The sequence below is a fragment of the Salvelinus namaycush genome, unplaced genomic scaffold (assembly GCF_016432855.1).
Source record: "Salvelinus namaycush isolate Seneca unplaced genomic scaffold, SaNama_1.0 Scaffold324, whole genome shotgun sequence".
NCBI lineage: Eukaryota > Metazoa > Chordata > Actinopteri > Salmoniformes > Salmonidae > Salvelinus > Salvelinus namaycush.
This window is the reverse complement of record NW_024060164.1, coordinates 4,973-77,061: the sequence shown is the minus strand read 5'-3', so window position 1 is coordinate 77,061 and position 72,089 is coordinate 4,973. Positions and strand designations below refer to the sequence as shown.

Here is a 72,089-nt window from a genome sequence, read left to right as displayed (position 1 = left end):
TGACTCTGTAGGTGTGATCGAGGCGTCAGGTCTGCATATTAAGCCTGTAGAAACACAATGACTCTGTAGATGTGATCGAGGCATTAGGTCTGCATATTAAGCCTGTAGAAACACAATGACTCTGTAGATGTGATCGAGGCATCAGGTCTGCATATTAAGCCTGTAGAAACACAATGACTCTGTAGATGTGATCGAGGCGTCAGGTCTGCATATTAAGCCTGTTGAAACACAATGACTCTGTAGGTGTGATCGAGGCGTCAGGTCTGCATATTAAGCCTGTAGAAACACAATGACTCTGTAGATGTGATCGAGGAGTCAGGTCTGCATATTAAGCCTGTAGAAACACAATGACTCTGTAGATGTGATCGAGGCGTCAGGTCTGCATATTAAGCCTGTAGAAACACAATGACTCTGTAGGTGTGATCGAGGCGTCAGGTCTGCATATTAAGCCTGTAGAAACACAATGACTCTGTAGATGTGATCGAGGCGTCACGTCTGCATATTAAGCCTGTAGAAACACAATGACTCTGTAGATGTGATCGAGGAGTCAGGTCTGCATATTAAGCCTGTTGAAACACAATGACTCTGTAGGTGTGATCGAGGAGTCAGGTCTGCATATTAAGCCTGTAGAAACACAATGACTCTGTAGATGTGATCGAGGCGTCAGGTCTGCATATTAAGCCTGTTGAAACACAATGACTCTGTAGATGTGATCGAGGCGTCAGGTCTGCATATTAAGCCTGTAGAAACACAATGACTCTGTAGATGTGATCGAGGCGTCAGGTCTGCATATTAAGCCTGTAGAAACACAATGACTCTGTAGGTGTGATCGAGGCGTCAGGTCTGCATATTAAGCCTGTAGAAACACAATGACTCTGTAGATGTGATCGAGGAGTCAGGTCTGCATATTAAGCCTGTAGAAACACAATGACTCTGTAGATGTGATCGAGGCGTCAGGTCTGCATATTAAGCCTGTAGAAACACAATGACTCTGTAGGTGTGATCGAGGCGTCAGGTCTGCATATTAAGCCTGTAGAAACACAATGACTCTGTAGATGTGATCGAGGCGTCACGTCTGCATATTAAGCCTGTAGAAACACAATGACTCTGTAGATGTGATCGAGGAGTCAGGTCTGCATATTAAGCCTGTTGAAACACAATGACTCTGTAGGTGTGATCGAGGAGTCAGGTCTGCATATTAAGCCTGTAGAAACACAATGACTCTGTAGATGTGATCGAGGCGTCAGGTCTGCATATTAAGCCTGTTGAAACACAATGACTCTGTAGATGTGATCGAGGAGTCAGGTCTGCATATTAAGCCTGTAGAAACACAATGACTTTGTAGGTGTGATCGAGGCGTCAGGTCTGCATATTAAGCCTGTAGAAACACAATGACTCTGTAGGTGTGATCGAGTCGTCAGGTCTGCATATTAAGCCTGTAGAAACACAATGACTCTGTAGGTGTGATCGAGGCGTCAGGTCTGCATATTAAGCCTGTAGAAACACAATGACTCTGTAGGTGTGATCGAGGAGTCAGGTCTGCATATTAAGCCTGTAGAAACACAATGACTCTGTAGGTGTGATCGAGGCGTCAGGTCTGCATATTAAGCCTGTAGAAACACAATGACTCTGTAGATGTGATCGAGGCGTCAGGTCTGCATATTAAGCATGTAGAAACACAATGACTCTGTAGATGTGATCGAGGCATTAGGTCTGCATATTAAGCCTGTAGAAACACAATGACTCTGTAGATGTGATCGAGGAGTCAGGTCTGCATATTAAGCATGTAGAAACACAATGACTCTGTAGGTGTGATCGAGGCGTCAGGTCTGCATATTAAGCATGTAGAAACACAATGACTCTGTAGGTGTGATCGAGGAGTCAGGTCTGCATATTAAGCCTGTAGAAACACAATGACTCTGTAGATGTGATCGAGGAGTCAGGTCTGCATATTAAGCCTGTAGAAACACAATGACTCTGTAGATGTGATCGAGGCGTCAGGTCTGCATATTAAGCCTGTAGAAACACAATGACTCTGTAGATGTGATCGAGGCATTAGGTCTGCATATTAAGCCTGTAGAAACACAATGACTCTGTAGGTGTGATCGAGGCGTCAGGTCTGCATATTAAGCCTGTAGAAACACAATGACTCTGTAGGTGTGATCGAGGCGTCAGGTCTGCATATTAAAGAAACACAATGACTCTGTAGATGTGATCGAGGAGTCAGGTCTGCATATTAAGCCTGTAGAAACACAATGACTCTGTAGATGTGATCGAGGCGTCAGGTCTGCATATTAAGCCTGTAGAAACACAATGACTCTGTAGATGTGATCGAGGCATTAGGTCTGCATATTAAGCCTGTAGAAACACAATGACTCTGTAGATGTGATCGAGGCGTCAGGTCTGCATATTAAGCCTGTTGAAACACAATGACTCTGTAGGTGTGATCGAGGAGTCAGGTCTGCATATTAAGCCTGTAGAAACACAATGACTCTGTAGGTGTGATCGAGGCGTCAGGTCTGCATATTAAGCCTGTAGAAACACAATGACTCTGTAGGTGTGATCGAGGAGTCAGGTCTGCATATTAAGCCTGTAGAAACACAATGACTCTGTAGGTGTGATCGAGGCGTCAGGTCTGCATATTAAGCCTGTAGAAACACAATGACTCTGTAGGTGTGATCGAGGAGTCAGGTCTGCATATTAAGCCTGTAGAAACACAATGACTCTGTAGGTGTGATCGAGGCGTCAGGTCTGCATATTAAGCCTGTAGAAACACAATGACTCTGTAGGTGTGATCGAGGCGTCAGGTCTGCATATTAAGCCTGTAGAAACACAATGACTCTGTAGATGTGATCGAGGAGTCAGGTCTGCATATTAAGCCTGTAGAAACACAATGACTCTGTAGGTGTGATCGAGGCGTCAGGTCTGCATATTAAGCCTGTAGAAACACAATGACTCTGTAGGTGTGATCGAGGAGTCAGGTCTGCATATTAAGCCTGTAGAAACACAATGACTCTGTAGGTGTGATCGAGGCGTCAGGTCTGCATATTAAGCCTGTAGAAACACAATGACTCTGTAGATGTGATCGAGGCATTAGGTCTGCATATTAAGCCTGTAGAAACACAATGACTCTGTAGATGTGATCGAGGAGTCAGGTCTGCATATTAAGCCTGTAGAAACACAATGACTCTGTAGGTGTGATCGAGGAGTCAGGTCTGCATATTAAGCCTGTAGAAACACAATGACTCTGTAGGTGTGATCGAGGAGTCAGGTCTGCATATTAAGCCTGTTGAAACACAATGACTCTGTAGATGTGATCGAGGCGTCAGGTCTGCATATTAAGCCTGTAGAAACACAATGACTCTGTAGGTGTGATCGAGGCGTCAGGTCTGCATATTAAGCCTGTAGAAACACAATGACTCTGTAGGTGTGATCGAGGAGTCAGGTCTGCATATTAAGCATGTAGAAACACAATGACTCTGTAGATGTGATCGAGGCGTCTGGTCTGCATATTAAGCCTGTTGAAACACAATGACTCTGTAGGTGTGATCGAGGCGTCAGGTCTGCATATTAAGCCTGTAGAAACACAATGACTCTGTAGATGTGATCGAGGAGTCAGGTCTGCATATTAAGCCTGTAGAAACACAATGACTCTGTAGGTGTGATCGAGGAGTCAGGTCTGCATATTAAGCCTGTAGAAACACAATGACTCTGTAGGTGTGATCGAGGAGTCAGGTCTGCATATTAAGCCTGTAGAAACACAATGACTCTGTAGGTGTGATCGAGGAGTCAGGTCTGCATATTAAGCCTGTAGAAACACAATGACTCTGTAGATGTGATCGAGGCGTCAGGTCTGCATATTAAGCCTGTAGAAACACAATGACTCTGTAGATGTGATCGAGGCGTCAGGTCTGCATATTAAGCCTGTAGAAACACAATGACTCTGTAGGTGTGATCGAGGCGTCAGGTCTGCATATTAAGCCTGTAGAAACACAATGACTCTGTAGATGTGATCGAGGCGTCAGGTCTGCATATTAAGCCTGTAGAAACACAATGACTCTGTAGATGTGATCGAGGAGTCAGGTCTGCATATTAAGCCTGTTGAAACACAATGACTCTGTAGATGTGATCGAGGCGTCAGGTCTGCATATTAAGCCTGTAGAAACACAATGACTCTGTAGGTGTGATCGAGGCGTCAGGTCTGCATATTAAGCATGTAGAAACACAATGACTCTGTAGATGTGATCGAGGCGTCAGGTCTGCATATTAAGCCTGTAGAAACACAATGACTCTGTAGGTGTGATCGAGGAGTCAGGTCTGCATATTAAGCCTGTAGAAACACAATGACTCTGTAGATGTGATCGAGGAGTCAGGTCTGCATATTAAGCCTGTTGAAACACAATGACTCTGTAGGTGTGATCGAGGAGTCAGGTCTGCATATTAAGCATGTAGAAACACAATGACTCTGTAGATGTGATCGAGGCGTCAGGTCTGCATATTAAGCCTGTAGAAACACAATGACTCTGTAGATGTGATCGAGGCGTCAGGTCTGCATATTAAGCATGTAGAAACACAATGACTCTGTAGATGTGATCGAGGCGTCAGGTCTGCATATTAAGCCTGTAGAAACACAATGACTCTGTAGATGTGATCGAGGTGTCAGGTCTGCATATTAAGCCTGTTGAAACACATTGGGCTTATCATGACGAGAGTGAGCCTTCTCCTCTTCCTCTCTGCCTTAGTCCTGCTTGCAACCAAAGTCTTTCAAGATACTGTATGTTTGCCCTCTGGCTGGTATTGTCATGGGTACAACTTAGTCCTTTTTGAACAGACTAAAGGTGATTTATCTATTTGACATTCCGTTCAATAGACATGAACTAGTTCTTCGTTTACCACGGCAAATCTACTGTGGCAATTTACCCGCCACTTTGCAGAAATGGAAACCAAATGTTGGTGTACTGTTATTTTATTTGTTTACTATTATTGTTATCCAAAAGTGTCTAGTATGGTCATCTCTTATCAAGGAAAATAAGAAAGGACCCTGTCCATATTTGAAACGTCTCTGACTACATCATTTCAATCTGGAGATTGCATTATTTCTGCCAGAAGGTCTTGTGCTGAAATCGAACTCACGCCAAAACGGTAAGCCTGAAGGCAGAATCGCTAGACCCCCCCAAGACACGATTAAACAACATGTTGACAGTTCATTCACAACCTTAAGATACACGACACGCTTGTATGTCATAGCCTAGTAGACACCAGTATCTATATTGTGTTATTAAGCTATATAAAACCACGGTTGTTGATGTGTATGGCTGCATTTCAGATAAATGTTTTGTACATTTGAATGTTGTAGTAATAGGACCTTAGCCTATAGCGTTTGAGCGAGCGAGAGACAACATTCTCTTAAGATTGTGAGCCCTGGTCTCAATGATTCGACTGCCCTGCAAATGAAGAGAAAGAGAACTGTAAATGTTTAGCCAATCACAAGTCTCATTTGAATTTCCTAATGAATCTGGAAAATTCTCAGCCAAAGAAAAGAGTGATCAAATTAAGATCCGACATCTGTACAGTAACGCCAGTGTTTTAATTTCAACGATGCAGCACCCCGGTGTAATATATAAACATTTCCTCAATCTTAAATCTATTGACAGGTGGATGATGGATTGGTTTTATTCTCTGCCGCCTCAGGCTGGCCTGGTACGACTCAATATCTCCAGGTTACACTCGGCACCGCCTCACTAAGTCCGTCCGCCTCGATATCGGGGGATACTTATGTTTTAATGAGGCAGTTAATTTTGCCTTAGTTTTTCTCTAGTCACCTTGTGCGCCTCTTTTGTTTGTTTTGGGTAGCACTCGTAACCTCGTGTAATTGGAAGACGCAACGGGGAGCGAATGTGTTGAAGTTACGAAAGAGAGTCTTTAGTAAGATCGTCTCCTGGAACGTCTGAGTGAGTGCTGATGTCAGTGCATCTCAATCCACTTCTCAGAGTAGCTCTCTTGGGAAAATGTGTTATAGCCCAGCACTAACACGCCTCTTTCAATAAATCAGGGTGATTTAAAATGTTGAATACGATGTGGTAGTACTGGGCTAGAAACAAAATGCCGCCCTCAGGAACATGATGTGGTAGTACTGGGCTAGAAACAAAATGGTTCCCTCAGGAGTAGGATGTGGTAGTACTGGGCTAGAAACAAAATGGCGCCCTCAGGAACATGATGTGGTAGTACTGGGCTAGAAACAAAATGGTGCCCTCAGGAATACGATGTGGTAGTACTGGGCTAGAAACAAAATGGTGCCCTCTTGAATATGATGTGGTAGTACTGGGCTAGAAACAAAATGGCGCCCTCAGGAACATGATGTGGTAGTACTGGGCTAGAAACAAAATGGCGCCCTCAGGAACATGATGTGGTAGTACTGGGCTAGAAACAAAATGGTGCCCTCAGGAACATGATGTGGTAGTACTGGGCTAGAAACAAAATGGCGCCCTCAGGAACATGATGTGGTAGTACTGGGCTAGAAACAAAATGGCGCCCTCAGGAACATGATGTGGTAGTACTGGGCTAGAAACAAAATGGCGCCCTCAGGAACATGATGTGGTAGTACTGGGCTAGAAACAAAATGGCGCCCTCAGGAACATGATGTGGTAGTACTGGGCTAGAAACAAATGGCGCCCTCAGGAACATGATGTGGTAGTACTGGGCTAGAAACAAAATGGCGCCCTCAGGAACATGATGTGGTAGTACTGGGCTAGAAACAAAATGGCGCCCTCAGGAACATGATGTGGTAGTACTGGGCTAGAAACAAAATGGCGCCCTCAGGAACATGATGTGGTAGTACTGGGCTAGAACCAAAATGGCGCCCTCAGGAAAGGACTGAGAAACACTGGCCTATGCTACAAGATCACAGAGGCAGTAGGAGTATAGTTGTACTGTAGCTTGCATGAAAGGAATGCAGTGGATGAGTTATGGATTATTTTCCATCCGACAAGCAGTACGTGTCCAGATTCCCCCAGTGAGAGATGCTTTGTTTCCCTCAATCTGCACACTGTGGACGGTGTGTGGCTGTCAAGACCCACCTTAAGGGGTTGTATGAAACTGTTTGTTCCAGGGCTGGGATAACAACTAAACAGACAGATATTGTATGATGTAGCAGAGAAACTGACATTTATTTATTCTCTCTCTCTCTCTCTCTCTCTCTCTCTCTCTCGCTCTCTCTCTCTCTCTCTCTCTCTCTCTCTCTCTCTCTCTCTCTCTCTCTCTCTCTCTCTCTCTCTCTCTCTCTCTCTCTCTCTCTCTCTCTCTCTCTCTCTCTCTCTCTCTCTCTCTCTCTCTCTCTCTCTCTCTCTCTCTCTCTCTGTGTCTCTCTCTCTCTCATACACACACACCAGAGAGAGTGAGAGAGAGAGAAACCACATATTCACCCTGCACACCCTAATTGACAAACCAACAAACCAAAACAAAGGCAAAGTCTTCTCATGCTTTGTTGATTACAAAAAAGCCTTCGACTCAATTTGGCATGAGGGTCTGCTATACAAATTAATGGAAAGTGGTGTTAGGGGAAAAAATTATGACATTATAAAATCCATGTACACAAACAATAAGTCTGCGGTTAAAATTGGCAAAAAACACACACGTTTCTTTCCACAGGGCCGTGGGGTGAGACAGGGATGCAGCTTAAGCCCCACCCTCTTCAAAATATATATCAACGAATTGGCGAGGGCACTAGAACAATCTGCAGCACCCAGCCTCCCTCTACTAGAATCTGAAGTCAAATGTCTACTCTTTGCTGATGATCTGGTGCTTCTGTCACCAACCAAGGAGGGCTTACAGCAGCACCTAGATCTTCTGAGACCTGGGCCCTGACAGTAAATCTCAGTAAGACCAAAATAATGGTGTTCCAAAAAAGGTCCACTCTCCAGGACCACAAATACAAATTCCATCTAGACACCGTTGCCCTCGAGCACACAAAAAACTATACATACCTTGGCCTAAACATCAGCGCCACAGGTAACTTCCACAAAGCTGTGAACGATCTGAGAGACAAGGCAAGAATGGCCTTCTATGCCATCAAAAGGAACATAAAATTCGACATTCCAATTAGGATCCGGCTAAAAATACTTGAATCAGTTATAGAACCCATTGCCCTTTATGGTTGTGAGGTCTGTGTTCCACTCTCCAACCAAGAATCCACAAAATGGTACAAACACCAAATTGAGAATTGTGCAAAAATATCCTCCGTGTACAACGTAAAACACCAAATAATGCATGCAGAGCATAATTAGGCCGATACCCGCTAATCATCAAAATCCAGAAAAGAGACGTTAAATTCTCAACCACCTAAAAGGAAGCAATTCCCAAACCTTCCATAACAAGCCATCCCCTACAGAGAGATGAACCTGTAGAAGAGTCCCCTAAGCAAGCTGGTCCTGGGGCTCTGTTCACAAACACAAACACACCCCACAGAGCCACAGGACAGCAACACAATTAGACCCAACGAACTCATGAGAAAACAAAAAGATACTTACTTGACACATTGGAAAGAATTAACAAAAAAACTGAGCAAACTAGGCTGCTACTTGGCCCTAAACAGAGAGTACACAGTGGCAGAATACCTGACCACTGTGACTGACCCAAACTTAAGGAAAGCTTTGACAATGTACAGACTCAGTGAGCATAGCCTTGCTATTGAGAAAGGCCGCCGTAGGCAGACCTGGCTCTCAAGAGAAGACAGGCTATGTGCACACTGCCCACAAAATTAGGTGGAAACTGAGCTGCACTTCCTAACCTCCTGCCAAATGTATGACCATATTAGGGACACATATTTCCCTCAGATTACACAGATTCACAAAGAATTCAAAAACAAATCCAATTTTGATAAACTCCCATATCTACTGGGTGAAATACCACAGTGTGCCATCACAGCAGCAAGATTTGTGACCTGTTGCCACAAGAAAAAGGGCAACCAGTGAAGAACAAACACCATTGTAAATACAACCCGTATTTAGGTTTATTTATTTTCCCTTTTGTACTTTAACCATTTGTACATCGTTACAACACTGCATATAGACATAATATGACATTTGTAATGTCTATATTCTTTTGGAACTTCTGTGAGTGTAATGTTTACTGTCCATTTTTATTGTTTATTTCTCTTTTGTTTATTATCTACTTCACTTGCTTTGGCAATGTAAACATATGTTTCCCATGCCAATAAAGCCCCTTGAATTGAATTGAATTGAGAGAGAGTGAGACTGTGTGAGTGAGTTGAGTGAGTGAGGTGAGTGAGGTGAGTGAGGTGAGTGAGGTGAGTGAGGTGAGTGAGGTGAGTGAGGTGAGTGAGTGAGTGAGTGAGTGAGTGAGTGAGTGAGTGAGTGAGTGAGTGAGTGAGTGAGTGAGTGAGTGAGTGAGCCTAGGACAGCCTTGGTGCTGAATTGTGCCAATAGTCATGTCTTCCTCACCAACATGTAGCTTAGCCTGTGATTCCAACAAATTGTCTTAACCAATCAAGTCATGTAAAGATCTGGTCACAGAAGACAGTCTTTGTGACTAACTATTTATTTAGTTGTGTCTCTGTTTTTAGCAACCGAGGTTGCCCATCACATTTAGGGAACACAGTAAACAGTTCGGGGCCAATTTCATCATAAAATGTTTCCTTGGTGTTAAGTACAGTCTGTGAACAAACTTAAAATGTATAATTTGATGTTTCAGAATACGGGATGCCAAGGGCATATATTTCCATATTCTGTTCCAGTTAAAGGATTGTTCAGATTCACATTTATCTGTGGACCATACGTTTTTATTAATGGTTAGCACAGAATGCGATTTCCAAGAGTTGTTTATTTATCAAAGAGATCAATCCTCTCAGAAGGCCAGATCATTAATTTATACATTGTATCATTGGCTGGTTTGGTAGTTGGGTTTCCCAAGGGACTCCATAGGCCAGAATAGCTGACCTAGCTACATTGTAAATATAAAAAAGAGGAGTTGCCTGGTGTGTTTGTGTCTTTCAAATCTTCGGGATGTTCTCAAACCATTACTGTCCATGATATTGGCAACGGTACTGATTCCACATTTGGACCATTGGGGTGGATGCAAAAGGCCACGAGGGCTGATTTGGTTAGATGTGTCACGTTCCTGACCTGTTTTCTGTTGTTTTGTATGTGTTTAGTTGGTCAGGACGTGAGCTGGGTGGGAATTCTATGTTGTGTGTCTAGTTTGTCTGTTTCTATGTCCAGCCTAATATGGTTCTCAATCAGAGGCAGATGGTAATCGTTGTCCCTGATTGAGAATCATATATAGGAGGCTTGTTTTGTGTTGGGGTTTTGTGGGTGTTTGTTTCCTGTCTCTGTGATTGTCTGCACCAGATAGGTCTGTGTCGGTTTTTGCACATTTGTTATTTTGTATTGTTGTTTGTAGTGTTTTACTTGTTCTTTATTAAACATGTTTAACACTAGCCGCGCTGCACTTTGGTCCTCTCCTTCACCCCTGGAAGAAAACCGTTACAGAAACACCCACCAAACCCGGACCAAGCAGCGTGGCAACGGGCAGCAGCAACAGCAGCAGCGGTACAAGGAGGAATGGACATGGGAGGAGATTCTGGACGGAGAAGGACCCTGGGCAGAGCCAGAGGAGTGTTGCCGTCCCAAAGCGGAGCTGGAGGCATCAAAAGCGGAGAGGCGGCATTATGAGGCGCTTGCAAGGCAGAGTGGCTGGAAACCCGAGAGGCTCACCCAAAAATTTCTTGGGGGGGGGCTAAAGGGGAGTGTGGCGAAGCCGGGTTGGATACCTGAGCCAACTCCCCGGGCTTACCGTGGAGTGAGAGGCGTCGTACTGGTCAGACACCGTGGTATGCGGTAAAGCGCACGGTGTCCCCAGTACGCGTGCTTAGCCCAGTGCGGGCTATTCCACCTTGCCGCACTGGGAGGGCTAGGTTGGGCATCGAGCCGGATGTCATGAAGCCGGCCCAACGTATCTGGCCTCCAGTACGTCTCCTCGGGCCGGCGTACATGGCACCAGCCTTACAGGTGGTGTCCCCGGTTCGCCTGCATAGCCCAGTGCGGGTTATTCCACCTCGCCGCACTGGCAGGGCTACGGGGACCATTCAACCTGGTAGGGTTGGAGAGGCTCGGTGCTCAAGAGCGCGTGTCCTCCTTCACGGTCCGGTATATCCGGCGCCACCTTCCCGCCCCAGACCAGTACCACCAGTGCCTACACCACGCACCAGGCTTCCAGTGCATCTCCAGAGCCCTGTTCCTCCTCCCCGCACTCGCCCTGAGGTGCGTGCCCTCAGCCCGGTACCTCCAGTTCCGGCACCACGCACCAGGCCTACTGTGCGCCCAGCGCCGTCTGAGCCATCCGTCTGCCCAGCGCCGTCTGAGCTGCCTGCCTGCCCAGCGCCGTCTGAGCCATCCGTCTGCCCAGCGCCGTCTGAGCCATCTGTCTGCCCAGCGCCGTCTGAGCCATCTGTCTGCCCAGCGCCATCTGAGTCATCCGTCTGCCACGAGCCATTAGAGCCGCCCGTCTGTCCCGAGCCATTAGAGCCGTCCGTCAGTCAGGAGCCGCTAGAGCCGTCCGTCAGTCAGGAGCTGCCAGAGACGCCAGCCAGTCAGGAGCTGCCAGAGACGCCAGCCAGTCAGGAGCTGCCAGAGACGCCAGCCAGTCAGGAGCTGCCAGAGACGCCAGCCAGTCAGGAGCTGCCAGAGACGCCAGCCAGTCAGGAGCTGCCGGAGACGCCAGCCAGTCAGGAGCTGCCGGAGACGCCAGCCAGTCAGGAGCTGCCAGAGACGCCAGCCAGTCAGGAGCTGCCAGAGACGCCAGCCAGTCAGGAGCTGCCAGAGACGCCAGCCAGTCAGGAGCTGCCAGAGACGCCAGCCAGTCAGGAGCTGCCAGAGACGCCAGCCAGTCAGGAGCTGCCAGAGCTGCCCTACAGTCATGAGCTGCCCTACAGTCATGAGCTGCCCTACAGTCATGAGCTGCCCTCCAGTCATGAGCTGCCCTCCAGTCATGAGCTGCCCTCCAGTCATGAGCTGCCCTATAGTCATGAACTGCCCTATAGTCATGAGCTGCCCTATAGTCATGAGCTGCCCTCCAGTCATGAGCTGCCCTCCAGTCATGAGCTGCCCTCCAGCCCGGAGCTGCCACTCAGTCCGGAGCTGCCACTCAGTCCGGAGCTGCCACTCAGTCCGGAGCTACCTCTCTGTCCTGAGCTACCTCTCTGTCCTGAGCTACCTCTCTGTCCTGAGCTACCTCTCTGTCCTGAGCTACCTCTCTGTCCTGAGCTACCTCCTAAATCATGTGGGGGCCTTGGGGAGGACTCTTAGGCCAAGGTCGTGGGCGAGGGTCGCCACTCAAAGGACGCTAAGGAGGGGGACAAAGACAGTGGTGGAGTGGTGTCCTCGTCCTGCGCCGGAGCCGCCACCGCGGACAGATGCCCACCCAGACCCTCCCCTTGAGTTTTAGGGGTGCGCCCGGAGTTCGCACCTTGAGGGGGGGGTTCTGTCACGTTCCTGACCTGTTTTCTGTTGTTTTGTATGTGTTTAGTTGGTCAGGACGTGAGCTGGGTGGGAATTCTATGTTGTGTGTCTAGTTTGTCTGTTTCTATGTCCAGCCTAATATGGTTCTCAATCAGAGGCAGATGGTAATCGTTGTCCCTGATTGAGAATCATATATAGGAGGCTTGTTTTGTGTTGGGGTTTTGTGGGTGTTTGTTTCCTGTCTCTGTGATTGTCTGCACCAGATAGGTCTGTGTCGGTTTTTGCACATTTGTTATTTTGTATTGTTGTTTGTAGTGTTTTACTTGTTCTTTATTAAACATGTTTAACACTAGCCGCGCTGCACTTTGGTCCTCTCCTTCACCCCTGGAAGAAAACCGTTACAAGATGTCGATCTGTCTTTTGAAAAGGAAACATGGGAAGGAAGCTGTTGAAACACAAGCTGAAACTAGTACTGTGTGCACAAGCTGGATATTGCTGTGGCGCTAGCCATGGTGCTGGAATGATTCCTACTACAGTGTGCCTATGCAATACTAAGTAGAGCATAGCCATAATGTTCTCTACACGGTTAGTGACCGTTAGTAGGTGAATGGGGTTTGCTTATTTATCTTGTGTGACGTAGCCTATGCGGGTAATCAATCATATTTTACATTTGACATTTTAGTCATTTAGCAGACGGTTTTATCCAGAGCGATTTACAGGAGCAATTAGGGTTAAGTGCCTTGCTCAAGGGCACATCGGTAGATTTTTTCACCTAATCGGCTTGGGGATTCGAACCAGAGATTCGATCCAGCAACCTTTCGGTTATTATTAATTAGATGACACCTGTAGGCATATCTGCCAAAAGGTGGTTTGGAGACCATAGCTCATAGTTATACCTTACTATCATGCCCAAATGATGAAATTGTGTCAAAGCACAGCGAGAGATTTCACTTTTAGAGGTGGTGTGTACTGTAAACTTGCTTCAGTGGGTCACTCCATTCCCCCAAGGGGCCTGCGGGGAGGCTACACGCCGTTTCAGCGCGAGGGTCACTGAAGCATCCACTCTGCCTCCCATCCTTCAGGATAAATTACAGGAGTTCTGTTTTGTTCCGTTTACTACACACGTCTCCTATCTCCTGCGTGTTATTAACCTGCCTTTGGAGACGGACAGTCTGTGGATAGCTACAAGCGATAGTTAAACACTATGAACCATTTTCAGTTTGTGTTGGGGGTTTTATTTACTGTTTTAATAAATTCACAAACCATGCTATAACTCGCCTTTGTACACGTTTTTGGGGTCAAGTGACAGTGTAGGAATATAACAATGTCACATAAGGATACGTAGTCAGGTGTTTCGAACTTTACTTGATTGAAATCGGCGCGATTTCCACAACAAGGTGTGTCGCATTGTTTGTCACTGTTTACATTTTGTAACGTTCGTATTGCCCTTGTTACAGTTCTTGAGCTGCAATTAGGATAGTTTCCCCTCTCTAGTTGACATTCTTTGCGTGGGATAGTGATTGCATTATCAATTTCCCAGTCACTTGACTTGAGACATAATTATGTCAAAGGGTTCAAGTTGCCAAGAACCAGACTCTCAGTGGTACTTCAATGATAAGCCACTGAAATGTCGTATTTGTGCGACTTGGTCCAAGGGGAAAAGACGCTACATTAAATTGGATGACCACCTATTTTCAGTCAATTGGATAAAATGTCCCAAAGGCTCAGCCGGGAAACCAGCGCGTCGAAATCGACCAAAGAGCCAAGGTGAGTTAACGTTAATTCATTGCGTTTATATATCCCTTTTATTCATGTTTTTTGTTGGTTGTCATCCAATTCAATTTAAAAGTGCAGCTTCAACAACGTTTGTTTGGGAAACAGGAGAACCCTCAAAACATCAGAAGTTGACTATCGTAATATGTTGCTTTACTCCAAGTTGAGTCATAATGCAGTTTATACTGCGCAACAGGGCAAAGCTGTGGGCTATTTGCAGATGTACATTATTAGTCTACTACATCACTCTCCAAAATACATTACAGGTAAAACACAATTTCCCTTTTCAAGAGAAAGCCAATATGTTAATTCCAATTTGTCTTGTAAATACTTAATTAATGAGCTGCCCTTTTGTTTGTTGTGATCAGTTGTAGCCTTTTGGATCACACTTACAGTTGTAGGTGTAAAATACATTGTATTCAGGTTATCATTGAACTACATACACTCTCTTTAATCACTCTTCTCAACAAGATATTTTCCTTGTTATATTGTGTCACAGCAACTGGGAAATAATGGTCGTGGCTGCAGTCTTTAGTTTGGCAGGGAGCTGGCACCATATTGAATATGTCTATAGTTGGCATGCTGCCCCAGGGCAGTTTACTAGCCTGCCCAACCCTGGCTGGCTGTTAAGCTGTAAATTGAAGTGCCCCTTATAGTGAGTTGATGCAATGGCCTCGTGGCTTTCTCTTACTGTAGACCTATCATTGATGAGATTATCATACAGTCTTTCTGAAGGCTTATGACTCTGTGGCTCCACATTGAAGCCCATCAGGTCTCTAAAGGATGATCTGCCCAGAGTAAGAGGTGAGAGAAACTTCATTGGCCAGTGAGTCTAGTACATTGGCTAAGCAAGATAGATAGAGGAGGGGGGGGGGGGGTGTAATGTAAGGCCCTGTGATAAGCTACGCACAAAAACGCACAACATTTGCTGAAATGCATTATGTACATTTATGCACGAATTGAATGTGCGACTGTGTTGCTTATACAGGGAGTGTACTGGTACATCAAGCTGCCTCATGCTACAGAAACAGGAGATAGGCTCCTATGAGCCAATCCGACTCGCACAAACCAAGGCTCGTGCAAAGCTACTTACTATACATGCAAGTTAAAATACACTTTTTTTATTAGTCAATCTATATTATGAAGACAATCAGTTTTGTTTGTTATTTAATAGTTGAGTATGTGTTGTGTATTCAATTTTATGTCAGCTTTTGTGCTCTGAGAAAATTGCAAGAGATAACATTGCAATAGAGCAGCAATATAGTCTTTTTCTATCTAGATGGAATACATGGGAACATGTCCTCGATCACCCTGATAGGAGGAGCTGTTAAAGTGTGTGCACAGAGACCGCACACTTGTAACCAACCTAACTAATTACACTGACTGCTGGTTGAAGATTTAACGGAGCCATTTTGAATACACGATAACACTTCAATAATCAACTGTTTTGTCTTCTGTGTTTCTCACTAAGCATTGTAAGGATTTCTTTATATAACAAGGGAAGAGGAGTCCAACTGTTTTACAGTGGTAGGTGTGACATGTTGCCGTGTCAGATGTAAGGCTTTGTAAACTCTCTTCCCGCAAGATTTAGCATCTTTCAAGTCATTTTATAAGCACGTCTGCCGAAGATACATACTAGTATCCTATCATGTCTTTGTATGCTAATACTAGTAGGCCATTAAATTAGCCAAAACATTTTTTTGTTTTTGTTGTCAAAACGGGATGCAAGGTGATTATACAGGTAAGGTGAATACAGGTAGGCCCCTCCATTGAAGGTAACTGGAGATTCAGCTGTAATAATGGTCCTGTATACCACTGCCTCACTCTGAGAGAGACAGCGAGAAATAAAAAGAGTGTTTCACGTCTCCCCTCGGCTGGGGGAAGTGTGTTAGTGTGCGAGTGTCGTCACTTTGATTCCCTCTGATAGCCCCACAGGAGACACTTTCAGGGATGAATAAGTCATTTTAATTGGTGCGGAGGAAAAACAATATTTTTTACATCTCTATTAGGGTGCTTTGTTCATTCTCTGCGTCTCCCTCGCTCTCTCTCTCCCCCATTTTCTCTCTTTCTCGCCACACGTTAAGTAAATCCCTCAGACCTGGATTAGAGAGATGTTGGCACAGTTTGTAGTTGGCAATCTCTCTTTCTCTCACTACTGCTGCACCCGCGTCTCCTTTCTCCCTCGTCTGAGAGGCAGCCTTTTGAACCCCAGCTGAAGAAACAAATGAGATATAATGGCACAACCCCAGCCTCGCTACTGAAAGATGCAGGTGCACCTTGTTGTCATCCGAGATGGAGGGATATTGAAGAGAAGCTGAGAGGAGAATATGGTTATTGAGCTGGATTATTGCCTACCTGTTTATCATTTGGACAGTAGGAGAGCTGGCTACTAAAAAGGCCGTTAGCAGATATTGGGATTTACTAACTCTCTGCAGTCTATCAAGGAAACAGTGGCTGTATACTAATGAACAATACCAAGGAAACAGTGGCTGTATACTAATGAACAATACCAAGGAAACAGTGGCTGTAAACTAATGAACAATACCAAGGAAACAGTGGCTGTATACTAATGAACAATACCAAGGAAACAATAGCTGTATACTAATGAACAATACCAAGGAAACAGTGGCTGTATACTAATGAACAATACCAAGGAAACAGTGGCTGTATACTAATGAACTCTACAAGGACAATAGAAGCATCCTTGCAAATCATAACAAAACATTTTCCCCCATTGACCTCGGTCAACCCTTTATATGTCCTTGTTGTATTTACGTTGGCTTTGCCAGTCAGAGGGAACACAGACCTAACTCTACCCGAGTGAATGTAGTCGGAGGCATCCAATCTCGCATTGAGAGAAGCAAACGGTGAACCGGCGGCCGGTACCCACCATCCTTCAGCCATGAGCGCCTCAGTGATGACGAGCGGCCTCTTTCCCATGTCCTTTCCCGTGTCCTCTGCGCTAATGCAGTCCGCGGTGGCGGCCCAGGAGCCATGCCCAACTACGGACCAGGCCCCCGTCCAGAGTGGCGAGAAGGAGACTGTTGTGTGTAAGAGCCAGCAGCATGGCGCCTCGTCCCGCCTGGTGGAAGAGCTCTTCTGGATTGACAGCAGCATATTGTCCTTCTCCAAGTGGAGGCTGGGAGACATGGGTAAGGAAGGAAGGAAGGAAGGAAGGAAGGAAGGAAGGAAGGAAGGAAGGAAGGAAGGAAGGAAGGAAGGAAGGACGGCATTTGGAAATAGGTACACGATTGATGATACGGTAGCTAGTGTTCTGGAGGACATTTGTTGTTGAAACCGAATGGGGACCTTAGTTCTGCGTGTGTGTCAGGATTGTGGCACCAGATGTTGATGGCACATGACTTATTTGCTATGCAGCCCTGGTGAGACATGGTACTAGGTTCAAACACTGTTCTACCAGGTGACTGTAGTGAGTGGGTCAGTGGGACTGTGATGGAACAACTTCTCCTATGAGCCTTGTTATTGGTTTCTGCTTTTTACTTCAGTGACAGACGTGTGTGTGTGTGTGGTGTGTGTGTGTGTGTGTGTGTGTGTGTGTGTGTGTGTGTGACATATGGACTCCAGGCAATCCCCTCGAGCTTAGCCTAGAGCTCTAGTCTGCTCTGACAGAATGCACCAAGGACAACATGACTCCACCCCTTTGGCTTTCCTGGCCTCTTCTTTCCCCCAGACTGCACTCCCACTGGGGCACCAGACAACCATCACTGTGGTTTCTTTAACAGCATTAAGGTTGACATCAGCTGACCTCTGACCTCATTCTCAGCTGCCTCCTGGCGGGAAATGTGTCAATGTGTCCGTCACCTGTTGTCTATTGTAACCACGTAAATAACTGTTAAGCCCTCACACGGTAAGTAGTAGTCTGAGTGTTGTTACCAAGAAAGGTCACGGGGTAATGTGTTTTACTATCATCATGTAGAGTCATCACAAAAAAAATTGTTTGTCATTTTTGTCTTTGTAATTGTTTTATTGTTGTTGACGATCAATGTAATTAATTTGATTCGTTTTCAAGCGAGCAGTTTAAAAAATATCTGTAGAATCCCAGTAGCTTTGGCTTTGCTGTTTGGATGAAGGTGAAACAAACAAAGCACTTGTCTATTTTAAATCAGACCTTTTTGACCTAAAGTGATTTCTCCCCCTCAGAGATTTGATTGTTTTCCTTCTTCTCTGGCATGTTGTTCCACTTGTACGTTGTACATACGTGATTCTGACATTCTCCAGTAATTGCAATCAATGAAATTAAGACAACTATGTGTGTTAAATGGTTACTATAGGGATAATACCATAACCATTGATCTGTTTAATTTCAGTAGTTGTTCCAAGTTTTCTGGGCCGCGGTGCCATTTCGTTGTTGGCTGTCCTCTCTATACAGCAGGCTCATCAAGCACAGAGACTGTACTTCTATCACTGTAAAGTAGGCTCATCAAGCACAGAGACTGTACTTCTATCACTGTAAAGTAGGCTCATCAAGCACAGAGACTGTATTTCTATCACTGTAAAGTAGGCTCATCAAGCACAGAGACTGTACTTCTATCACTGTAAAGTAGGCTCATCAAGCACAGAGACTGTACTTCTATCACTGTAAAGTAGGCTCATCAAGCACAGAGACTGTACTTCTATCACTAAAGTAGGCTCATCAAGCACAGAGACTGTATTTCTATCACTGTAAAGTAGGCTCATCAAGCACAGAGACTGTACTTCTATCACTGTAAAGTAGGCTCATCAAGCACAGAGACTGTACTTCTATCACTGTAAAGTAGGCTCATCAAGCACAGAGACTGTACTTCTATCACTGTAAAGTAGGCTCATCAAGCACAGAGACTGTACTTCTATCACTGTAAAGTAGGCTCATCAAGCACAGAGACTGTACTTCTATCACTGTAAAGTAGGCTCATCAAGCACAGAGACTGTACTTCTATCACTGTAAAGTAGGCTCATCAAGCACAGAGACTGTACTTCTATCACTGTAAAGTAGGCTCATCAAGCACAGAGACTGTACTTCTATCACTGTAAAGTAGGCTCATCAAGCACAGAGACTGTACTTCTATCACTGTAAAGTAGGCTCATCAAGCACAGAGACTGTACTTCTATCACTGTAAAGTAGGCTCATCAAGCACAGAGACTGTACTTCTATCACTGTAAAGTAGGCTCATCAAGCACAGAGACTGTACTTCTATCACTGTAAAGTAGGCTCATCAAGCACAGAGACTGTACTTCTATCACTGTAAAGTAGGCTCATCAAGCACAGAGACTGTACTTCTATCACTGTAAAGTAGGCTCATCAAGCACAGAGACTGTATTTCTATCACTGTAAAGTAGGCTCATCAAGCACAGAGACTGTATTTCTATCCCTGTAAAGTAGGCTCATCAAGCACAGTCATGACATGAGACTGTATTTCTATCACTAGTCTATGCTGCTGTCCTCTTCTCCTTGTACTGTATAACCCTGAGTGTGTTTCCATAGCAACAGCTCTGGACCCAATAAAGGGTTAGTTTGGAGTGGCCAGTCGCTGGGTGACCTCTTACCTAATAAAGGGTTAGTTTGGAGTGGCCAGTCGCTGGGCGACCTCTTACCCAATAAAGGGTTAGTTTGGAGTGGCTAGTCGCTGGGAGACCTCTTACCCAATAAAGGGTTAGTTTGGAGTGGCCAGTCGCTGGGTGACCTCTTACCCAATAAAGGGCTTTAGTTTGGAGTGGCCAGTCGCTGGGCGACCTCTTACCTAATAAAGGGTTAGTTTGGAGTGGCTAGTCGCTGGGCGACCTCTTACCTAATAAAGGGTTAGTTTGGAGTGGCCAGTCGCTGGGCGACCCCTGAGGTTTGACTCTGCCTGTTAGAGGAAGGCTTTGCTACAGTACTACTGCAGTATTTCTCTGCCACGCTGTGCCTGCCTGTTATCTCTTAGCAGGAGCATCTCACCTCAACCTTCATTTATCATATCAGCAGTGTTTTACAATACATTCCTGAGGGACAATTTTTTTGTTGTTGGGAGGGGCACATTTTGATTCTACCCACCTGAATCATTAAGCTGAAACCAAAATGTGCGCCCCCTGTGTGTTCCCAAGAGGGATGGCTGGAGAAACCCTGCATTTTACACAGCTAGAACACATGTTATTTTCCTTAACTTTTTAAAACACGTTCCAGTTCTTACCTACGGTGCTTCTGTGCAGTGGAGTTACATTGTGCAATGTTTCCTACAGGTTCCTTGATGTTATCGTCCTCCTTTACTTGTATCTAACCCAGGTTGACGAGTTTGTCCATAATTGCTCCACTAGCAGCAAATCCACCAACTGCTGCTTCTTAGAGCTGCTGCATAACTCCAAGAGGGAAAGAGCAAGAGAAGTCCCTCTGGAGGAGTCCTGGAGAAGTCCCTCTGGAGGAGTCCTGGAGAAGTCCCTCTGGAGGAGTCCTGAAGAAGTCCCTCTGGAGGAGTCCTGAAGAAGTCCTGAAGAAGTCCCTCTGGAGGAGTCCTGAAGAAGTCCCTCTGGAGGAGTCCTGAAGAAGTCCCTCTGGAGGAGTCCTGAAGAAGTCCCTCTGGAGGAGGCCTGAAGAAGTCCCTCTGGAGGAGTCCCTCTGGAGGAGTCCCGCTGGACTATTGCAATTCGTCTAATTAGTCAACTAATTGATTACAAGACTTTTGATTGTTCAGGCTTCCATGAGCTGTGAATAGCCTTGATGTTTCAAATGTTTTGAGGTGGGTCATAGCCACTTTGGAAAAACACGCAGTATTCGTTTTCCCATTGCAGAATATCAGGGTGGGGTCAATTCCAGCCAATTGTATACAATTGAATTGCATTCCTATGGAGAAATCCCATGTCCAAGTCAACAAAGGAATTGACCTGAAGTGACCCCAGCCATGTAGAATGATGTGGTGTTCTGTGCACTTCACAGTAGACTGTGGATGACCCAATAACCAATTCATTGACACATTCCATCTCCCCATACCGACGGTGTTTCCTTCTATCATAACTCCTTGACGGCATCGTCTCACCCATCTTTGTCTCCCCTTCCCCTCTCCTATTTTTTTGTCTGCTGTTCTGTACAGTGCAGTCAGAATGTGGCTCACTTTAAAGAGTTTTGTTAGAGCAGATTTAAATTAGAGTCTGCCTCTTAAAAATAAACCATGGGCATCATGACAGCAGTGAGCGGAGAGGGCTTTCTGCTCTGCTACTTTACCCATCTCTACCAATTTATCTAACCCCTCTCTCCCCTCTCTCTCCCTCTCTCTAACCCCCTCTCTCTCTCACCCCCTTTCTCTCACCCCCGTTCTCTAACCCCCTCTCACCCTCTCTCTAAAGCCCCCTCTCACCCTCTCTCTAACTTTCTCTCACCCTCTCTCTAACTTTCTCTCACCCTCTCTCTAACCCCCTCTCACCCTCTCTCTCACCCTCTCTCTCACCCCCTCTCTCTCACCCTCTCTAACCCTCTCTCTAACCCCCTCTCCCCCTCTCTCTCACCCTCTCCCCCTTTCTCTCACCCTCTCCCCCTCTCTCTATCCCTCTCCCCCTCTCTCTATCCCTCTCCCCCTCTCTCTCTCCCTCTCCCCCTCTCACCCTCTCTCTAACCCCCTCTCTCTCTAACCCTCTCACCCTCTCTCTAACCCCCTCTCTCTCTAACCCTCTCACCCTCTCTCTAACCCCCTCTCTCTCTACTCTCTCTAACCCTCTCCCCCTCTCTCTAACCCTCTCTCTAACCCCCTCTCGCTTTCTACTCTCTCTAACCCTCTCCCCTCTCTCTAACCCCCTCTCTCTCTAACCCTCTCCCCCTCTCTCTAACCCCCTCTCTCTCTCTACTCTCTCTAAACCCCTCTCTCTCTCTACTCTCTCTAACCCTCTCCCCCTCTCTCTACTCTCTCTACCCCCTCTCTCTCTACTCTCTCTAACCCTCTCTCTAACCCTCTCTCTAACCCTCTCTCTCTCTACTCTCTCTAACCCTCGCCCCCTCTCTCTAAACCTCTCTCTAACCCTCTCCCCCTCTCTCTAACCCTCTCTCCACTCTTCTCAGCTTACTTAATTAGTCCATCTGCAGGGGAATCATGGGGCGCCACTGGGGTTGTCGACTTCTAACCCCTAACACACACACACACACCCCCCACACACACACCCCACACACACCACACACACACAATAGCATAGATTCTGTCTGTCCTGGAGTAGCTGCCTGTATCAGGGGATATGAAGAGCTAAGATGAAGGCAGGGTGTTGAAGGATGGATGCAGTCTGTGATGCAGTGTTGTTCTTCCAGAGGGCTGTGATGGTAGCACTGCAGCAGATGTTGTTCTTCCAGAGGGCTGTGATGGTAGCACTGCAGCAGATAATGTTCTTCCAGAGGGCTGTGATGGTAGCACTGCAGCAGATGTTGTTATTCCAGAGGGCTGTGATGGTAGCACTGCAGCAGATGTTGGTCTTCCAGGGGGCTGTGATGGTAGCACTGCAGCAGATGTTGTTCTTCCAGAGGGCTGTGATGGTAGCACTGCAGCAGATGTTGTTCTTCCAGAGGGCTGTGATGGTAGCACTGCAGCAGATGTTGTTCTTCCAGAGTGCTGTGATGGTAGCACTGCAGCAGATGTTGTTCTTCCAGAGGGCTGTGATGGTAGCACTGCAGCAGATGTTGTTCTTCCAGAGGGCTGTGATGGTAGCACTGCAGCAGATGTTGTTCTTCCAGAGGGCTGTGATGGTAGCACTGCAGCAGATGTTGTTCTTCCAGAGGGCTGTGATGGTAGCACTGCAGCAGATGTTGTTCTTCCAGAGGGCTGTGATGGTAGCACTGCAGCAGATGTTGTTCTTCCAGAGGGCTGTGATGGTAGCACTGCAGCAGATGTTGTTCTTCCAGAGGGCTGTGATGGTAGCACTGCAGCAGATGTTGGTCTTCCAGAGGGCTGTGATGGTAGCACTGCAGCAGATGTTGGTCTTCCAGAGGGCTGTGATGGTAGCACTTTAGCAGATGTTGTTCTTCCAGAGGGCTGTGATGGTAGCACTGGAGCAGATGTTGTTCTTCCAGAGGGCTGTGATGGTAGCACTGCAGCAGATGTTGTTCTTCCAGAGGGCTGTTATGGTAGCACTGCAGCAGATGTTGGTCTTCACCAGGGGGCTGTGATGGTAGCACTTTAGCAGATGTTGTTCTTCCAGAGGGCTGTGATGGTAGCACTGCAGCAGATGTTGTTCTTCCAGAGGGCTGTGATGGTAGCACTGCAGCAGATGTTGTTCTTCCAGAGTGCTGTGATGGTAGCACTGCAGCAGATGTTGTTCTTCCAGAGGGCTGTGATGGTAGCACTGCAGCAGATGTTGTTCTTCCAGAGGGCTGTTATAGTAGCACTGCAGCAGATGTTGGTCTTCACCAGGGGGCTGTGATGGTAGCACTGCAGCAGATGTTGGTCTTCACCAGGGGGCTGTGATGGTAGCACTGCAGCAGATGTTGTTCTTCCAGAGGGCTGTGATGGTAGCACTGCAGCAGATGTTGTTCTTCCAGAGGGCTGTGATGGTAGCACTGCAGCAGATGTTGGTCTTCCAGAGGGCTGTGATGGTAGCACTGCAGCAGATGTTGTTCTTCCAGAGGGCTGTGATGGTAGCACTGCAGCAGATGTTGTTCTTCCAGAGGGCTGTGATGGTAGCACTGCAGCAGATGTTGGTCTTCACCAGGGGGCTGTGATGGTAGCACTGCAGCAGATGTTGGTCTTCCAGGGGGCTGTGATGGTAGCACTGCAGCAGATGTTGGTCTTCACCAGGGGGCTGTGATCGTAGTATTGCAGCAGATGTTGGTCAGGGACTTCCAGAAAGGTTGGAAGGAGACGGCCTTCCTTATTAAATGTGGGACTGTTCTGGACACATTCAGAGCTGAAGAGGCAGACAGTTCAGACTGGGACAGAGGGGAGTACAGGCCTATTTTATTATACATGCTCCGCTGGTCCAATTTGTAAGTCGCTCTGGATAAGAGCGTCTGCTAAATGACTTAAATGTAAAATGTAAATGTGATGTGTGTGTGTACGTGTGTAGATGAGTGAGCACTGGAAGCCTATGGGTGGTGTGCAGCAGAGTGATGGTATTGATCAAGCCCAGAGTGTGAGAGGCTCCTCCCTCTCGCCTGTTATTTTTGTTTCTGGGTTGGAGCCATGGTAACCCACAGGTCAGTCAGAGGTCCTGCCAATAAAGAGCTCTGCTTGGCTCAACCACTTGCACATAAGGGAAAGGGGGATACCTGGTCAGTTGTCCAACTGAATGTATTCAACTGAAATGTGTCTTCCGCATTTAACCCAACCCCTCTGAATCAGAGAGGGGCTGCCTTAATTGACATCCATGTCTTCGGCGCCGGGGAACAGTGGGTTAACTGCCTTGCTCAGGGGCAGAACGACAGATTTTCACCTTGTCAGCTCTGGGATTCGATCCAGCAACCTTTTGGTTACTGGCCCAACGCTCTAACCACTAGGCTACCATGAATACACTACTGTGTCTCCGATGATATAGAAATAGGACTAGAATGGGAATTCCAATGAAAGTCAATGGGTGGTATGTTTCTATTTATCCTAAATAGCCTGAAATTGGAATAATATGAACAGCCACAATAATAAAGGTGTTGGACTGTTTGCATAGCCCGGCGTGTTTACCTGTTGTTGATGTTGATATTTCCAGGTCTAGTTGGAACAACTTGGTAGTATTTAAAATGTTCTTCTATCCATGTACAGCGAAATGAAATGATTTAAACTTTATTGATCCCTGGCGGGGAGGACACAATGGTGTGGCAGCAGACAGACTGGGCAATAAAGACACAAAGACACAGGTCAGAAGAACACCTGGAGTCTTCGCTGACGTAATGCCCGATAGAAGTGTTTCTCAATGTTCTCATCTCTATAGACTTCCCACAGTCTAATCTGTTGATCTCAGTTAGCCCCACCTACAGCAGTAGAGAGAGAGTTGGCCATATGACTTACTGTATTTTCTGGGTTAAATACACAGAATAGTAGTCTCTTGTTCAGCTTATTGCTGGTAGGTGAGGTTAACAGTATAGAGCCAAACACTGTAGCCTGTATCATTAGCATCTACGTGGCAGTAATTGGTAAAGCACTTTGAAGTAAGTAGCGATCCAGGTTGTGTCCTGCGTTATGCCCTGGAGGAAATGGGTTGTTTGGGGTTCGGGACTGAATTAACCTGGGCCCCGGGTGCCCATTCTCACTATTGCCCGATGAGAGCCCAGGGAAGCCAAATCAATGGCCAATTAGAGCAATTCATCAGTGGGATGTCTATTACTTATACCCCACATATATACAGATGGACATTCACACACAAACACAAACACACACACACACACACACACACACACACACACACACACTGGTTATAGATCAAGTTGGAGAGCTGGCCATTTCTGTTTTACCCTCGCCTCCTAAGCAAATGTCAATGAAGATGTTTATGATTAGTAGCCAATGGTAATATATTATTAAAATATGTTGTGATTTGATCAATGGGATTTGATTGGTCAATAGGATGTGATTGACACCTGACAGTTGAGAATCTGTAATTGGAAACCTCTGCCTTAGCCAAGGCCTAAAAATGTGGCACTGCACCAGCTTAATATGGATGCCATTAACTGGGCTCTCTGTGAAGGAGCTGTCAAACTGAAACCAAAATAATGCACTGAATTTGGGAGTGATATTTTGGTACCTCTCTCTTTACATAAATTGCCTGCTTCAGTGTTACCCATTTTCCTCTTGATGTATGTTCGGTGTTTAACAAGCGCTCTGGCCTCGACACCTGTGTTCAACACTGGATCCTACACAAACCGATGGATTCCTTTAGCTAGCAACAACTGGGCCATGTTTTCCCCTTTAACATGCTGTGAACTGCACTATGTTTCTGGTTAACTTCCCCTTTAACGTGCTGTGAACTGCACTATGTTTCTGGTTAACTTCCCCTTTAACATGCTGTGAACTGCACTATGTTTCTGGTTAACTTCCCCTTTAACGTGCTGTGAACTGCACTATGTTTCTGGTTAACTTCCCCTTTAACGTGCTGTGAACTGCACTATGTTTCTGGTTAACTTCCCCTTTAACGTGCTGTGAACTGCACTATGTTTCTGGTTAATTTCCCCTTTAACGTGCTGTGAACTGCACTATGTTTCTGGTTAACTTCCCCTTTAACGTGTTGTGAACTGCACTATGTTTCTGGTTAACTTCCCCTTTAACGTGCTGTGAACTGCACTATGTTTCTGGTTAACTTCCCCTTTAACGTGCTGTGAACTGCACTATGTTTCTGGTTAAGGGGATTTAGGGGAGAAGTCAACTCATTCACTACTACCAAGCAAAAAAACTGTTGGCTGTGACAGCCATATTCCTGTGTGTTTGTGTGCGTGCGTGAGAGACCGTGCGTGAGAGACCGTGCGTGAGAGACCGTGCGTGTTTATGTGAGTAAATGTTTATCTGCTTGAGCTCCAGACTGGAATGATTTAATTGGTGCTTGACAACATACCTACTCCAATGCAAATGCATGGTATCCCTCATTATTTCAGAGAGACTCTCAAATGAACGCGGACACTCACTCGCACCAAAGTACTCTACACACATCATACACATACAGGAACAACAACTCATGTAACAGTTCTCTCATACTCTAACCCCCCCCCCCCCCCCCCCCCCCGCTCTCTGTGTGTTTCTCTCTCCAGTGGAGAAGTGCATGAGCTGCATGCAGACAGGGACCCAGATGGTGAAGCTCCGCGGCGGCTCCAGAGGACTGGTGCGCTACTTCTACCTGGACCAACACAAGTCCTGCATCCGTTGGCGGCCCTCGCGCAAGAACGAGAAGGCCAAGAGTGAGTGGTTTTGCTGTCTCGTTTACTGACTGACTGAATGAATGGCTGAGCTGAGCTGCTTAGACTGGGAATTAACAGGAGTTAAGGACCTATCTGTTTTAATTGTGCTTGAATGACAAGTCTAAGAGTAAATCTCTTTGGCTGACTGACTGATCCTCATCCAGTGTCTCACATTTTACTTCCTTACTTCTGTATTGCCCTGGAATTAAAAGGAATGAAGGATTTCCGCGGTCTGTTTGGTATACATATTAACGTAAAAGTCCTTTTACTCTGTCTCACATCAACAATCAGCACTTCCATCTCTCCCACTAAGCCTATTACTGTAGTCCCAAACAGCACAGGAATCATTTAGGATTCACTTGAAGCAAATAAACAATGGATATACATTGTCAAGACAGCTTTTTCTTTTTTTTACATTGATTTTATGTTTTTTTTACATTTAAAATGTATTATTTAATACAGATTTGAATCTAAGGCAGTAAAATGTGTAAAACTATACAAGGATGTGAAGTCTGTCACTAGGCACAGTATATAACCATTTCTCCTATACAAGGATGTGAAGTCTGTCACTAGGCACAGTATATAACCATTTCTCCTATACAAGGATGTGAAGTCTGTCACTAGACACAGTATATAACCATTTCTCCTATACAAGGATGTATAGGAGAAACTACCCCACTACCCCACCTGTACAGGACACATCATTACTGGAGTGCAGTGAGCTGAGACTGCCATGGTTACTGTGCAGTGAGCTGAGACTGCCATGGTTACTGGGGTGCAGTGAGCTGAGACTGCCATGGTTACTGGGGTGCAGTGAGCTGAGACTGCCATGGTTACTGGGGTGCAGTGAGCGGAGACTGCCATGGTTACTGGGGTGCAGTGAGCGGAGACTGCCATGGTTACTGGGGTGCAGTGAGCGGAGACTGCCATGGTTACTGGGGTGCAGTGAGCGGAGACTGCCATGGTATCATACACTGCAGTTGAGGAGCAATGGGAAAGCAATTCTGCTTTGAAAGTTGATCAACTTGTTACTCCACTTTTGAGAAAATGTCCCTTGAATCTTTTGGTACACCAACTGGAGAGCTGTTCTTTGTCTACACCCATTCAGCTTTGTTCACACCCTCTAAAGCATTAGCCCCACCCATCTCTTTAAGGATTTTTATTATGAGAAGAGAACAATGTATATGTTGGGTAATGTGCAGTGTTAGTATTATGTTGAGTGTATAATATACAATGTCTTTCTTTTGTGTACAGCAGTACTGTGTGTCCAAGACGATTTTCCCCCTTGGGGACATTGAAGTTCATCGTGTCTTATCTTCCCGGCATGAATCAAAGTCCACAAAGGCTTTTGGACTAACTGATTGTTTTTGCTCTGGTTGGATGGCCTATAGACCTGCTAGTTAGTCTTTCCAAGGGGATTACGCATGTTTAACAGGTGCTGGCATATAAAAGAATGATGTGGAGAGAGCTTCTTGGAACCAGACAGAGTGTATACATATATAATTAGAAACCAAATGAGGTGATCATCATTCTAAAAGGTTACTTACGACTGAGTCAATCTTCCTGAAAACAGGCCAACGTGAAAGTTGTACACTACTCACCTTTTAGGTGTCAGAAAATTTAATGGGCTTGAGGTAAACTCAAAATGGTCACCACGTGCGGTGAACTCAAAATGGTCACCACATACAGGGAACTCAAAATGGTCACCACGTACGGTGAACTCAAAATGGTCACCACGTACGGTGAACTCAAAATGGTCACCACGTACGGTGAACTCAAAATGGTCACCACGTACGGTGAACTCAAAATGGTCACCACGTACGGTGAACTCATTTTTTTACATTTACATTTTAGTCATTTAGCAGACGCTCTTATCCAGAGCGACTTACAGTAGAGTGCATACATTTTTATTACATTTTACATACTGAGACAAGGATATCCCTACCGGCCAAACCCTCCCTAACCCGGACGACGCTATGCCAATTGTGCGTCGCCCCACGGACCTCCCGGTTGCGGCCGGCTGCGACAGAGCCTGGGCGCGAACCCAGAGACTCTGGTGGCGCAGCTAGCACTGCGATGCAGTGCCCTAGACCACTGCGCCACCACAACTCAAAATGGTCACCACGTACGGTGAACTCAAAATGGTCACCACGTACGGTGAACTCAAAATGGTCACCACGTACGGTGAACTCAAAATGGTCACCACGTACGGTGAACTCAAAATGGTCACCACGTACGGTGAACTCAAAATGGTCACCACGTACGGTGAACTCAAAATGGTCACCACGTACGGTGAACTCAAAATGGTCACCACGTACGGTGAACTCAAAATGGTCACCACGTACGGTGAACTCAAAATGGTCACCACGTACGGTGAACTCAAAATGGTCACCATGTACATTGCCTAGTGAAAGTATACACACCCCTTGCAGTCTTTACATTTCACTGCCCCCCCCCCCCAAAAATAAAAGGGATTACATTGGATTTTTGTTGTTGTAGATCTACACTACTCCTCATTTTCGAAGTGAAAGAAAATTATAGACTATTTTCCAAATGAACAACACATATCCATTGTTTTTGTAAAAATTGCTCAAGTTCAGAATTATATTGCAAATCAATATTTAAACTTTGTCTCAGATTTTCAAGCACATTTTAGTCATGACTGTGTCTGGACCACTCAGGAACACTCAACTCCTCTTGGGAAGCCATTCTAGTGTGTATTCTGCATTCAAATGTGTGTAATTGTCTTGCTGAAAAATAAAACTCTGTCCCGGCGTTAGGTTTTCAGAGGACTACGGTTTTCCGCTAAAATTTTACCTGGGCTTAGCTCCTTTTCATATTTCTTTTGATCCTGACAAACTCCCCAGTCTCTGCTGGTGACAAGCATACCCATAACATGATGCTGCTTCCACATTACACAAAAATACAGAGGATCAACATTGCATGCACTCTACATTACTGGCCTGTATAACAAAGTGAAAGAAGGAAGCCTGCAGTGTAAAAAAATATATTCAGCGACTTAGCAAATAAGACCCCCAAAATTCTATGATTTTCACATAAAAATGCACATTTATGGTTTAACTTTATTTTAATACCTTCATTTTTGTGTTAAAAAAGCATGACATTCTAAAATGTAAATTCAATTTAATATACTGTTTAACTTACACATTTTTTCATATTTACTCTCAATTTAAAGGTTTTGCAACTACTTGCCATGTGCCTCTGTTTTTAGAGGATTGTGGGTAATTCAAGATTTTTTTGACTTTATGATACTTTTTCTCAACGTTATCAGCATGTTTGAAGAAAGAAAAGCATATATATCCGTGTTAAACAGTTTGTTGCGCTATGAGGTGTAATGGATTATGATGAACGGATTTCAAAACCGTTGGACAAATTGACGTTCAAAGATGAGACTACCCATTCCCACCATCAACAAAGTAAATGGCACAATCGTCAATACTAGAAGCACATACATCATCATTCATTGCTTGCAGGTCTACCTCCACTGACTACTAGTGGAATGACCACTGTGTACAGCAATGTCTGCTAGTGGGTCAAAATGGCAAATAATCAAAGACCTACATCTTATTAACATAAGACATGATCACTGAAAGTAACTGATCGAGAAGAGGAAGTAGATCTAATGAATAATCTAAGTTTTGGAATTGATCAAATTAAGTTTGGACAACTAGTTGTTGGACTTGGTGTTTCAAACACTAATATATTATACATAAGAATACCTCATGTTGGAAATAATTTTAAAAAGCGGTTGAAAAATAATTACGTAGAACAAGCACAACATATATCCTGTGTTTAAAAAAATACACTCCAAATCATCCCTTCTGTTTGCAACAAGGCCGTTAAGTAATACTGCAAGAAAACACATGAACTTTTTGGCCTAAAATTTAAAAAAATGCAAGCTTGGGTCAAATCCAATACAACACAACACAGAGTGAAATCCTCTAATTTTAAGTGTGGTTGTGGCAGCATCATGTTATGGGTATGCTTGTCAATGGCAGGGCCTGGGAAATTTGTCAGGATCAAAATAAATATATGACAGGGTCAAAGCCCAGGTAAAATGTTAGCGGAAAACCTGCCGTAGTCTTCTAAAAACCTAACCCTGGGATAGTTTTCCTTTTTGAGAGGGACAATTTTAATGCAAAAATCACACCAAAATTGCTTTCCAATAAGTATTGAGTGTTCCTGAATGGTCCAGTCTCAGCCCTGACTTAAATCTGCCAACCAAATTGACTAATCTTAAGCAATTTTGACAAAAACGATGGATATACAGGTAACTGCCAAAATAAAGGAAACACCAACACAGTGTCTTAATAGGGTGTTGGGCAACCATGAGCCAGAACAGCTTCAATGGGCCCCCTGAGTGGCGCAGTGGACTAAGGCACTGCATCACAGTGCTTGAGGTGTCACTACAGACCCGGGACAAGACTGTAACTACCAATTTGAATATTATGAAAAAGAGGTAAAAGTACAAAAACAGAAAACTTGCTTCTTTGCACCTTGGCATAGATTCTACAAGTGTCTGGAACTCTATTGGAGGTATGTGGCATCATTCTCCACAAGAAATTCCATAATTTGGCATTTTGTTAATGGTGGTGAAAAACGTTGTCTCAGGCACCACTCCAGAAAGTGTTCAATGGGGTTTAGATCGGGTGACTGTGATGGCCATGGCATATGACATTACTCGTTGTCATGCTCATCAAACCATTCAGTGACCACTCGTGCCCTGTGGATGGGGTCATTGTCATCCTATGGGGGCATATCCATGGTAACCAAAATAATGGCCTGCCCAGCATTTTTATACATGATCCTAAGCTGGATGCTAATGCTTAATTAACTAGGGCAGCAGGTAGCCTAGCGATTTTAAGAGCATTGGGCCAGTAACCGAAAGATCGCTGGTTCGAATCCCAGATCCGACTAGGTGACAAATCGGATGTGCCCTTGAGCAAGGCACTTAACCCTAATTGCAATTATTATTTTTTGCCCTATCATATTGTCTAAGTCGCTTAATAAAGACTTCTAAGTTAAGCTTCCATCCCTCCCTGTGCCTCGAACGATTTAGCTGCCCGCTGCCATTTCAGCCTCGTTATACACCAAACCGGGTTAAAATAATTCCAATCCCACCAAAAGGAATGAACTCAATATGAATATAAGGGTTATGTAAATGGATTTGCTACATCAAGTGACTTCCTGATTCTCTAAGTTTTTTAATAGGCTACATTTGAAGTGCCTCTGGTTTCCCTCGAATACTTCCCCGTCTTTTAACGTGTTCCAGTTGGCAGTATGAAAATGGTGGCGGTAAGGCCCAAATTCAACGGTCAGAGTTTGTTTTACTTTTTCAGAGTGATGGTGAACTAACCATTTGATTCCTCGCTCCCTAGTCTCCATCGACTCCATCCGAGAGGTGTGCGAGGGTAAGCAGTCTGAGATCTTCCAGCGCTACTCTGAGGGCAGCTTTGATCCCAACTGCTGTTTCAGCCTGTACTATGGAGAGCGCTTGGAGTCCCTGGATTTGGTCTCCAGTACGGGCGAGGAAGCGCGCACCTGGATCACCGGCCTCAAGTACCTGGTGGCAGGCATCAGCGACGAGGACAGCCTGGCCAAGAGGCAGCGCACCCGCGACCAATATCCTTACCTGTGCATGTTCGGCTCTCTCTGGGCATGGGTTTAAGTCATTGGAGAGCAGGGTCCGGGTCATACACTGTAGCAAAATGTTTTTGCAACAGAAAAGGAGCGCTTGTAATTGGGCAAGTTCAGGTGTTCCCTCCCGGTTTCTTCCCTTGGATTTCTATTTCTATTCTATTTCTATTCAGGTCAGGAGAGGAACTAAAGTACCATATTTCTTTTGCTGTTGTAGGGGTGTAATTGTACACGTATTTGTACCAAACCGTTCAGTACCGGGACCTCGGTCTGGTCCACACTGTGAACCCCAATGAATACATAAAATAATAATAACACTAGGTGATATAAGCTATGCCTACGTTGTGTAAATGAGTAAATCTGAGCTGACACAACCATTTCAGGCTATTCCTTTAAAACAATCATAATAATACATGTTGACATCCCCTCAGTATTCCTACCACCGGAGGGCAGTATTCAAGCAACCCTCCACAGCTGATTCTGACTGCTCCAAATGAGTTACAAGAGCGATGGATATGTTTTATACCTGCGGATATGTACCCATTCTCCGTGGTTGACTAGAAATACAGGGTTTCAACACCTCGTGAAAGTGCTCGAACCACACAACATTGTGTGGCCCTCCGAGGGCTACAGAGCTGCTTCAGTGACAGCCCATCACATTACCCCAGAGTGGGAAATGAACGTGAACCGTGATACAGACACACCTCTTTATGAGAGTGCACACATTTTTCTCTTTTTGTAAGAAAACCTTACAGCATAGGCCTATACAATGTCTGTGCCATGTTTACATATGGATTTCACACGCATATTGCACTTTAATTTAGTGTTGTTGACTAATCGTGTGTTTTCATTCAAGAGAAACCAAAGTGTTATTCCTGATGGTGAGCTCATCAGGCGTTATATGACTCATGATCATATATGGAGTCAGGAATACCAACACTTTTTTTCTAAAATGAAAAATAAATAAATAACTACAGTAATGTCATTTTCCTGCTGTACTGAAATTGACCCATGACCCCAAAACGGCAATACGTTCCGGACTGTGGGTTTGGAGAACTGCTTCTCCCCTACATTTTTGGTGAGGACTTTTCAATACTTGAATCGGTTGTGGATAATTAATAATGATGTTAGCATGGGTGTCCTGTGTGAATTTAAGACCTGAGCCCTAGGACCATACGTCGGGACTACCGGGCGTGGTGACTCCTTGCTGTCCCCAGTCCGCCTGGCCTTGCTGCTATTCCAGTTTCAACTGTTCTGCCTGCGGTTATGGAACCGCCACCTGTCCCAGACCTGTTGTTTTTCAACTCTTAATGATCGGCTATGAAAAGCCAACTGAAAATTATTCATGATTATTATTTGACCATGCTTGTCACTTATGAACATTTTTGAACATCTTGGCATAGTTCTGTTATAATCTCCACCCGGCACAGCCAGAAGAGGACTGGCCACCCCTCATAGCCTGGTTCCGTGCTTCTACACCTGCATTACTAGCTGTTTGGGGTTTTAGGCTGGGTTTCTGTACAGCACTTCGAGATATTAGCTGATGTACGAAGGGCTATATAAAATAAACTTGATTGATTGATTGATTGTGCACAAACAGTGCACTCGCTCTTACACACACAAGTTATTTCTCTCCCCACACACAGGCATGCGTACACACACTGCGGCGTCGGCGTGCCAGCGAGTCTGATGTGCTGATGAAAAGGTACATCCAAAAGCTTCCACCTCCTATCACATGGTGTCTGTCAGACGCACACAGACGGCTTGTGTTAAAATTAGACTCTGCTGCGGGGAGTAAGAGCTGTGTTAGAGAAACAGAAGGTTCTGCGTTGTTTCACGACTGTTTTGGGCTCTGAACCGTGATGCACTTAGACGACCTATGCTAAACATCGTGAACCACGCTGGCTGTACACTTTCTGTTGCATTAATTAATCAGTCAATGTGACCACCTGTGCCTAGTTTATGGGACAGATCTCTTACAAAGGACTATTCAAAATAAAGTTTAACCTAAGTAGGTTTTCACAGGGCTTGTTGTTGTGTGTGTTATCTATCCTTAACCCCTGGTTGGTTTGTACGTGGCTGAAGCAGACGTTTGCGGAGGCGGATAAGAATGGCGATGGAAGCCTGAGCATCAGCGAGGTCTTGCACCTCCTACACAAGCTGAACGTCAACCTGCCCCGCCAGAAAGTCAAGCAGATGTTTAAGGTACACTACAGTCATATTTTTTATGTGTGTGTGTGTGTGTGTGTATATATTTTGAAGGTGTTTTCTGACTTTATTGAACAGATAGCGAAAATCACAGTGGTGATAGACAGAGGTTGCGTCAAAGGGCCCGGATTCCAAACCATGCCAACAATATAGACGTGTGCCAGAGGCTGCAGCATTACAACTAGACCAGTCAGGACAATGCTACGGTCATATTTGAATAATTTCGGTTTTATAAAATTTTTCATTACAAAGAATCTCAAAGCACTTAGAAGCAAAATAAACAGGCCATTAGAATTAAAGGCTACAGGCGGCTTTTATGGAGGGGATAGAGGGAGGGGATAGAGGGAGGGGATAGAGGGAGGAGAGTGGGGAGGAGGAGAGTGGGGAGGAGTGGGGGGGGGAGAGGGAGGGGAGGAGTGGGGGGGGGAGAGGGAGGGGAGGAGTGGGGGGAGGGGATAGAGGGAGGGGAGGAGGAGGAAAGGGGGGAGGAGGAGAGAGGGAGGGGAGGAGGAGTGGGGGGAGGGGATAGAGGGAGGGGAGGAGGAGGAAAGGGGGGAGGAGGAGAGAGGGAGGGGAGGAGGAGTGGGGGGAGGGGATAGAGGGAGGGGAGGAGGAGGAAAGGGGAGAGGAGGAGAGAGGGAGGGGAGGAGGAGTGGGGGGAGGGGATAGAGGGGATAGAGGGAGGGGAGGAGGAGGAGGAAAGGGGATACCTAGTCAGTTGTACAACTGAAGGCATTCAACTGAAATGTGTCATCTGCATTTAACCCAACCCCTCTGAATCAGAGAAGTGTGGGGGGGCTGCCTTAATCGGCATCCATGTCTTCAGTGCCGGGGAACAGTGGGTTAACTGCCTTGCTCAGGGGCAGAACGATAGATTTTTACCTTGTCAGCTAGGGGATTCAATCCAGCAACATTTTGGTTACTAGTCCAACGCTCTAACTACGAGAGGGAGGGAAGGAGTAGAGGAAGGGAAGGAGTGTTATCAGTGATAACAGGGCTTAGTAGTGCATAGAGAACAGGGTGCCATTTAGGACGTAGACAAAATGTTAATAAATCAAAGTATTGAATCTACGTGGGTTGGTGGTTTTAAATAGTCCAAAACCCGTGGGATACTTTCCTTTCTGAGATATTTAGTGATTCTTTATCTTACGAAAGAGAAGATGGCCCTTTTGTTGCCAATATGCTTCACTGAAACCATAAAGCCTGTGAAAATGACAATTACCTTTGATTTCTTAGCTAGCTTGGCACAGTCTGTGTGGATACAAGTCCCGTTCACCCTGTTAGCATCCGCTCCAAGAAAGGACCAGCCAGCTTTCTCCAAATGAGCCAGTCATGGTGAATAAAAAGCGAGAGCTGTGGCTTCATTATTTCCCAACTTTTAAATTGAGTTCATTTAATTAACAACCTCGGTCAACCTCAGGACTTGACCTTTTTCAAAGCTGTTCGAATGACTCACTTAGTGGGAATGGGGATGTGTCGTCGTGACTGTTATGAAATTTGGGACAGATTTGTCACAGGAAACTATATAACAGGAAAGGCAATTGAGAGGCACCTAGAAATGGCTGTTTTGCCTTTTTCATAATGACTCCTGGGCTCCTCCTCAATTCATCCTGCCTAGATTCCTTGTATCCTCTATCCTTGCCACCTTCTCTAAATACATTAGAGAAGGTCTGATGGAAGGGTCCTTGGACTTTTCCCTTAGCAAACAGGTTATGCTAGTAGCTACAAACTCCCAGCCATGACACAGCCCAGTGGAGCCAGAGGGTCCTTTGACAGCCCTGCTAAGATTAGTGAGTTAGCAGTGTGTTATCATGTTGTTAGTCTGTTAGCGCTGGCGCCCGTGGCAGTTCCTGTGGCGTAGCGAGCTGCACTAAGCCCTGCCCCCCTTGGGGGGTGTCACCCATATGGTGCGTAGGAAAACAGACGGCCTCCGGTGTAACACACGATAACACACCAGGGACCAATCTGGACCTTGGTGTTTGTGTGGGTGGGTGTGCGTATTCTTGCTACACTTAGTGTACCGCATTAAGTCAATTTCTCCCCCTCTCTCCCTCGAGATTTGACTTCCTGTTCAGTGTTGAGACACAGAGGTACGTTGTTTCTGCCAGGTGCTCTTTTTTGCCTCTCCGTTGAGCGTGCCGATGTTTGGGTTTGTACTGGGTCAATATTCAAATGTTATATGTTACATGCGCCGAATACAACGGGTGTAGACTTAACGGTGAAATGTTTACTTACGAGCCCTTCCCAACGATGCAGAGATAACAACAGAATAGGAAGTAGTAACACAAGGAATCAAATACACAAGATTAGAGCTACAGTACCAGCCAAAAGTTTGGACACACCTACTCATTCAAGGGTTTTTCTTTATTTTTACTATTTTCTGCATTGTAGAGTAACATCAAAAAAAAAAGTGTTAAACAAATCAAAATATATTTTAGATTCTTCAAAGTATCTACCCTTGGCTTGATGACAGCTTTACACACTCTTGGCATTCTCTCAACCAGCTTCATGGGGTAGTCACCTGGATTGCATTTCGAAAAACAGGTGTGCCTTGTTAAAAGTACATTTGTGGAATTTCTTTCCTTAGTGCGTTTGAGCCGATCAGTTGTGTTGTGATAAGGTAGGGGTGATATACAGAGGATAGCCCTATTTGGTAAAAGACCAAGTCCATATTATTACATTTTGAAAGTTTCTTCAAGTGCAGTCGCAAAAACCATCAAGCTCTATGATGAAACTGGCTCTCATGAGGACCCAGAGTTACCTCTACAGAGGATACGTTCATTAGTTACCAGACTCAGAAATTGCAGCCCAAATAAATGCTTTACAGAGTTCAAGTAACAGACACAGTTCAACATCAACTGTTCAGAGGAGACTGCGTGAATCAGGCCTTCATGGTCGAATTGCTGCAAAGAAACCACTACTAAAGGACACCAATAAGAAGAAGTGACTTGCTTGGGCCAAGGAACACGAGCAATGGACATTAGACCGGTGGAAATCCTTTGGTCCTTTGGCCTGGAGTTCAAATTTGAGATTTTTGGATCCAACCACCGTGTCTTTGTGAGACACAGAGTAGGTGAACAGATGATCTCTGCATGTGTGGTTTCCACCGTGAAGCATGGAGTAGGCGGTATGATGGTGTGGGGTGCTTTGCTGGTGACACTGTCTGTGATTCATTTATAATTCAAGGCACACTTAACCAGCATGGCTACCACAGCATTCTGCAGCGATACGCTGTCCCATCTGGTTTGCACCTAGTCCCACTATCATTTGTTTTTCAACAGGACAATGCCCCAAAACACACCTCCAGGCTGTGTAAGGGCTATTTGACAAAGAAGGAGAGTGATTGATTGAGTGCTGCATCAGATGACCTGGCCTCCACAATCCCCCGACCTCAACCCAATTGAGATGGTTTGGGATGAGTTGGACCGCACAATGAAGGAAAAGCAGCCAACAAGTGCTCCGCATATGTGGGAACTCCTTCAAGGCTGTTGGAAAAGCATTCCAGGTGAAGCTGGTTGAGAGAGTGCCAAGAATGTGCAAAGCTGTCAATGCAAAGGGTGGCCACTTTGAAGAATCTAAAATATGTTTTGATTTAACACTTTTTTTGGGGGGGGGTTACTACGTGATTCCATATGTGTTATTTAATAGTTTTGATGTTTCATTATTATTCTACAATGTAGAAAATAGTAAAAAATAAAGAGGTGTCCAAACTTTTGACTGGTACTTTATATACAGGATGTACCAGATCAATGTGGAGAGGTACAAAGTATTTAAGGTAGATATGTACATGAAGACAGAGTAAAGTGACTAGGCATCAGGATAAATCTTAATGAGGTATTTAAGGTAGATATGTATATGAAGACAGTGTAAAGTGACTGGGCATCAGGATAAATCTTAATGAGGTATTTAAGGTAGATACTGTATGTACATGAAGACACAGTAAAGTGACTAGGCATCAGGATAAATCATAAGAAGAGTCAAATAAATAACAAGAGTACAGCAGTCTATGTGTTTGTTGTCGGTATGCAAGTGTGCGTTTTGTATTTGAGTGTGTGTGTGTGTGTAAATAGTATGTAGTCTTGTGAATATGCATAGTGAGTGCAACATATGGTCAGTGCAGGTCATGAATGGTTACCTGGACTAACTGTTTACACGCTTCTCTTCTTCCCAGGAGGCAGACACTGATGACAACCAGGGCACCCTGGGCTTTGAGGAGTTTTGTTCCTTCTACAAGATGATGTCGACACGCCGTGACCTCTACCTGCTCATGCTCACCTACAGCAACCACATGGACCACCTTGACACCAGCAACCTGGCCCGCTTCCTGGAGCTGGACCAGAAGGTACAGTGAGCAGAGCTGGAGTGTATGCAGGCAGCCAGACAGGCACATACACACCTGCGGGGTTACACACACTGCACATCCCCAGATATTGAAAAGGTATCCATAGTGACATGCCTCTGGGTTAACTCTCCTTTTTAAGTTACTTCGGTGGACCCCTCTAAGATATTTCTGTGACTCCTCTCTGAGGCAAACACCTGATTTTTAAGATTTGAGTCTCAATGGTAGCAGCAGGATACACTTGTCGGGACAATTTGACAGTTTTTTTCCCACCTTCCTGCCTGTTTCCATGTGTCAGAATTTTTCCATTCAACAGATTATGCATATGGCTCACAATATTACTATTGAATTGCAGTGAAAAGCTCAGTTTGACATTTTGACTCTAAGCCTTGACAAAGACGTTTCAACCGTTATAGACCAAACGGATAGAATAGACACTTGACTGGAAAAAAAAGACCATCACTTTTATATACATACATCCCATTTGGAATGGTTATCCAATACACTTTGTCATTCTAGGTGGTATGTTAGTAACAGAGCCAATATAGCTTTGTCTACAGTGTATAATGTTCAGCTTATCAATGTGGAAAAGTTCTTGCTACTGCAAGTTAGAGGAGAGTTTTTTTTGCTGACATCCCCCTTGGTCCGCAAGCTAACTAAACAAGAATCTTCTGTTGTGACTCACCCCCATAGAGACTCCACTAGGTCACAGACCGACACAGTCGTGTAATGGATTTTCTATTAGGGCCTAAAACAAAGGCTTAATAGTGGTGGGTATGTGCAGACATAGACCCCTACAAGGCTATTAGAATAGCAGTACCAATTCTAAAGGCTTTGGGTGTCTAAAATAATATATGATCACCTATCTAATGGTTCTGCTATAAAAAATATAAAAAATATAGAGACTGTAAAAAATAAAAGGAGCGGTAATGAATGAATTAGCTCTGTGCTTTATAACGAGCATGTGCTTTTTGGGCTAATTTGCAGTCAACAAAATGAAGCGGGGAGAAAATGCATTTGTTTGGTGTTTGGATCCCAGTTGATGTCTAGTCTGCCCATTTCAGAAGTTGGGGTATATTATTTGGGCTAATTGTGTTTGATGTTCCACAATTCCCTACTTTGTAGGGGAGGTTTGTGGTGGTTTAACGAGGTGAGTTATATCAAACAGGATGCAGCTGGGCGGTCTCCAGCTCCTCTCTTCTCTGCTGGCATCATTAGCTACAGCCTGCCTTGGTTTCTCTGATTAACTGTGTTTACTAGCGGTCTCTCTCTCGCTGTGTATGTGTGCGTGCCTTAACTCTCCCATCTCATCACCATTTGCTGCCGCAATACCCAAAGTGTCTCCACTCTACGTACTTGTTAGCCAAACCCATTTATCCACATTTACCCACTTCTTAAAAAGCCCTTTAGCCTCTCGTGATCGGGAATCGGGGCAAAACCGCGGTCAGAAAGCAGTTTGATGTCAAATCCCTAATGTTTGTAAGTGACCAGGGGAAAGTGGCACAACCTTTTCGCTAGCTAACTTCTCAATCTGTCCTTGAAACGCCAGTTTCCCATCTCCGTAAGTAGTCCAAGCTACTTAGCCAAAGCCTCTGTATCCCAGATCTAGTAGTGTGCAGCACTCAACTGGGGGGGGGCACTGCGACAAAGTGAATGTCATCCCCCTGCCCCTTCCCCCCCCACCCATTTTGGGTCGGCCTGACAATGATTGACATGGATGGGTATCAGATCGACCAATCGGCCAGTTTAAAAAGCCAGCTGTCAGGCGGACAATTGGATTTTAGCACAGGGATGGGGACTATTAGCCGCATACAGGAATGTATCTTCACCAACTCTCCAAATGTTTCCTGTTATGCAGAGGGTTTTGATTGTTAGGTACTGTAGTCAATCTGCATTTTTTTTTTTACTATTTGTTTATTGTGCGTTTGTTCTTGTCTTTTTCTGTTTTGTAGATGACGAAGGTGACCAAAGACCATTGCCTTGAGATTGTGAACAAATTTGAGCCATGCCCCGAGAACCAGAAGCAAGGAGTTCTGGGTATTGATGGTAAGAGCTCTCTCTTGGTTCCCCTTTCTATTGTCCTTTTATCAGTCAAATGTCTCATGTCTCTCCAATCCCATCCCCCGTCTACAACGTCTCTCCAATCCCATCCCCCGTCTACAACGTCTCTCCAATCCCATCCCCGGTCTACAACGTCTCTCCAATCCCATCCCCCCGTCTACAACGTCTCTCCAATCCCACCCCCCCGTCTCCAACGTCTCTCCAATCCCACCCCCCGTCTACAACGTCTCTCCAATCCCATCCCCCGTCTACAACGTCTCTCCAATCCCACTCCAACGTCTCTCCAATCCCACCCCCCCGTCTACAACGTCTCTCCAATCCCATCCCCCGTCTACAACGTCTCTCCAATCCCATCCCCCGTCTCCAACGTCTCTCCAATCCCACCCCCCCGTCTACAACGTCTCTCCAATCCCCCCCCCCCGTCTACAACGTCTCTCCAATCCCATCCCCCGTCTACAACGTCTCTCCAATCCCATCCCCCGTCTACAACGTCTCTCCAATCCCATCCCCCGTCTACAACGTCTCTCCAATCCCATCCCCCGTCTACAACGTCTCTCCAATCCCACCCCCCCGTCTACAACGTCTCTCCAATCCCATCCCCCGTCTACAACGTCTCTCCAATCCCACCCCCCCGTCTACAACGTCTCTCCAATCCCATCCCCCGTCTACAACGTCTCTCCAATCCCATCCCCCGTCTACAACGTCTCTCCAATCCCACCCCCCCGTCTACAACGTCTCTCCAATCCCACCCCCCCGTCTACAACGTCTCTCCAATCCCATCCCCCGTCTACAACGTCTCTCCAATCCCATCCCCCGTCTACAACGTCTCTCCAATCCCATCCCCCCGTCTACAACGTCTCTCCAATCCCATCCCCCCGTCTACAACGTCTCTCCAATCCCATCCCCCCGTCTACAACGTCTCTCCAATCCCATCCCCCCGTCTACAACGTCTCTCCAATCCCACCCCCCCGTCTACAACGTCTCTCCAATCCCACCCCCCCGTCTACAACGTCTCTCCAATCCCACCCCCCCGTCTACAACGTCTCTCCAATCCCATCCCCCGTCTACAACGTCTCTCCAATCCCATCCCCCGTCTACAACGTCTCTCCAATCCCATCCCCCGTCTACAACGTCTCTCCAATCCCACCCCCCCGTCTACAACGTCTCTCCAATCCCACCCCCCGTCTACAACGTCTCTCCAATCCCATCCCCCGTCTACAACGTCTCTCCAATCCCATCCCCCGTCTACAACGTCTCTCCAATCCCATCCCCCGTCTACAACGTCTCTCCAATCCCATCCCCCGTCTACAACGTCTCTCCAATCCCATCCCCCGTCTACAACGTCTCTCCAATCCCATCCCCCGTCTACAACGTCTCTCCAATCCCATCCCCCGTCTCCAACGTCTCTCCAATCCCACCCCCCCGTCTCCAACGTCTCTCCAATCCCACCCCCCCGTCTCCAACGTCTCTCCAATCCCACCCCCCCGTCTCCAACGTCTCTCCAATCCCACCCCCCCGTCTCCAACGTCTCTCCAATCCCATCCCCGTCTACAACGTCTCTCCAATGTGGTCTTCTTAATGGTTGTGTTCACTTGGCGCCAAACGGACAAAAACGGACTGAAACAGGGAGGCGACTACCTGGATGTTATTGGTTGCAGAATGTAAAAAAAAAAAAAAAAAAAAAAAAAATTAAAAATTAAAATTCTGTTTGCTTTGTGACCTAGGTTTCACCAGCTACATGCGCAGCCCGGCGGGGGACATCTTCAACCCAGAGCACAACGTGGTGACCCAGGACATGTCTCAGCCGCTCTGCAACTACTTCATCGCCTCGTCCCACAACACCTACCTGATGGGGGACCAGCTCATGTCCCAGTCCCGCCTCGACATGTACGCCTGGGTGCTGCAGGCCGGCTGCCGCTGCGTGGAAGGTCTGTGGAAGGCGCCGTTCTCTGAATAACGCGCACTCATGCACCCAAAACGTTTATTCAAGCAAGCGTGTACCAGTGCACATACAGTTGAAGTCGGAAGTTTACATACACCTTATCCAAATACATTTTAAACTCAGTTTTTCACAATTCCTGAAATGTAATCCTAGTAAAAATTCCCTGTCTTAGGTCATTTAGGATCACCACTTTATTTTAGGAATGTGAAGTGTCAGAATCATCACATTCCCAGTGGTTCAGAAGTTTACATACACAATTAGTATTTGGTAGCATTGCCTTTCAATTGTTTAACTTGGGTCAAACGTTTCGGTTAGCCTTCCATAAGCTTCCCACAATAAGTTTGGGGAATTTTGATCCCTTCCTCCTGACAGAGCTGGTGTAACTGAGTCAGGTTTGTAGGCCTCCTTGCTCGCACACACTTTTTCAGTTCTGCCCACACATTTTCTATGGGATTGAGGTCAGGGCTTTGTGATGGCCACTCCAATACCTTGACTTTGTTGTCCTTAAGCCATTTTGCCACAACTTTGGAAGTATGCTTTGGGTCATTGTCAATTTGCAAGACCCATTTGCGACCAAGCTTTAACTTCCTGACTGATGTTTTGAGATGTTGCTTCAATATATCCACATAAGTTTCTTTCCTCATGATGCCACAGACAGATTATGTGCACCCCCACAACATGATGCTGCCACCCCCGTGCTTCACGGTTGGGATGGTGTTCTTCAGCTCGCAAGCATCCCCCTTTTTCCACCAAACATAACGATGGTCATTATGGCCAAACAGTTCTATTTTTGTTTCATCAGACCAGAGGACATTTCTCCAACATGTACAATCTTTGTCCCCATGTGCAGTTGCAAACCATACTCAGGCATTTTTATGGCGGATTTGGAGCAGTGGCTTCGTCCTTGCTGAGTGGCCTTTCAGGTTATGTCAATATAGGACTCGTTTTACTGTGGATATAGATACAGATAGATAGTACCTGTTTCCTCCAGCATCTTCACAAGGTCCTTTGCTGTGGTTCGGCGATTGATTTGCACTTTTCGCACCAAAGTACGTTCATCTCTAGGAGACAGAACACATCTCCTTCCTGAGCGGTATGGCGGCTGCGTGGTGTTTATAATTGCGTACTATTGTTTGAACAGGTGAACGTGGTACCTTCAGGCGTTTGGAAATTGCTCCGAAGGATGAACCAGACTTGTGGAGGTCTCCATTTTTTTTTCTGAGGTCTTGGCTGATCTATTTTGATTTTCCTTTGATGTCAAGCAAAGAGGCACTGAGTTTGAAGGTAGGCCTTGAAATACATCCACAGGTACACCTCCAATTGACTCAAATTATGTCAATTAGCCCATCAGAAGCTACTAAAGCCATGACAACATTTTCTGGAATTTTCCAAGCTGTTTAAAGGCACAGTCACTTATGTATGTGTATGTAAACTTCTGACCCACTGGAATTGTGCAACAGGGAATTATAATTGAAATGATCTGTCTGTAAACAATTGTTGGAAAAATTACTTGTGTCATGCACAAAGTAGATGTCCTAACCGACTTGCCAAAACTATAGTTTGTTAACAAGAAATTTGTGGAGTGGTTGAAAAACTAGTTTTAATGACTCCAACCTAGGTGTATGTAATCTTCCGACTTCAACTGTACATAGAGGTTACATACTGGTACAAATATTGTCTGTCTTGTCTTCAGTCAGAGAATGTAATGGGTTCCTTGTTTGTAACAGTTTGTGAGCTGAAGGATTAACACGGGAAGTATTGATTAGGTTTGAGTACACTACCTTCTCATGGTCACTCCATTCTTTTTCTTTCCCTCCACTGCAGTGGACTGCTGGGACGGGCAGGACGGCGAGCCCATCGTGCACCACGGCTATACGCTCACCTCCAAGATCCTCTTCAAAGACGTCATCGAGACCATCAACAAGTACGCCTTTGTGAAAAACGAGTAAGAATGTCGGCTTCTGAGTTCTTAAATCTTGTTTTGTCCACAGACATCCTAGCTAGCTTCTCAGGTTAACTCCCTAACAAAAATACCTATATAAATCAAAACGTTTTTTTTTTATAGCAACATGAGGTTGATTTGACATCGAGCCTACCAACATCGTTCATACATCTTAATGGTAACAATATATCTTTCAGATGTAGCCTACTTTACCTACGGCTTTCTCATATGCTCCAGATATGCTATTATTTTTAAAATTTTGTTTAACCTTTATTTAACCAGACATATCAGTTAAGAACAAATTCTTAGTTACAATGACGGCCTACCAGAAGGGACGGGGTCTGGGAGTAAAAATCTAATCACACATCACGGCAAAAGAGACCACAACACTACACAAAGAGAGACCTAAGACAACAACACAGCATGTTAGCGATACCACTTGACAACAACATGGTAGCAACACAAAACATGGTACAAACATTATTGGGCAAAGACAACAGCGCAAAGGGAAAGAAGGTAGAGACAACAATACATCACGCGAAGCAGCCACAACTGTCAGTGTCCATGATTGAGTCTTTGAATGAACAGATGGAGATAAAACTGTCCAGTTTGAGTGTTTTTGCAGCTCGTTCCAGTCGCTAGCTGCAGCGAACTGAAAAGAGGAGCGACCCAGGGATGTGTGTGCTTTGGGGATCTTTAACAGAATGTGACTGGCAGAACGGGTGTTGTATGTGGCATGGGTAGGATGGTCATCTGATTCAGGGTTAGTTTGGCAGCTGGGGTGAAAGAGGAGCGATTACGATAGAGGAAACAAAGTCTAGATTTTAACTTTAGCCTGCAGCTTTGATATGTGCTGAGAGAAGGTCTGTGCACCGTCTAGTTATACTCCCAAGTAGTTGTATGAGGTGACTACCTCAAGCTCTAAACCCTCAGAGGTAGTAATCACACCTGTGGGGAGAGGGGTATTCTTCTTACCAAACCACATTACCTTTGTCTTGGAGGTGTTCAGAACAAGGTTAATGGCAGAGAAAGCTTGTTGGACACTAAGAAAGCTTTGTTGTAGAGCATTTAACACAAAATCCGGGGAGGGGCCAGCTGAGTATAAGACTGTATCATCTGCATATAAATGGATGAAAGAACTTCCTACTGCCTGAGCTATGTTGTTGATGTAAATGTAAATTGAGAAGAGCGTGGGGCCTTGGATCGAGCCTTGGGGTACTCCCTTGGTGACAGGCAGTGTCCGAGACAGCAGATGTTCTGACTTTATACACTGCACTCTTTGAGAGAGGTAGTTAGCAAACCAGACCAAAGGCCCCTCAGAGACACCAATACTCCTTAGCCGGCCCACAAGAATGGAATGGTCTACCGTATCAAAAGCTTTGGCCAAGTCAATAAAAATAGCAACACAACATTGCTTAGAATCAAGGGCAATGGTGAAATTATTTAGGACCTGTAAGGACACATCCATAACCTGAGTGGAAACCAGATTGTATACCCGAGAGAATACTATAGACATCAAGAAAGCCAGTCAGTTGATTATTATTATTGTTTTTTACTCTTTTGGTAAACAGGGCAAAATAGAAATAGGCCTATAAAAGGTAGGATCAGCTTGATCTACCCCTTTAAATTAAAGATGCACCGTGGCTGCCTTCCAAGCAATGGGAACTTCCCCAGAGAGGAGAGACAGGTTAAAAAGGTCAGAGAGAGACTTGGCGATGATAGGGGCAGCAACCTTAAAGAAGAAAGGGTCTAATCCATCTGACCCAGATGTTTTTTGAGGTCAAGTTTAAGGAGCTCCTTTAGTACTTCAGACTCAGTGACCGCCTGCAGGGAGAAACTTTGTAGTGGGGCAAAGGAAAAAGAGGGAGGAGCATTGGGATGGTTGCATTAGAAGGTGTGGAGATGAGGAAATGTTGGACAGGCAAGGAGACATGGCTGAGTCAAATAGGAATCCTGACTTAATGAAGTGGTGATTTAAAGAGCTTAGCCATGTGCTCCTTGTCAGTAACAACCACATCATCAACATTAAGGGGCATGGGCAGCTGTGAGGAGGAGGGTTTATTCTCCAGGTCTTTAAGTTTTCCAGAACTTCTTGGGGTTAGACCCACAGAGAAAGAACTGCTCCTTAACTTCTCTAGGGTACGTGAGACGGTAGCGTCCCACCTCTTCAACAGCCAGTGAAACTGCTGGGCGCCAAATTCAAATACAGAAATACTCATTATAAAAATTCCGAAAACAAAACATATTTTACATAGGTTTAAAGATGAACTTCTTGTGAATCCAACCACGGTGTCAGATTTTAAAAATGCTTTACGGCGAAAGCATACCTTACGATTATTTGAGAACATAGCCCAGCAGACAAATCATTACAAACAGTAACCAGCCAAGTAGAAGAGTTACACAAGTCAGAAATAGAGGTAAAATTAATCCCTTACCTTTGATGATCTTCATATGGTTGCACTCAGCAGACATTAATTTACTCAATAAATGTTCCTTTTGTTTGATAAAGTCTCTTTATATCCAAAAACCTCTGTTTTGTTTGCGCGTTTTCTTCAGTAATCCACAGGCTCAAATGCAGACAAAAAAATCCAGATTGTATCCGTAAAGTTCATAGAAACATGTCAAACGATGTTTATATTCAATCCTCAGGTTGTTTTTAGCCTAAATAATCGATAATATTTCAACCGGACAATAACGTCATCAATATAAAAGGTAAACAAGAAAGGCACTCTCTCGGTCGTGCGCATGAAAAAGCTCTGTGACACTTTAGGGTCCACTGCTCTTACTTCCTCATTTTTCAGAATACAAGCCTGAAACAATTTCTAAAGACTGTTGACATCTAGTGGAAGGCATAGGAACTGCAATTTGAGTCCTAAGTCAATGGTTACTGTAATGGCATTGAATAGAAAACTACAAAACCAAAAAAATAACTACTTCCTGAATGGATTTTTCTCAGGTTTTCGCCTGCCAAATCAGTTCTGTTATACTCAGACACTCTTTTAACAGTTTTGGGAACTTTAGAGTGTTTTCTATCCAAATCTATATGCAAATCATATCTTCTGGGCCCGAGTAGCAGGCAGTTTAAATGGGGCATGCTTTTCATCCAAAATTCCGAATGCTGCCCCCTACCCTAGAGAAGTTAAAGTAACTAACTTTGGCCTTCCGGATAGCCTGAGTGCACTTATTTCTAATTTGCCTGAACGAGAACCAGTCAGCCTGAGTTATGCGTGTGCTGAGCGATTTGCCAAATGGAATTCTTGTGGTGGAGTGACTCTGCCAGATCACATTCGAACCAGGGGCTGAACCTGCTTTTAGTTCTCATTGTCATTATGGGCGCTTATTTGTTAATGATACCACTGAAAAAAAAGGTCTAAGGCCAGGTCATAAAGGAAGGCTTGCTCATTAAAGTTTTTTAGCAAGTGTTTATGACAAATCAGAACAGGTCGTTTCACTGAGCAGCCATTACGAACACAGGCTGTAAAACAGTGGTCACTAAGGTCATTACAGAAAACACCAGACTGATACCTATCAGGGTTATTTGTGAGGATAACATCAAGGAGGGTAGCCTTTTCTGGGTGTTTGGAGCCATACCTTGTGGGATTGGTAATAATAAGAGAAAGATTTAGGGAGTCCCATTGCTTTAGGACTTGGTCAGGTTGTTTAAGCATGTCCCAGTATAGGTCACCTAGCAGGACAAATTCAGACTTAGTGTAAGGGGCCAGGAGAGAGCTTAGGGCAGGTAGGGTACAGGCCGGTGCTGATGGTGGCCGATGACACCCAGCAACAGTCAACAAAGAGTTATTTAATGCATTAAACCAGCAAATCAAATTGTTTGGGGACAGACTTGGTGGAGATAACCGAGCACTGAAGGTGATCCTTGGTAAAGATTGTCACTCCACAACATTTTGGAAGATTTGTCTTGCTGAAAAAGGTTATAACCAGAAAGGTTAATATCAGTATTCAAAACACTCTTCCTTAACTTCTCTGCGTTACGGATCCCTTTTACGGGATAATTTTCCTAAACAACCGCTGAATTGCAGGGCGCAAAATATTACTAAAAATATTTATAATCATGCAATCACAAGTGAAATATACCAAAACACAGCTTAGCTTGTTGTTAATCCACCTATCGTGTCAGATTTTGAAAATATGCTTTAAAATGAAAGAAATTCAAGCTTTTGAGAGTGTATCAATCAATGCTAGAACAGCTAGCCCCAAATTAGCATGGTCACGAAAGTCAGAAAAACAATCAAATTAATCGCTTACCTTTGATAATCTTCGGATGTTTGCACTCACGAGACTCCCAGTTACACAACAAATGTTCTTTTTGTTCGATAAAATTGCTTTTATAACAAAAAACGCCATTTGGGATGCGCGTTATGCTCAGAAAACCAAAGCCTCGTTCCGTTCGACGAAAATTCCAAAAAGTATCCGTAATGTTCGTAGAAACATGTAAAATGTTTTTTATAATCAATCCTCAGGTTGTTTTTAACAAACATAATCGATAATATTTAGACAGTAACCTATTCAATAAGAGAGAGAAAAGAAAATGGAGAGCTACCCTCTCGTGCGCAGGAACTAATCAGAGGACACCTGACTAGTTCTGAAAAATCATTTTTCAAAATAAAAGCCTGAAACTATGTCTAAAGCCTGGTCACAGCCTGAGGAAGCCATTGGAAAAGGAATCTGGTTGAAATGGAAGAAAGACGGGCCAGGAAACACAGATAAAAATAATAATATCACTTCCGGGTTAGATTTTCTCAGGTTTTCGCCTGCAGAATCAGTTTTATTATAATCACAGTCAATATTTTGCCAGTTTTGGAAACGTTGGAGTGTTTTCTATCCTAATCTGTAAATTATATGCATATTCTACGATCTGGACCTGAGAAATAGTCCGTTTACCTTGGGAACGTTATTTAAAAAAATATATAATAATAATCTGACCCCTAGCGTCAAGAGGTTAACCACATCTCCTGTAAGGACCAACACATCTGGATTGGAGCTGTGAACCCACACTTTCAATTGATCCATTTTAGGTAATACGCTTCTAGTGTTAACGTGCAGAAAACCCAGGCTTTTACGAGAGCAGAAATCAGTGAAGCAGATATTAGAGCACAAGTCAGAATTGGAGCTAGCAACAGTAGATGGGCCAGGGTGTACATGCACATTTCCAGATATCATCAACAGTAATACAATCAGGGCAAGGTAGAGGACAGGGAGAGCTCTGCGGTGTTGATTTATAACATTTGAATGTGTATTCGATCATATTGTACATCAATTTCATCAGGTAACATGAATACAAAGCCGGCGAGAGGTGGTTAGGATGGGAGTCCAGAAGTCCGTGTAGCCAGAGTCCCGAGTGTGGGAACAAACAGTCTGTCTCACAGTTGGGTAAACAAGCAAGTTTATAGTCAACAAAGCAACCAGGAGTCATGAGGCAAATAGCATAAAGCAAATAGCATAAAGCACAAGAGAAAAATATAACAACTTCGGGCTAGCCATTGTACGTTCAGTCACTCGCCACAGCAGTGCGTGTGTGCTGGAGGTGAGCAAAAGCTCAGGAGAGAGGGGGGGAGTGTGGTGGGGGTACCTGTACCACACAAGGAGACAGTCCAGGGCAGACGGTGAACAGATCGCCTGGTGGAATTCAGGCAGCAGTGCAGCAGGCGGGAGTAGGGAGTAGTCACACCCACTTGGGAGAAGCTTTTATTTCTGGAGGTAGATTTCTTGTAGAAAATTCCAGCTAGCTAACGCAGCTAGCAAGTCTGTCAGTCTTTTTTTTCCACGTGGAAAAGGAGGTCGTTAGCCAGCTATATCTTTTCAGTGTCGGCGAATGGTCCTTTACAACGTCCAAACAAAGTTTACTCTAGGTGGTGCTTTCAGAAAGTATTCGTAACCTTTGTCTTATTCTACATTTTGTTTCTACAGCCTGAAATATGTTATGTATTTGTTATGTTACACACAATACTACATAATGACAAAGTGAAAACATGTTTTTTGAAATTATTGTAAATGTGTTGAAAATGAAATACAGAAATACCTAATTTCACAAAGTACACCCCCCCGAGTCAACAGTTTGTAGAAGCACCATTGGTGGCAGTTAGAGCAGTTAGAGAGTCTTTCATTCTGGGTAAGTCTCTAAGAGCTTTGCACAACTGGATTGTACAATATTTGCCCATTATTCTTTGTAAAATTCAAGCTCTGTGAAGTTGATTGTTGATCATTGCTAGACAGCCATTTTCAAGTCTCGCCATAGATGTTCAAGATGATTTAAGTCAAAACTGTAACTAGGCCACTCGGGCACATTCAATGCTGTCTTGGTAAGCAACTCCAGTGTAGATTTAGGTTATTGTTCTGCTGAAAAGTGAATTTGTCTCCCATTGTCTGATAGAAATGAGACTGAACCAGGTTTTCCTCTATGATATTACCTGTGCTTAGCTCTATTCTGTTTCTTTTTATCCTAAAAATCCACTCCCTAGTCTTTGCTGATGACAAGCATATCCATAACATGATGCAGCCACCACCATGCTTGAAAATATGAAGTGGTACTCAGTGATTTGTTTTTTTATTTATTTCACCTTTTATTTAACCAGGTAGGCCAGTTGAGAACAAGTTCTCATTTACAACTGCGACCTGGCTAAGATAGAGCAAAGCAGTGTGACACAAACAACACAGGGTTACACATGGGATAAATAAACATACAGTCAATAACACAATAGAAAGTCTATATACAGTGTGCAAATGGATTTGGTTTTGGATTTGGATTTTCCCCAAACACAACGCTTTGTATTCAGGACATAAAGTTAATTTCTTTGCCACATTTATTGCAGTATTACTTAAGTGTGTGGTTGCAAACAGGGTGTATATTTGGAATATTTGTATTCTGTACAGGCTTCCTTTTCACTCTGTCATTTAGGTTCATATTGTGGAGTAACTACAATGTTATTGATCCATCCTCAGTTTTCTCCTATCACAGCCATTAAACTCTGTAACAGTTTTAAAGTCACCATTGGCCTCATGGTGAAATCACTGATCGGTTTCCATCCTCTTCTGAGTCAGGAAGGACGCCTGTATCTTTGTAGTGACTGGGTGTATTGATACGCCATTCAAAGTGTAATTAATAACTTCACCATGCTCAAAGGGATATTCAGTGTCTGCTTTTTCCCCCCGACACATCTACCAATCGGTGCCCTTCTTTGTGAGGCATTGAAAAACCTCCCTGGTCTTTGTGGTTGAATCTGTTCTTGAAATTCACTACTTGATTGAGGGACCTTACAGATAATTGTATGTGTGGGGTACAGAGATGGAGTAGTTATTCAAAAATGACGTTAACCACTATTATTGAACACAGAATATGTCCATGCAACTTATGTGATTTTGCACCTTTCTACTCCTGAACATATTGAGGCTTGCAATAGCTAAGGGTTTGAATACTTGTTAACTCAAGACATTTCAGACATTTCAGCTTATTAATGTTTTTTAAATGTTCAAAACATTTCTAAAAGCAAAATTCCGCTGACATTATGGGGTGTTGTGTTTTAGATGAGTGACGTAAAATATCAAGACATTTTAAATTCAGGCTGTAGCTACAAAGTAAAGGGGTGTGAATACTGTACTTCCTGAAGGCACTGTGTATGGTATGCGCCAGATGAACAAGGTGAATTATAGTTATTTCTAAGTCATAAACTATTAAATATGGTTTTCTCAGAATATTCCTGTTACTTATAAGTTGTTTTCAGTGCCTTAGTCTCTTTCATTGAATTGGTTCCCTTGAACCAAGCAAGCGTACAAATTGATGGTCCGCTAGAATCAAAGCAATCATAGACTACACTGTGAGTCCCTGGGATCTTTGTTGAAAGACACTGCTCAACGATGCATTGTATTGTACTCCTATGGGCTCACTGGAGCGAGTGTTTCCACATGACCTGCACACCCACACAGACCTCATCAGAGATGCGGTGATGCTGTAGGTGATAATCCTATCAAGACTGTCAGAATGCACGCAGACTGTATACGAGAGACTGTATATAGACCCACAAGTAACAGAAAGCAATGGGGGGGGGGCTGTGTGCGTGTGAAAGGGTCTGTGTGTCCTTTTCTTTTTCTAGTACAATGCATTCTGTAGTTAATTGATAAGAACGGCCAGGAATGTATTCAATTTACAACAAAGAATGTTTGTAATTTTTGTTGTTGTTGACATTTTAGAGGTGTTGAGGGTGATCACATCAGAATGAAACTGAGAACCCATAGCTGTCCTGTCAAGTGTCTGAATAGTGAGAACCTATTGCCAAGGCTGTACCAAAGATGTAGAACTATCTAGATTAGGGCTCTCAACTTACTGTTAAGAGTTAGAATAGTAGAATACACAAGGTGACATTAGGATTTAGTTTTGTGCATCAGCAGTCTTCCGTTTGATACTGTATGCCAGTCACATTCACACAATTAACCATGCTAGCTAACCATTTTTAGATTGGTAAGTTAGTTTAGTGGACAGCTACCTAAAGTTAGTGGGGGGGGGGTGTATGCACTGCGGCCCCTCATGAGTTCAGATTTTGTGGCCCCACCCCAATCAAAGTTGCCCATTCCTGATATAGATATATCTTTGTCAGTACCTGTGTCTTTGTTCTCAAGTCTTGTAGTGATGGTAACCCACGGCCGTACCTGTCTCTGTGTAACCCACGGCCGTACCTGTCTCTGTGTAACCCACGGCCGTATCGGAGTCTCTGTGTAACCCACGTCTGTCTCTGTCTCTGTGTAACCCACGCCTGTCTCTGTGTAACCCACGGCCATATCGGAGTCTCTGTGTAACCCACGTCTGTCTCTGTCAGCTACCCAGTGATCCTGTCCATTGAGAACCACTGCAGCGTCCCCCAGCAGAAGAAGATGGCCCAGTACCTGGTGGAGGTGATGGGAGACAAGCTGGACCTCTCGGCCATCAAGGCAGATGAACGGGGCTGCCTGCCCTCCCCAGACACCCTCAAAGGGAAGATACTCATCAAGGTAAACAATTTGAATTTACACACACACACACACACACACACACACACACACACACACACACACACACACACACAGAAGTCTGATCCTCAGCAGCCAGTCTATCCTTATAGACCAGGGGTCTCTCCACCCTCTGTCCCAGAGAGGAGATCTACTGGGAGTGCAGGCTTTTGTTCCTTCCCAACCGTAATAAACCTGATTCAACAATCATGGTTCTGCGGCCTGCAAAAGCCTGCCGGCGTGGACACTTACCCTGTCACATCAGAGAAAGGAAGGCGTGGATAGGGTTGCACATTTTGTGTAATATTGAGAGGTGGAAACTTTCCGTGGGAATTAATGGGAATATATGCAAATTAATAAACTCAGCAAAAAAAAAACGTTCCTTTTTCAGGACCCTGTCTTTCAAAGATAATTCGTAAAATTCAAAACTTCACAGATCTTCATTGTAAAGAGTTTAAACGCTGTTTCCCATGCTTGTTCAATGAACCATTAAACAATTATCAAATCAAATTTTATTTGTCACATACACATGGTTAGCAGATGTTAATGCGAGTGTAGCGAAATGCTTGTGCTTCTAGTTCTGACAATGCAGTAATAACCAACGAGTAATCTAACCTAACAATTCCACAACTACTACCTTATACACACAAGTGTAAAGGGATAAAGAATATGTACATAAAGATATATGAATAAGTGATGGTACAGAACGGCATAGGCAAGATGCAGTAGATGGTATCGAGTACAGTATATACATATGAGATGAGTAATGTAGGGTATGTAAACATAAAAGTGGCATAGTTTAAAGTGGCTAGTGATACATGTATTACATAAAGATGGCAAGATGCAGTAGATGATATAGAGTACAGTATATACAGTACATATACATTATATTAAGTGGCATTGTTTAAAGTGGCTAGTGATACATTTACATTACATTTAAGTCATTTAGCAGATGCTCTTATCCAGAGCGACTTACAAATTGGTGCATTCACCTTATGATATCCAGTGGAACAACCACTTTACAATAGTGCATCTAACTCTTTTAAGGGGGTGGGTTAGAAGGATTACTTTATCCTATCCTAGGTATTCCTTAAAGAGGTGGGGTTTCAGGTGTCTCCGGAAGGTGGTGATTGACTCCGCTGACCTGGCGTCGTGAGGGAGTTTGTTCCACCATTGGGGTGCCAGAGCAGCGAACAGTTTTGACTGGGCTGAGCGGGAACTGTACTTCCTCAGAGGTAGGGAGGCGAGCAGGCCAGAGGTGGATGAACGCAGTGCCCTTGTTTGGGTGTAGGGCCTGATCAGAGCCTGAAGGTACGGAGGTGCCGTTCCCCTCACAGCTCCGTAGGCAAGCACCATGGTCTTGTAGCGGATGCGAGCTTCAACTGGAAGCCAGTGGAGAGAGCGGAGGAGCGGGGTGACGTGAGAGAACTTGGGAAGGTTGAACACCAGACGGGCTGCGGCGTTCTGGATGAGTTGTAGGGGTTTAATGGCACAGGCAGGGAGCCCAGCCAACAGCGAGTTGCAGTAATCCAGACGGGAGATGACAAGTGCCTGGATTAGGACCTGCGCCGCTTCCTGTGTGAGGCAGGGTCGTACTCTGCGAATGTTGTAGAGCATGAACCTACAGGAACGGGTCACCGCCTTGATGTTAGTTGAGAACGACAGGGTGTTGTCCAGGATCACGCCAAGGTTCTTAGCGCTCTGGGAGGAGAACACAATGGAGTTGTCAACCGTGATGGCGAGATCATGGAACGGGCAGTCCTTCCCCGGGAGGAAGAGCAGCTCCGTCTTGCCGAGGTTCAGCTTGAGGTGGTGATCCGTCATCCACACTGATATGTCTGCCAGACATGCAGAGATGCGATTCGCCACCTGGTTATCAGAAGGGGGAAAGGAGAAGATTAATTGTGTGTCGTCTGCATAGCAATGATAGGAGAGACCATGTGAGGATATGACAGAGCCAAGTGACTTGGTGTATAGCGAGAATAGGAGAGGGCCTAGAACAGAGCCCTGGGGGACACCAGTGGTGAGAGCACGTGGTGCGGAGACAGATTCTCGCCACGCCACCTGGTAGGAGCGACCTGTCAGGTAGGACGCAATCCAAGCGTGGGCCGCGCCGGAGATGCCCAACTCGGAGAGGGTGGAGAGGAGGATCTGATGGTTCACAGTATCAAAGGCAGCCGATAGGTCTAGAAGGATGAGAGCAGAGGAGAGAGAGTTAGCTTTAGCAGTGCGGAGCGCCTCCGTGACACAGAGAAGAGCAGTCTCAGTTGAATGACTAGTCTTGAAACCTGACTGATTTGGATCAAGAAGGTAATTCTGAGAGAGATAGCAGGAGAGCTGGCCAAGGACGGCACGTTCAAGAGTTTTGGAGAGAAAAGAAAGAAGGGATACTGGTCTGTAGTTGTTGACATCGGAGGGATCGAGTGTAGGTTTTTTCAGAAGGGGTGCAACTCTCGCTCTCTTGAAGACGGAAGGGACGTAGCCAGCGGTCAAGGATGAGTTGATGAGCGAGGTGAGGTAAGGGAGAAGGTCTCCGGAAATGGTCTGGAGAAGAGAGGAGGGGATAGGGTCAAGCGGGCAGGTTGTTGGGCGGCCGGCCGTCACAAGACGCGAGATTTCATCTGGAGAGAGAGGGGAGAAAGAGGTCAAAGCACAGGGTAGGGCAGTGTGAGCAGAACCAGCGGTGTCGTTTGACTTAGCAAACGAGGATCGGATGTCGTCGACCTTCTTTTCAAAATGGTTGACGAAGTCATCCGCAGAGAGGGAGGAGGGGGGGGGGGGGGAGGGGGAGGAGGATTCAGGAGGGAGGAGAAAGTGGCAAAGAGCTTCCTAGGGTTAGAGGCAGATGCTTGGAATTTAGAGTGGTAGAAAGTGGCTTTAGCAGCAGAGACAGAAGAGGAAAATGTAGAGAGGAGGGAGTGAAAGGATGCCAGGTCCGCAGGGAGGCGAGTTTTCCTCCATTTCCGCTCGGCTGCCCAGAGCCCTGTTCTGTGAGCTCGCGATGAGTCGTCGAGCCACGGAGCAGGAGGGGAGGACCGAGCCGGCCTGGAGGATAGGGGACATAGAGAGTCAAAGGATGCAGAAAGGGAGGAGAGGAGGGTTGAGGAGGCAGAATCAGGAGATAGGTTGGAGAAGGTTTGAGCAGAGGGAAGAGATGATAGGATGGAAGAGGAGAGAGTAGCGGGGGAGAGAGAGCGAAGGTTGGGACGGCGCGATACCATCCGAGTAGGGGCAGTGTGGGAAGTGTTGGATGAGAGCGAGAGGGAAAAGGATACAAGGTAGTGGTCGGAGACTTGGAGGGGAGTTGCAATGAGATTAGTGGAAGAACAGCATCTAGTAAAGATGAGGTCAAGCGTATTGCCTGCCTTGTGAGTAGGGGGGGAAGGTGAGAGGGTGAGGTCAAAAGAGGAGAGGAGTGGAAAGAAGGAGGCAGAGAGGAATGAGTCAAAGGTAGACGTGGGGAGGTTAAAGTCACCCAGAACTGTGAGAGGTGAGCCATCCTCAGGAAAGGAACTTATCAAGGCGTCAAGCTCATTGATGAACTCTCCAAGGGAACCTGGAGGGCGATAAATGATAAGGATGTTAAGCTTGAAAGGGCTGGTAACTGTGACAGCATGGAATTCAAAGGAGGCGATAGACAGATGGGTCAGGGGAGAAAGAGAGAATGTCCACTTGGGAGAGATGAGGATCCCAGTGCCACCACCCCGCTGACCAGAAGCTCTCGGGGTGTGCGAGAACACGTGGGCAGACGAGGAGAGAGCAGTAGGAGTAGCAGTGTTATCTGTGGTAATCCATGTTTCCGTCAGTGCCAAGAAGTCGAGGGACTGGAGGGAAGCATAGGCTGAGATGAACTCTGCCTTGTTGGCCGCAGATCGGCAGTTCCAGAGGCTGCCGGAGACCTGGAACTCCACGTGGGTCGTGCGCGCTGGGACCACCAGGTTAGAGTGGCAGCGGTCACGCGGTGTGAAGCGTTTGTATGGTCTGTGCAGAGAGGAGAGAACAGGGATAGACAGACACATAGTTGACAGGCTACAGAAGAGGCTACGCTAATGCAAAGGAGATTGGAATGACAAGTGGACTACACGTCTCGAATGTTCAGAAAGTTAAGCTTACGTTGCAAAAATCTTATTGACTAAAATGATTAAAATGATACAGTACTGCTGGCTGGTGAAGTAGGCTAGCTAGCAGTGGCTGCGTTGTTGACTTTGTTTGAAAGTGTAGCTGGCTAGGTAACCTCGATAACTGGCTAGGTAACCTCGATAATTACTCTAAACTACACAATTATCTTAGATACAAAGACAGCAAAGACAACTATGTAGCTAGCTAACACTACACTAATCAAGTCGTTCCGTTGTAATGTAATAGTTTCTACAGTGGTGCTATTCGGTAGAAGTTGGCTAGCTGGCTAGCTAGCAGTGTTGACTACGTTAGAAGGACGAAAATAGCTGGCTAGCTAACCTCGATAATTACTCTAAACTACACAATTATCTTAGATACAAAGACAGCAAAGACAACTATCTAGCTAGCTAACACTACACTAATCAAGTCGTTCCGTTGTAATGTAATAGTTTCTACAGTGGTGCTATTCGGTAGAAGTTGGCTAGCTGGCTAGCTAGCAGTGTTGACTACGTTAGAAGGACGAAAATAGCTGGCTAGCTAACCTCGATAATTACTCTAAACTACACAATTATCTTAGATACAAAGACAGCAAAGATAACTATGTAGCTAGCTAACACTACACTAATCAAGTCGTTCCGTTGTAATGTAATAGTTTCTACAGTGGTGCTATTCGGTAGAAGTTGGCTAGCTGGCTAGCTAGCAGTGTTGACTACGTTAGAAGGACGAAAATAGCTGGCTAGCTAACCTCGATAATTACTCTAAACTACACAATTATCTTTGATACAAAGACGGCTATGTAGCTAGCTAAGAAAAGATTGCTAAGATCAAACAAATCAAACCGTTGTACTGTAATGAAATGAAATGAAATGAAATGTAATACTACCTGTGGAGCGAAGCGAAATGCGAAGCGAAGCGAAATGCGACTACTCGCTCCAACCCGGAAGTGCGCGAATACATTTTTGATCAATTTCCATTATTAAAGTGAGCTGGAGTTGAGTCAGTATGTTGGCAGCAGCCACTCGATGTTAGTGGTGGCTGTTTAACAGTCTGATGGCCTAGAGATAGAAGCTGTTTTTCAGTCTCTCGGTCCCTGCTTTGATGCACCTGTACTGACCTCGCCTTCTGGATGATAGCGGGGTGAACAGGCAGTGGCTCGGGTGATTATTGTCCTTGATGATCTTTATGGCCTTCCTGTGACATCGGGTGGTGTAGGTGTCCTGGAGGGCAGGTAGTTTGCCCCCGGTGATGCGTTGTGCAGACCTCACTACCCACTGGAGAGCCTTCCGGTTGTGGGCGGAGCAGTTGCCGTACCAGGTGGTGATACAGCCCGACAGGATGCTCTCGATTGTGCATCTGTAGAAGTTTGTGAGTTCTTTTGGTGACAAGCAGAATTTCTTCAGCCTCCTGAGGTTGAAGAGGGGCTGCTGCGCCTTCTTCACAACGCTGTCTGTGTGGGTGGACCAATTCAGTTTGTCCGTGATGTGTACGCCGAGGAACTTAACTTACTACCCTCTCCACTACTGTCCCGTCGATGTGGATAGGGGGGTGCTCCCTCTGCTGTTTCCTGAAGTCCACAATCATCTCCTTTGTTTTGTTGACGTTGAGTGTGAGGTTATTTTCCTGACACCACACTCCGAGGGCCCTCACCTCCTCCCTGTAGGCCGTCTCGTCGTTGTTGGTAATCAAGCCTACCACTGTAGTGTCATCCGCAAACTTGATGATTGAGTTGGAGGCGTGCATGGCCACGCAGTCGTGGGTGAACAGGGAGTACAGGAGAGGGCTCAGAACGCACCCTTGTGGGGCCCCAGTGTTGAGGATCAGCGGGGTGGAGATGTTGTTACCTACCCTCACCACCTGGGGGCGGCCCATCAGGAAGTCCAGTACCCAGTTGCACAGGGCGGGGTCGAGACCCAGGGTCTCGAGCTTGATGACGAGTCTGGAGGGCACTATGGTGTTAAACGCTGAGCTGTAGTCGATGAACAGCAATGAACGGTTGTTAAGCCACTAACAGCTTACAGACGGTAGGCAATTAAGGTCACAGTTATGAAAACTTAGGACACTAAAAAGGCCTTTCTACTGACTCTGAAAAACACCAAAAGAAAGATGCCCAGGGTTCCTGCTCATCTGCGTGAATGTGCCTTAGGCTGAACATCAGACAGGATGGCATTGTCTCCCTCAATCCGTGCAATGGCTACTGTTATAGGTTTCAGGAGTTTCAGGCTGCTTACCACTCTCTCCCAAAATACATCTTCCAGGAGGATCCTCATGATGGGGCTGTCCATATCGGCAGACTGTGATATGGTAATTTCTTGGAGAGACTCCTTCACCTCCAGGAGACTGTCAAACATGATGACGACACCACCCCAACGGGTGTTGCTGGGCAGCATCAATGTGGTGCTCTTTTTCTTCTCACTTTGCTTGGTGAGGTAGATTGCTGCTATAACTTGATGACCCTTCACATACCTAACCATTTCCTTGGCTCTGTTGTAGTGTATCCATTATTTTCAGTTCCATGATGTCCTTGAGGAGCAGATTAACCTGTCTCACTCCCCCGTTCCGCTAGCGGAACTCCTCCCACATTCCACTGAAAAGGCAGAGCGCGAAATTCAAAAAATATTTTTTTAGAAATATTTAACTTTCACACATTAACAAGTCCAATACAGCTAATGAAAGATACAGATCTTGTGAATCCAGCCAACATGTCCGATTTTTTTAAATGTTTTACAGGGAAAACACAATATATATTTATGTTAGCTCACCAACAAATAGAAAAAAGCACAGACATTTTTCACAGCACAGGTAGCAAAATCAAAATCAACCAAACTAACCTAGAACAAACCAAAGAAACCAAGAAACAACTTAATCAGATGACAGTCTTATAACATGTTATACAATAAATCTATGTTTTGTTCGAAAAATGTGCATATTTCAGGTATAAATCATAGTTTACATTGCGGCTACAATCAGAAATTGCACCGAAAGCAGCCAGAATAATTACAGACACCAACGTGACATACCGAAATACTCATCATAAAACATTTCAGAACAATATATGGTGGATAGCTAATGAAAGAGAAAGATCTTGTGAATAGAGACAATATTTCCGATTTTTGAAGTGTTTTACAGCGAAAACACCACATATATTTATGTTAGTTCACCACCAAATACAAAAGACAGACAGACATTTTTCACAGCAACGGTAGCATGCAAGTAGCATGCACAAAGCTAACCTAACTAACCTAGAACCAACCTAAATAACCTAGAAAAAACTCCCTCAGATGACAGTCCTATAACATGTTACACAATAAATCTATGTTTTGTTCGAAAAATGTGCATATTTTAGCTATAAATCAGTTTTACATTACTGCTACCATCATAGCTACCATCATAGCTACAGTCAGAAATCGCATGGGAGTAGCCAGAGTAAATACAGACACCAACGTCAACTACCTAATTACTCATCATAAAACATTTCAGAAAAATATATGGTGGATAGCTAATGAAAGACAAATATCTTGCGAATACAGCCAATATTTCCGATTTTTGAAGTGTTTTACAGCGAAAACACAATATATCGTTATATTAGCTTACTACAATAGCTAACACACAGCAGCATTGATTCTAGTCAAACGCTAGCGATAGCACAGTTCGACAGATATATGAAATAGTATCCCAAATTGGGTCCTTATCTTTGTTGATCTTCCATCAGAATGTTCTCCAAGGGGTCCTTTGTTCAGAACCGTCTTTATTTGGAACCAGAACGAACGATTTCCCTCTTGAATTAGCAAGCACACTGGCCGTGCTGTGCTAACCTCTCCGTCTTGACAAAATTCTTGCGTCGCATCACGTCTAAAGTCCAGAATACATTTCAATAATATAATTAAAGTATATTGAAAAAACATACTTTAGGATGATATTGTGACATGTATCAAATAAAATCGAAGCCAGAGATCATATTCACCTATAACGACGGTTTTCCAGGAGGCTACTCCAGATCCAACTTCGCGCCTTCCAAAAAAAATAAAGTGCGCACTTCTCACTCCAAGAGGTTGTATACAATCCCTGACCGAGATAATCAAGTGATTTCTTCTCTCACTTCCGCATGACACCCAGGGGAAGGCGTATGACGTGTTTCTACAGTCATAAGTGACATGCCCTTTTATAGACAAGCTCTTGAAGAGAGAGTTCGCTTTTGGAAATCTCACTTCCGGTTAGGAAATGGTCTGTAAAAAGAGTTCTGTTTCACTTAGAGAAATAATTCAAACGTTTTTAGAAACTAGAGACTGTTTTCTATCGAATAGTAATAATAATATGCATATTGTACGAGCAAGAATTGAGTACGAGGCCGTTTAAATATCATACGATTTTCCCCAAAAGTGAAAATAGCACCCCCTGGTCCTCATCAGGTTAAATGCATGAGCAGCACAACCAATGGGTGTGATGTGAGGGTAGAACTCCTCCACTTTAGACCAAGCAGCCTTCATGTTAGCAGCATTGTCTGTCACCAGTACAAATACCTTCTGTGGTCCAAGGTCATTTATGACTGCCTTCAGCTGATCTGCAATATAGAGATCGGTGTGTCTGTTGTCCCTTGTGTCTGTGCTCTTGTAGAATACTGGTTGAGGGGTGGAGATAATGTAGTTAATTATTCCTTGCCCACGAACATTCAACCACCCATCAGAGATGATTGCAATACAGTCTGCTTTCTCTGTTTTGCTTGACCTTCACTTGAACTCTGCATCCAGCAAATGAGTAGAATGAGTAGAAATGAGTAGAAAGCATGTCTGGTTGGAGGGGTGTATGCTGGGTGAAGAACATTCAGAAATCTCTTCCTATACACATTGCCTGTGAGCATCAGAGGTGAACCAGTTGCATACGCAGCTCGAGCAAGACATTCATCAGCATCTCTCTGACTACGTTCCTCCATTGAGTCAAAAGAACTTCTGATTCCAGGAGGACCATGAGCTGTTGCTATCGATAAGGTGTATGTTTTATCATTTTCACCTCGAATAGAAGTAGAGGGACTTTTGTCAGAGGTTGCTTGTTCTGAGCGCTGAGGGAACTTTATGCACTTGGCCAGATGATTCTGCATCTTTGTTGCATTCTTCACATATGATTTGGCACGGTATTTGCAAATGTACACAGCTTTTGCTAATGTACACAGCTGCAGTGAAATGTCTCCACACATCGGATAGTGCCCGTGGCATTTTCCTGTAAAGATTAGAAACAAATGAGTAAAAAAAATTCCAAAAGAATCCATGTACAGATAAATAATTAAGCAGTTAGATTAAACAACTCCTTTGTAGGATAAATGTTTAAAATGAAACATGTATGGAAACAGGTGAATTAACACTCCTCAGTTAGCAGGCTCAAGCAAACTAAACCCCACATGGTAGCCAAAACTAACTAGCAGAAAATGTCAACAAGTTAGAAAGGATTTAAACACACTTTGCTGTAGGCTACTATTTACTAGTTAACAAAAAATACTGTATGTCACATAAAATATATTCACCCCACCCAGTATTGTAATCAAAACTTACCAGAAAGCATGTAGTCCTTGGCTCAGACAGTGTAGTAGTAGCGCAATAGCATCTCCTTAGTGTGCAAGATCTTGAGAATCAGCTGTACATGTGATGGAAGAATGCACTGTTCATGCGGAGGGTTGCAATTCCATTGAATTGGGGATAGTTTAACCAAAATGTGCCACAAGACCTAGAATTGCCTTATGGAAATTGTTCAATCTAGCTGACTTTAGGCCAGTGGATGGTCGTGACAAATCGGTCCACGTCAGACGGCTATGGGTCAATGAGCACTCCACTTCCCAGCGCTAGTTACCACACTGTTCTAAGTACAGTCTCGCCTCGCAGCGCTAGTTACCATACTAATAATTTTTACATACTGTTTTACTCATTTCATATGTACTGTATTCTACTGTGTTTTAGTCTGTGCCACTCCGATATTGCATGTCCTAATATTTATTTACATATTACTTCCATTCTTTTAGATTTGTGTGTTGTGAATTTTTAGATATTACTGTTGGAGCTAGGAACACAAGCATTTCGCTACACCCACAATATCATCTGCTAAATATGTGTCCAATACAATTTGATTTGTTCTGAGTACAGTCTCACTTTGCAGCGCTAGTTACTACAGTCTCACCTCAGCACGTCGGCCCCTGACAGTCAGCCTCATTAGTCGGGAAGTAAAAAATCACTGATTTGACCCTAGTGGGCTTCGGTAGTAATTATCTCCTTCATGCCCTCTGATCATGAAATGATGGTGACAGGCCAAATCAATATGACCGACTGATATCCAGCTTTTTTGGTGGTGGTGGTGGGGGGGGGGGGGGGGGGGGGGTACGGAGACGTGTGTCTAACAGACTGAGGCTGAGTATCCCTCCACCATCTGGAGTCTGGGGCACAGGCCCTGCTGTAGTGAATCCAGGCCCCAGTTCTGAAGTCTGCCTTGTGTTATATACTGACTGCCATGTGGCCGCTGCCTAGTAGAGCTGCGTGTGATGGTAAAATAACTGTTACAAGATTATTTGGAATGAGCTGAGGGGACAGATGTTCACTGCAGTTTTACAATCTCGTTTTAATTGTGTATCGTTATAGTTTTTATCTGCGTTTTCAGTGACCTGTCAACAGTAAGTGGGTGGGGGGTGCACCTGAACAGACTTCCTAGGTTGTAAAAACACTTCATACCAGTAGCACACTGACATGTTTAACACGGCTCTCTCTCTCTCTTATGGAGGTGTTTGTGGTTAGCAGGGCCGTTTGTCATTCAATCAAACTGTTACTTAACAACATGCTAAAAACATGTAACAAAATAGAGCAGTATTGAGAACGGTGACAAATAGAAACATATATCATGTAGAACAGACAGTCAAGGAGAATGAGCATTTGTCATCTTAATGAATTATATTTCTATTTGTAACATTTTCATTGTCAGTATACTTGAAATGGAATTGTCCCTGACACACACAGAGGCCATAGACTGGAGAACTGGTAAAGTTTCCCCAAAGACACTGATTTTTAAGGTCAGTTTTGTGTCCCCACCCCCTAAAGGTCCAGTACTTACTGGAGCGTTAACAGGTCATAGATCTGTGACCAAGGGGGATTTCTTCCCATAAAATGATGCTATTGTTAAAACTCTTTGCAATGGATTATGAAACCGTGCGATTCGTATTGGTCATGATCAGAGAGTCCCTCCCTATTTTTAGGAACGTTTTCTTTCGTTTGGTGCCTAATGAATATGACCCAGCTATTAACGACACATTTGTCTGCCAGGGAAAGAAACTCCCATCGAACATTGACGAAGACAACGAAGAGGGTGACGTGACGGATGAAGACAGTGCTGACGAGATGGAGGACGACTGCAAACTGATAAATGGCGATGTAAGGACCCCTCTAACTCCCTCCATCCCTGCGGCCATTCTACTCTACTGTATATTGTGCTGGATGTTGTTTGATGCTAATTGGAAACTATCTTTGTCTGATTGTCGCTGTTATATTGTACCATTGTGTTTTTGTAAATGTGTGTTCGTTTCTGTTCCTGTTTGTTCTTGATGAATGTAGTCTCAATTAAGCATCAGCCACGGTCCGTTGGGGCTCCCTGCTCATGTCTCGTCTTCGCTGTCGTAAATCTCTGTTTTCTCTCTCTCTCTCTCTCAAAATGTCGTCCGCTCGTTCTGAAGTGGAAGGTACTGTAAAACGTCACCATTTTCAGGCTTCTTTAATCATAACCCCAATTATTTTCCATTTAACATACATACTCGCGCCCTACACCCGTGAGTATGCTGTCCAAAGCCAGTGCCGAGATATGTATGAAACCACAGACATAGGCTCCATGTTCCTTTCAGGAATTCTGAGATTCTATGAAACCCTAATCAAAGTGAGGAACTTCACCGTGATCAGGGATGGCATGGGTTTTTAAGGCTACGTCCCAATACATCTCAATGGTGACATCTCCTCTTCCCTTTTCCTTACACAATCATATGACAATATGGTTGTCATCAAGCCCTTTCAGGTTAGTGGACCTGAAGGAAAGGAGTTGTGAAATGAAAACCAGAGCCATATGCCTACATGTATGGCTCTGATGGAAACTACTAAGATTACTGGAATATAGAGCTTGCTATGTACATCCGTCTTAGAAGAAGCTGAAACGTGCTGCTTACTTACAGGACATCTCAAGGAGTTGCTTATGCACAAGTGGAGAGGACTGGGAGTTGGTTTGTGGTAAACTTCGCCACCTAGTGGTAGAAGCATGCAAATGCTTTAAAACCATTTTGAAATTAAATTAGGATGCATGTTCAACTTTCATACCCATGGTGTCATTTCAGCCTTTACATATGAAACATATTATATACATAATGAACAGTAATCCAATTCCCCAGGATGTCACACAAAATGCAGTGTGAATCCATTATGCATCATTTACATGTTAGTCATTTATCAGACACTTTATCCAGAGCGACCTACAGGAGCAATTCGGGTTAAGGGCCTTGCTCAAGGCCACATCGGCAGTTTTTTCACCTAGTCGGCTCGGGGGTTTAAACCAGCAACCTTTCGGTTACTCGCCCACTTCCCCATCATGTCTGTCTTATATCAGTCAGTTATGAGGGTCTGGAAGTCACCAGGCATATTGTCATCAAGAAGTTATCTCAACTGATGAAATATGTACTCGTTTCAAATGGCAACTTATTCCCTATAGTGCACTATTTAAGGTTATTAGTGTTGTCTTCCCTCAACTGCAACAGTTTTCTATCAACGTTATTGTGTATCTAGTGTCATTGCTGACATATTGCATGACCAATCATTCCTTTTGTCAATCAGAAAAGGCAATTAGCTGGCTCTGGTTATTACTCTCTTTTCAGTATCAATAACAGCCCTTTTTTTTTCTTCACTGTTTATTTTTTCTCCCTCCCTCCCTCTCTCCCTCCAGACGTCCATGACCAGGAAGCAGGTGGAGAACGTGGCTAAGAAGAAGCTGGACAACCTGATGGAGTCTAAGATCCGTGACCAGGAGGACCCCGACAGCTTCACCATCGCTGCTCAGCCTCCCTCGGGAAAGACCACCGACAAGTCACCCTCCAAGGTAACACCCACGGCTCTGTAGACCAGACCTGGGTTCAAATACTACTTGAAATCTTTCTTCAAGTTCTTTGCACTATTGAGACTTTTCAATTGGTTCCATTACAACAGGCAAGCTCACCCACTGCAAATGATGTCTGCCACACGCACACCCACTGCAAATGTAGTCTGCCACACGCACACCCACTGCAAATGTAGTCTGCCACACGCACACCCACTGCAAATGTAGTCTGCCACACGCACATCCACTGCAAATGTAGTCTGCCACACGCACATCCACTGCAAATGTAGTCTGCCACACGCACATCCACTGCAAATGTAGTCTGCCACATGCACACCCACTGCAAATGTAGTCTGACACACAAAATATTTCTATCTATATTCTGCCAGGCTTATTCTACCACTCTCAGTAATATATGTGGTATTTTGTGTATTTAAAGTCTATGTATATAAAGTGTTTGTACTCTCTTCCTCTTCCAGGGTAAAGGCAATGATGGTGCAGAAGTAGGGGACGAAGCCAACCCCAGCACTAACAAGCGTCTGGGTAGGACCTTCATGGGCAGCTTCTCTAAACGCAAGGTGGGCATCACCCCCCCCCCCCCACCTCTCTCCTCTCCACCTTCAGTTAATCTCTCGCTCTCCTCTCCACCTTCACAGTTCATCTCTCTCTCCTCTCCTGTCCACCTTCCCAGTGCATCTCTCTCAATTCATTTCAAAGGGCTTTATTGGCATGGGAAAAATATGTTTACATTGCCAAAGCAAGTGAAATGGATACTTAACAAAAGTGAAATTAACAATCAGAAATGAACAGTAAACATGACACTAACAGAAATGTCAAAGGAATAGAGACATTACAAATGTCATATTATGGCGATGTACATTGTTGTAATGATGTGCATATAGTTCAAGTACAAAAGGGAAATTAAATAAACAAATACGGGTTGTATTTACAATGGTGTTTGTTCTTCACTGGTTGCCCTTTTCTTGTGGCAACAGGTCACACATCTTGCTGCTGTGATGGCACTGTCGTATTTCACCTAATAGATATGGGAGTTTATCAAAATTGGATTTGTTTTAGAATTCTTTGTGGATCTGTGTAATCTGAGGGCAATATGTGTCTGTAAAATGGTCATACATTTGGCAGGAGGTTAGGAAGTGCAGCTCAGTTTCCACCTCATGTTGTGGGCAGTATGCACATAGCCTGTCTTCTCTTGAGAGCCATGTCTGCCTATGGCAGCATTTCTCAATAGCAAGGCTATGGTCACTGAGTCTGTACATAGTCAAAGCTTTCCTTAAGTTTGGGTCAGTCACAGTGGTCAGGTATTCTGCCACTGTGTACTCTCTGTTTAGGGCCAAATAGCATTCTAGTTTTCTCTGTTTTTTTTGTATTTTTTTTCTCCATTGTGTCAAGTAATTCTCTTTTTGTTTTCTCATGATTTGGTTGGGTCTAATTGTGTTGATGTCCTGTGGCTCTGTGGGGTCTGTTTGTGTTTGTGAACAGAGCCCCAGGACCAGCTTGCTTAGGGAATTCTTCTCCAGGTTCATCTCTCTGTAGGTGATGGCTTTGTTTGGGATCAGTACTTTTAGGTGGTTATAGTATTTAACGGTTCTTTTCTGGATTTTGATAATTAGCTGGTATCGTCCTAATTCTGCTTTGGAGACATGCATTTGGTATTTTACATTGTACACGGAGGATGTTTTTGCAGAATTCTGCATGCAGTCTCATTTTGGTGTTTGTCCCATTTTGTGAATTCTTGGTTGGTGAGCAGACCCCAGACCTCACAACCGTAAAGGGCAACGCGTTCTGTAACTGATTGAAGTATTTTTAGCCCGATCCTAATTGGGATGTCTAATTTTATGTTCCTGTTGATGGTGTAGAAGGCTCTTCTAGCACAGCTTTGTGGAACTTACCTGTGGCGCTGATGTTTAGGTCGATGTAGGTCTAGTTTTTTGTGTGCTCTAGGGCAACGGTGTCTAGAAGCAATTTGTATTTGCAGTCCTGGCAACTGGACCTTTTTTGGAACACCATTATTTTTGTGTTACTGAGATTTACTGTCAGGGCCCAGGTCTGACAGAATCTGTGCAGAATATCTAGGTGATGCTGTAGGCCCTCCTTGGTTGGGGACAGAAGCACCAGATCATCAGTAGACGTTTGACTTCAGATTCTAGTAGAGTGAGGGCAGGTGCTGCAGACTGTATTAATGCCCTCGCCAATTCGTTGATATAAAATATTTACAGTGCATTCAAAAAGTATTTAGACCACCTGACTTTTCCCACATTTTGCTGTTACAGCCTTATTCTAGAATTGTGTGTCCACTCCTGTACAGGTGTCTCTGCTTCCTGGTGTGTAAACTCCTGTACAGGTGTCTCTGCTTCCTGTTGTCTCCACTCCTGTACAGGTGTCTCTGCTTCCTGTTGTCTCCACTCTTGTACAGGTGCCCCTGCTTCCTGTTGTCTCCACAGGCCCATTTTAGATCCATGTGTTTGACATGGCAGACTAGACCCAGACTAGACCCTATATAGTAACCTACTTCTGTAGTAAAGTACTGTATAGGGATAGGATGTAGTAATATACTGTATAGGATGTAGTAATATACTGTATAGGATGTAGTAATATACTGTATAGGATGTAGTAATATACTGTATAGGATGTAGTAATATACTGTATAGGATGTAGTAATATACTGTATAGGATGTAGTAATATACTGTATAGGATGTAGTAATATACTGTATAGGATGTAGTAATATACTGTATAGGATGTAGTAATATACTGTATAGGATGTAGTAATATACTGTATAGGATGTAGTAATATACTGTATAGGATGTAGTAATATACTGTATAGGATGTAGTAATATACTGTATAGGATGTAGTAATATACTGTATAGGATGTAGTAATATACTGTATAGGATGTAGTAATATACTGTATAGGATGTAGTAATATACTGTATAGGATGTAGTAATATACTGTATAGGATGTAGTAATGTACTGTATAGGATGTAGTAATGTACTGTATAGGATGTAGTAATGTACTGTATAGGATGTAGTAATGTACTGTATAGGATGTAGTAATGTACTGTATAGGATGTAGTAATGTACTGTATAGGATGTAGTAATGTACTGTATAGGATGTAGTAATGTACTGTATAGGATGTAGTAATGTACTGTATAGGATGTAGTAATGTACTGTATAGGATGTAGTAATGTACTGTATAGGATGTAGTAATGTACTGTATAGGATGTAGTAATGTACTGTATAGGATGTAGTAATGTACTGTATAGGATGTAGTAATGTACTGTATAGGATGTAGTAATGTACTGTATAGGATGTAGTAATGTACTGTATAGGATGTAGTAATGTACTGTATAGGATGTAGTAATGTACTGTATAGGATGTAGTAATGTACTGTATAGGATGTAGTAATGTACTGTATAGGATGTAGTAATGTACTGTATAGGATGTAGTAATGTACTGTATAGGATGTAGTAATGTACTGTATAGGATGTAGTAATGTACTGTATAGGATGTAGTAATGTACTGTATAGGATGTAGTAATGTACTGTATAGGATGTAGTAATGTACTGTATAGGATGTAGTAATGTACTGTATAGGATGTAGTAATGTACTGTATAGGATGTAGTAATGTACTGTATAGGATGTAGTAATGTACTGTATAGGATGTAGTAATGTACTGTATAGGGATAGGATGTAGTAATGTACTGTATAGGGATAGGATGTAGTAATATACTGTATAGGATGTAGTAATATTATGTACTGTATAGCGATAGGAAAGCGTAATATACTGTATAGGGATAGAATGTAGTAATATACTATATAGGGATAGGATGTAGTAATATACTGTATAGGGATAGGATGTAGTAATATACTGTACTGTATAGGGATAGGATGTAGTAATATACTATATAGGGATAGGATGTAGTAATATACTATATAGGGATAGGATGTAGTAATATTATGTATAGGGATAGGATGTAGTAATATTATGTACTGTATAGCGATAGGAAAGCGTAATATACTGTATAGGGATAGGATGTAGTAATATACTATATAGGGATAGGATGTAGTAATATACTGTATAGGGATAGGATGTAGTAATATACTATATAGGGATAGGATGTAGTAATATACTGTATAGGGATAGGATGTAGTAATATACTATATAGGGATAGGATGTAGTAATATACTGTATAGGGATAGGATGTAGTAATATACTGTATAGGGATAGGATGTAGTAATATACTGTACTGTATAGGGATAGGATGTAGTAATATACTGTACTGTATAGGGATAGGATGTAGTAATATACTATATAGGGATAGGATGTAGTAATATACTATATAGGGATAGGATGTAGTAATATACTATATAGGGATAGGATGTAGTAATATACTATATAGGGATAGGATGTAGTAATATACTATATAGGGATAGGATATAGTAATACACTGTATAGGGATAGGATGTAGTAATATACTGTATAGGGATAGGATGTAGTAATATACTGTACTGTATAGGGATAGGATGTAGTAATATACTGTACTGTATAGGGATAGGATGTAGTAATATACTATATAGGGATAGGATGTAGTAATATACTATATAGGGATAGGATGTAGTAATACACTGTATAGGGATAGGATGTAGT

General features: G+C 44.4%; 1 protein-coding gene across 1 annotated transcript; it reads left to right on the top strand.

Annotated features, from left to right (window-relative positions):
• Window positions 1-17,148: 17,148 nt before the first annotated feature.
• LOC120040110 (1-phosphatidylinositol 4,5-bisphosphate phosphodiesterase eta-2-like) lies at window positions 17,149-67,997 on the top strand (the record flags this gene model as incomplete). Its single annotated transcript, XM_038985358.1, has 12 exons — window positions 17,149-17,398; window positions 26,914-27,060; window positions 32,460-32,703; window positions 34,794-34,923; window positions 39,098-39,268; window positions 41,218-41,311; window positions 43,051-43,254; window positions 45,093-45,213; window positions 54,039-54,210; window positions 65,616-65,723; window positions 67,270-67,422; window positions 67,899-67,997. Coding segments are annotated over exons 1-12 (1,893 nt in total), but the record flags the coding sequence as incomplete, so codon positions are not given.
• Between the last annotated feature and the right edge of the window lie 4,092 nt (window positions 67,998-72,089).